At 37.6% G+C, this 60,948-nt stretch overlaps 6 protein-coding genes and 1 pseudogene across 13 annotated transcripts; 4 read left to right on the top strand and 3 right to left on the bottom strand.

Moving 5' to 3' along the window:
• Positions 1–2,076: 2,076 nt before the first annotated feature.
• LOC108993296 (transcription factor HHO2-like) lies at positions 2,077–4,590 on the top strand. The gene is made up of 5 exons (XM_018968161.2): positions 2,077–2,636; positions 2,772–3,055; positions 3,184–3,508; positions 3,623–3,699; positions 4,022–4,590. The coding sequence occupies exons 1-5, from the start codon at positions 2,498–2,500 to the stop codon at positions 4,382–4,384; spliced, it is 1,188 nt and encodes a 395-aa protein (XP_018823706.1). The 5' UTR covers positions 2,077–2,497; the 3' UTR covers positions 4,385–4,590.
• A 7,567-nt stretch (positions 4,591–12,157) lies between these two features.
• On the bottom strand, positions 12,158–15,274 carry LOC108993265 (annotated as a pseudogene).
• On the bottom strand, positions 12,158–19,471 carry LOC108993285. 7 transcript variants are annotated; one of them, XR_004801742.1, is made up of 16 exons: positions 19,086–19,471; positions 18,784–18,951; positions 18,039–18,300; positions 17,789–17,955; positions 17,447–17,596; positions 16,528–16,804; positions 15,029–15,370; positions 14,854–14,925; positions 14,637–14,762; positions 14,359–14,517; positions 13,918–14,035; positions 13,577–13,764; positions 13,389–13,479; positions 12,914–12,949; positions 12,658–12,715; positions 12,158–12,515 (listed from the first exon to the last, which is right to left on the bottom strand). XR_004801742.1 is itself a non-coding variant. In XM_018968150.2 (7 exons), the coding sequence occupies exons 1-7, from the start codon at positions 19,128–19,130 to the stop codon at positions 16,023–16,025; spliced, it is 1,116 nt and encodes a 371-aa protein (XP_018823695.2). In that variant the 5' UTR covers positions 19,131–19,471; the 3' UTR covers positions 15,767–16,022. The 7 variants fall into 7 exon arrangements, 2 of the variants coding, with proteins under 2 accessions (XP_018823695.2, XP_018823694.2); XR_004801739.1 differs by having other exon boundaries at positions 12,821–12,949; XR_004801743.1 differs by having other exon boundaries at positions 12,914–13,037.
• A 2,384-nt stretch (positions 19,472–21,855) lies between these two features.
• Positions 21,856–24,824, top strand: LOC108993294 (lysine histidine transporter-like 6). Its single transcript, XM_018968158.2, has 8 exons — positions 21,856–21,971; positions 22,064–22,203; positions 22,286–22,669; positions 23,532–23,925; positions 24,024–24,129; positions 24,240–24,331; positions 24,428–24,496; positions 24,592–24,824. The coding sequence occupies exons 1-8, from the start codon at positions 21,954–21,956 to the stop codon at positions 24,688–24,690; spliced, it is 1,302 nt and encodes a 433-aa protein (XP_018823703.1). The 5' UTR covers positions 21,856–21,953; the 3' UTR covers positions 24,691–24,824.
• Positions 24,825–27,148: 2,324 nt separating this feature from the next.
• On the bottom strand, positions 27,149–31,652 carry LOC108993257 (GDT1-like protein 5). The gene is made up of 13 exons (XM_018968114.2): positions 31,406–31,652; positions 31,208–31,276; positions 30,223–30,282; positions 30,067–30,114; positions 28,977–29,065; positions 28,798–28,834; positions 28,678–28,725; positions 28,291–28,359; positions 28,164–28,208; positions 28,014–28,075; positions 27,745–27,817; positions 27,562–27,653; positions 27,149–27,367 (listed from the first exon to the last, which is right to left on the bottom strand). The coding sequence occupies exons 1-12, from the start codon at positions 31,421–31,423 to the stop codon at positions 27,582–27,584; spliced, it is 690 nt and encodes a 229-aa protein (XP_018823659.1). The 5' UTR covers positions 31,424–31,652; the 3' UTR covers positions 27,149–27,367; positions 27,562–27,581.
• Positions 31,653–37,655: 6,003 nt separating this feature from the next.
• On the top strand, positions 37,656–39,728 carry LOC108993295 (protein ASPARTIC PROTEASE IN GUARD CELL 1). Its single transcript, XM_018968160.2, has one exon. The coding sequence runs from the start codon at positions 37,956–37,958 to the stop codon at positions 39,414–39,416; it is 1,461 nt and encodes a 486-aa protein (XP_018823705.1). The 5' UTR covers positions 37,656–37,955; the 3' UTR covers positions 39,417–39,728.
• A 12,000-nt stretch (positions 39,729–51,728) lies between these two features.
• Positions 51,729–55,769, top strand: LOC109020452 (CTL-like protein DDB_G0274487). Of its 2 annotated transcripts, none has more exons than XM_019002914.2 (7): positions 51,729–52,083; positions 52,592–53,055; positions 53,268–53,451; positions 53,566–53,790; positions 53,879–53,995; positions 54,711–54,944; positions 55,529–55,645. In XM_019002914.2, exons 1-7 carry the CDS (start codon positions 52,018–52,020, stop codon positions 55,541–55,543), a joined length of 1,305 nt encoding a protein of 434 aa, XP_018858459.1. In that variant the 5' UTR covers positions 51,729–52,017; the 3' UTR covers positions 55,544–55,645. The 2 variants fall into 2 exon arrangements, with proteins under 2 accessions (XP_018858459.1, XP_018858457.1); XM_019002912.2 differs by having other exon boundaries at positions 51,731–52,083; positions 55,468–55,769.
• The last annotated feature ends 5,179 nt before the right edge of the window (positions 55,770–60,948 follow it).

Here is a 60,948-nt window from a genome sequence, read left to right on the forward strand (position 1 = left end):
GTTTCTGCATATTGAACTTTCTGAAAAGGCTCATGTTTACATGCTAGTATATGTTCTCTGCTTACTGAGTTGTTGATAACTCACCCCCCTTATCTTCATATATTTTCAGATGATATTGATTTCCCAGCTGGGGGTCAGGAATAGAATTGAAGCTGGCTAGATATGGATGGAAGGATTGGGTACTCTAGAGTACCATTGTTAGTAGATGGATTTAACTTGAGCATTTGAAGTACTTTACGTTGTTTGGACCTATTGATACCTAAAGGTGTATTGTTATATTTTTGAGGTTATTGGGAGATTGTGGACCCCTTTTGGTTTATGTTTTGTAATGATAACTTATGGAGTTTTGTTATGGCTATTTGGAAAAATATGAATTGTGTGCTAAACATGAAGTCCTTGGAGTTTTAAGTGCTGGGAGAGACAGGTTTGTTAGTGACATGAGTTAACTCTCCGGACCCTCGGGTACGGGGCGTTACAACTTTTCTGTTCTAATTTAAGATCATTGTCCGTGGTAATATCTCAAAATTTCTTAAGAGATAGAATAACGTTCAAATTTTAGGCCTTCTTTGGTTTAGTACTCAACTTTTCAAATTTTTTTTAAAACAATAATATATAAATTCAGTCTAAATATCTTTGATCAATCTCAAAAGAATATTTTATTTCAATTTTTTGTCCAATCATTCTTTTAAATCTAATTAAGTAGAAAGTAAAAAATATCTAAAAAAAAAAACCAAAAAATTACATTTAAATAATTTCTAGACTCTACTAATTTATTTTCACAAATCTAAATACAAAACATATTTCAAAAAAAAGATTTATTAAAATTTTCCTTTTAGATAGAGTACTAGTACTACTACTGACTCCATATATCCTTTTAAAAAAAAGGCCAGCAAATTAGGTAGGAAGAGTTGAAAGTTGCTTGCCTAATGGGTATCATCAATCACTACTGCTTGGATCGTGGTTTGCCACTTAACACTAAACGTGTCTCCACATTGACCAAATTTGAAGTGGTCCAATGCATAGATATTGATGATCTTGCGTGGTTCATAATACAGCTTCCATGAAATATTGGCATGGTGCATGGAATAATTACCTTCCGTCATTATGCTTAATTAATATTCTTATATCCAATGATAAACGATTACTACCACTCATTATCATCAGTTGGATATAAATGTCAATGAGTTATCCAAGGAATTGGTGGGGAAATTGATCTTAACTCTTGAGTCAGTGAACATATATATATATATACATATATATTCTCCACTATCATATCAAAACATTCTAATACATTCGTATAATCAGTTTCAATACACTAGCTAGCTGGTAATGGCTTAGCTGCATTGTCATGGAAATCAAATAAATAGGGAACAATATTTAGGGTTTAAGGTTTGAGAGAGAGAGAGAGAGTAGATTTAAGGTTTGACGCTTGAGTTTTTGTTTTTTTAGTCTATTTATATTTTTTGAGTGTCGAGTTGTAATCACGATTTTTTTCTGCTATAAATATAAATGAGGATAATCAATAAAATTAATCACTGTCTTCTTCTTAAAAAAAAATTAAAAATAAAAAAAATGAGAGAGAGCCTACTCTAGTAGGTTTGAAACATTGAAAAGTAAAGCACAGAAACAAAGACACTGAATGCGAGTAGTGCATATACTGACACTACTGCATGTAATCTCATACGGGGCAATTCCTCCTTAGTCCAATTCATAAAATATAGATATTCTCCCTCTAGATGGTTTGTCTTAAATTTGCAAGAGGAAAAAAAAAAAAAGAAAAAGAAAAGCGTGGACATAGGGAACAGTAGTTGCATTGGCATTAGAATTCTATATAATAGGATTAGATATGGTGATATTGGCTTTTTGTGTCTCTGAAAAGCCACATTTTTTTCCCGTACGAAAAGATTCCATCCCGCTGGGAAACCCCGAGGTATATTCCATGGAGATAATAAAAACTAAGTCCGACTTGAGCCCAGTCAAATTCATTTCTGAAGTTACAGACAAGATGTTTGATCTTATCTGCTGCAACAATAACATCTAATAATAATAAAAGCTTCTGGGTGCATGTAGGCTGACGTTGTTTCCAGCCCCACGATGGAAAAAAGCGAATCCTGCTACGAATATTCAACCCCTCTCATCTCTCTCCCTCTCTGTTTCTAACAAAGCTTGTGTGTTGTATTAAAAGAGAACCCATTAAAGATTCGTTTTTTACGCGACGGCACGACTTCGAAATCTCCCCCATTTTTCCCTTCTGTCTCTCTCCTTCGAGTGTCCTCAGTTTATTCTATTTTGAGATTCTCTTTAGATCCCTGATTCCTGTTAGAGAAACCCGTTTCGTTGGTCGAAGGTCGAGGTCGAAGGTCGAATCTATATTATTATATGTGCTTTGGACAAAATACCTTTTGTTGTTGTGGTAGCGCCTATATTATATCTTCTATCCCCCTAGCTTTTTGATCAGAAACCCCATAGTATTATCACAAGCATAAACTGTCTTTCAATGGATTATTACCCTGAGAAAATGCAGCATCGCGGTGGTTTGGGCTTCCGAGAGTATGTCAAAGCTTTAGAGGAGGAGCGCCGGAAGATCCAGGTGTTCCAGCGGGAGTTACCTCTCTGTTTAGAGCTTGTTACCCAAGGTTCGACCTCTCGTTTTTTTTTTTTAAACAAATTGGTTCTTTGGGTATGTTTCATAGTCTACTTGTTAATGGTCTTTGATTATATGGATTTTTTTTTTTTTAATGATTTGTGGGTTTGTGCTTCGATCCGTGTAGCTATTGAGGCGTGTCGGCAACAGTATTCGGGAACGACAACGGAGAACAACTTGCATGGACAATCTGAAAGTTCGGAGCAGACGACTTCAAATGATGTTCCTCCAGTGTTCGAGGAGTTCTTTCCGATAAAGCGGTCTTCCTCGTCCGATGATGAGGAGGAGGAGCACCAATCCCACAAGAACAAGAAGGAGAAGCTGATCAGCAATGATAGTAAGAAGAAGTCGGATTGGCTTAGATCGGTTCAGTTGTGGAATAATCCAACCTCAGATCCACAACCCAAAGAGGTACGTAGCAAAGAGAAAATGATCTTCTTCTTTCTTTTCTTGTAATTTTGTTTGGTAATTGCCTATAAAATTTTACAGGAAAGGAATGGGAAAGACTGAAGCTTTTTATGTTTGCGGGTATTTTGCAGGATGTACCGAGAAAGGCAACGGTGATGGAGGTTAAGAGGAATGGTGGCGGTGGTGGTGCGTTCCAGCCTTTCCAAAGAGAGAAGAGTGCTGCAGTGAGTAATGCATCAGAGGGCAAAGCGCCTTCTTCTCTGGCACCGGAGCCGGAGCCAGTGGCGGCTGCAGCCACAACGAGTTCGTCGGTGGAAACAGCCACGGGAGGAGGCGGTGAAAACGACAGAAGAGAACAGAAAGAAGGGCAGGCTCAGAGAAAGCAGAGGCGGAATTGGTCCCCTGAGTTGCACAGGCGGTTCTTGTATGCGCTTCAACAACTTGGCGGTTCACAAGGTGTGTATGTGTGCGCTTTTTCTCTACTGGACGTTAACTTTGATTCCCATTTTGTGGGATTGGAATGAGTTGAATTGTTTGTTGATATAAGGCAGTGATTGGTTTGTATTGCAGCTGCGACACCTAAGCAAATTAGGGAGCTAATGAAGGTTGATGGGCTTACTAATGACGAAGTCAAAAGCCATTTACAGGTTTGTAATTGATAATCATAGCAGTTAAACATTTTGCATAATTGAGTTCATGTGTCGAGCATATCTGTTTTTACATTTAAGAATGTTTTTCTAATGTTGGCACAGGAGATTCAGTATTTAAGAGAGACACAACACACAGATTTGGCTTGCCAAATTTAAGATACAAAAATTACACACTCTTCATAATATTTCTTACCAACTTTTTTTTTGGATTTCTTCTAGCATGATAATGGCTTTATTTTGGGAGATTTTATTTTTTATTTTATGGTATCATCATGTTTTGGAGGGAGGCATGGGCTAAATCATCTATGATATGTTTCAGAAATATCGGTTGCACACAAGAAGACCAAGTCCATCGATCCACAATAATGGAAACCAGCAGCCACCACAAGTAGTAGTTGTTGGAGGCATATGGATGCCAGCACCAGCCGAGTATGCAGCAGTGTCAGCATCAGGAGATATTGCCTGCAGTGTTGCAGCAGCCAATGGAATCTATGCTCCTGTGGCCGCACCACCACCTGCAGTCCAACAGGCATCAACATCTCAAATCCAGAGATTACCTCTGAAGCAATCCCAGCCCCCACAATCTGAAGAAAGGGTTAGCCATAGTGGGAAGAGAGCTTGTTCTGATTCCCCAGCCACATCATCCTCCACCCACACTACCACTACTTCCCCTGTTTTCTAATTTTCATAGCCTCAAGAGTGATGTAAAAAGTTTTGTAATCACGGCTGAATAGAAAATGCTACAAGACATCCTCGTTATTCTGACTTTTGTCTCCTTATTTTCCCTGTTGTTTTTGGACTGTGAAAAGTGTAGATTTCATGGGATACAAGGGATGGTGACAGTCAAATCTTGAAAATGAATGATTATCCAATTTGTCCTTGTAGTTCTCCACTATGGTGGTACTGTTTCTTGATGGATAAACAAAACTCAATTTATATTCTGAATTTTGAAAGCCGCAAAACGTGACCATAGTGCCCGGGAGCAATTAATTTGAAGAGTCTCATGTGAAGATTGTGAAGCAGAAGCAAGAACTTCAGCAGTGTTAATACGCTGATGCAGATTGCACATGAAATCTATCCCAAACTGTCAGCAAAAAAAGTAGAATGCTTAGGTTCTGGATTTACTCTGGATGTCAACTAACCATCAATCGTTTATCTTGTCAGTTATTAGATCAAATCCACAAGCAGAATATAGACCCAAAACCATCAACCTTCAACTAGTTCTAAAATGAGAGAATATCCTGATCATCTCCTGGAAATCACCATTTCCATTTTTCAAGTGCTTAATGATTCCCCCTTCCAATCGCCATAGACTTCAGTGGCCAAGGTTTGGTAGACAGGGTTGTCAGTGTTTTGTTAGTACGTGGTATTTTTTCTGTCGGATCCACATTCTCTTCACACAAGATGTCTCGTCTATCACTTCATGAAGGAAATGAAAAGCTTTTTATGACAAGAATGAAAGTTATCTCCTTTCCTTGAAAAGAATATTAGCATCACAAATACAAGAATCTTGACCCTTGAGAAGTCTTCCTGCTACTTAGCAAACAAAGAAAGGGGTAGAGAAATCATTTCTATTAGAAGTCAGTAGAATCCACTTTCTTCCTTGTTCATTATTGCCAAAGGGTTAAAAGATAAAGAAGAAAGTTTTAGAATAAGAAAGATTCGCAAATACAAGCATGTTAACCATTCTTTCTATGCTTATATGTCAGGGCAACTTCATTGCATGAATGTCCGCATCAGCAACGTGACACATTGTGGTTAAAACAAGAGATGCTTGCATGGCTAGATGTGATGTGCACCATTTTCTTTCTTTTTTTTTTCTTTTTTTAAACGTGGCGGCTCCGAGAATATTAGTGCAGCCAGGCCTAAGATAATCGGTGTTATCACATAATGTCAACACAAACCAGTACGCTTTTTATCCTTAAAAAACAAAAACACATAATTAGGACAAGAAATGCTGTAATTGAAACCATTTTATAATCTGCTCTGCCATCGTACCCTCTCTAGAAGAATACACCCATAAAATATTCAGTGAAAATGTAGTAATATCATTGGTCCACCACCACATATCTCAACACCATAATCTCGATTTAAGTAATATACGAAAGGAGCATATAAGAAATCATCCGGCCTAAATGTGCTAGTATATTCTCCATTTCTTTAGTTTATCTTTCTTGGTGAGAACCAGAGAGGGAGGGACATATTCCAGTCCCTTGGATCCGACCCTGTCCGAAGATTCCTAATGAATTTACAGATAAACTAATCCAAAGTGGGGGATATTCCGGTTTATCCCTTCATCATGAGTGACCCAGCAACCCATATATTTGAATATTGATGGAACCGACCATACAAACTCAAGTGGTACAAGTTGTACTGCCACAAAGTTGTATGTATACGATGGATTTTGATTCATTTAGTGTCCGTTTGGATACAGAAACACTTTTAACTCATCTCTTCTCATCATTACAACTTTTTTAAATTTTCATACAAAATGTAATAAATAATTCAATTTTTTCAAATCCCATAATAATAATAATATTAAAAAATAATATTTTAACAATATTTTATTCAACTCATATAAAATCATCTCATCTCACTATCTAAACGAACCTTACAATGGTTATATTAGGACTATAAATGATTTTATACAAAATTTCTCAAAACCGGGAAAAATATCACACGCTCTATTGGTAATTAGAAGACCCATATATAAGAACAAACTGATCTAGCTATTCTTGTGTTCCATATTGTTTAATATTTGAGTCACCTAACATAAGCATGATCTCTAGCGCTCTCTTTTAAAACTGATCTTATCTCTGCAGAGGGAGAGATTTGGTTTTTGGGTCTTAACAAGATGACAACAAATATTAATTATCAATTAACAAACTGAAACTCAACATGAGCACGTTCTTGTTTAAGTTCTTCCTTTAAGAAAAAGGAGTCCTATTACGATTATTAAGAGCTATGAATGTTTGATTTGGTAGACTTGGGGATAGACATAGATCCATGGAACGTGGAGTACTGGAACTTGGGATTTGTTCTTTTCTCCGTTTTTGGAGATCAAAAGGAAGAGAGTATGTAGCCAATGCATGCAGCATCCCTTCAATGTCTCGTACGGCCAGGCCGTGACTCTTGCAGTCCCTCAAAATTGTCTTAAACAAAGACCAATGTATTTCTCATAATTGTAAACTTGGGGAATATTGGAGGCATGAACATCTCCCTTAATTTGCTTGTCTGTATTTTTATCTGGGTACTGCTTCAACTGGTTGTCTAAACCCCTCCTTTCTTGAGAAATGAGCTTCTTGGCATTGATTAAAAAGAAAAAAGAAAAAATCAAATGTTACAATATATATATGTGGACAAAAAGATGCAGCCTTATCTGTGCTTGTGACTACTGTACATGGTTATGTATTAGCAATGAATCGTGTTGGATGGATCACAATTCTAATATATATATATATATATATATATATATATCTACTTTAATTTATTGATTCACGGGGCAAATTTATCATTAGTTCATATCCCTTAATTCCTTTGTTTTTCTAGTTGGACTTTACCTTGATTAGTGAATCATGGAAATTGCATGCAACATTTGATTTTTCATATTAAATGTTAAGAGATTGAAAAAAATATTAGGCAGAAAAATGACAAAAAAATATTAGAAGGTCAGGGTTTCTTCCTCATGGCTTTTGAAATTATCCAAATGTCCCTATATTGTAACGTAGCAGAAATATCCACCAATTCATTAGAACAAATTTGTTAGATCTCAATCTTGCAATTATTTAATCAAATCATGAATGTATAAAGTAAATAAATAAATTGCATGACACAACAATTGGTGACGAATGAAAACTTTTTAAAGAACTCTTTAAAAGTAAAATCTTACGGGACATCCAAACCTAGAGAAATCAATTTTATTATTTGAAAATCAAATTACAAGTAAGTTCTCAATTACAAAACCTTCGTCAATTGACTATCTTACTTGACCAGACAAACGTTTGTCTCTACAGCAGTAGCAGTCAGAACTTCTAACGATCTTCAAACATTAGCTTTTCACATGAAACTCTAGTGGTTGAAACTCAAGTACCAATCAATTCTCCAACATGGAGCACAATCATACTCCTTGAGAGAAATAATATGAAAATTCTCCAATGAATTTTCTCATCAAATTATGCATTGGAAATTGCTCTAGAAAATATCTAGATCTGAATTTCTACAGATCTTAACTAATAGGATCCCTTAAATGAACAATCTGAAAGCAGTTTTAGTTTCAATAGGACTCTGCTGACAGATCGAATCTGTCACGAAAACGTCTCTTGACGGAATGCTGACATATGCGTTAAATCTTCTTTGTAGTAACAGATTTCAGTTCAACCTCTTCTCTGGATAACTGTAGATTTCTTTGGACTCGATCTTCACATTTATGACTTATCTAATAACCTCTAATACATCCTAGATAAACTTAATATTGTTATAGATAAAGTCAATAAATAATTTATATTTATCCAAAATTACGAACTTAATGATAGGATAAGCTCTATCGTTTTAGTCACTTAATCTTATCTAAACTTATTAACTTAGTCACCTAATCCTAACCAAAATCTTGCATCTACAGCTTTACCAAGCTAATAGCATATGAACCAATTATACTTCGCTCTTCCATAACTTCAAAATTAATGATAATTTATGATCTCCATTGCAAACTTTTCAATCATGTAAGACTCAGTCAATCTCCCAATTAAAGGATACAAACTCTTCCAAATGCATTGACAATTCATTGTAAATTTTAATTCAATAACCATGAAAATGAGCTATGTATATATATATATATATATATATATATATATTTATATATATAATGAGTAAAAGAATCAGCACCCAAAAAGCCTCATGAATGCACACCTTGCCCTATATATATTGACAACTAGCTCGATTAATTTCTTAATTTCATGAAGGTATAAGATGACACTCATATCATGCATATATAAACTAACCCTATTAAGGTACGGGCTGGACTAATCTAACCCTAATTTTTTCTTTTCCAGATTTTTTGTTCCTATAGAGAGTTTTTGGACCAATACGTACGTTGATGCGTGATATTTTTTGTGATTTGAGGTTGATTTTGAACAGATATGTGGTTTTTGTGTTCTGAGGTTGAAACCAAAATCATACCCCGGCCTGGCCGGCCTAAAGACTACGTATCAAGTACTTGCGAGTCCAAATGCATTGATGAATCCTAGCTTTTTCTTTGTCGTCCTTGATTGTTTGATACAGATCATGATCCTTTCATTAAAATATTAACTTAATTTGTACAATCCACTTGTCCCAAGCTAGACACGTGCACTACAAGAAAAATGAACATTTATGATAGATTATTTACGACGAGAATGACTATTTGCGACGAAAACAAACTCATTATAACAAGAAATAATCATTTTTACAGGAAATAATTAGTCATAAATAAATAATTTTCTTGTAGTGGTAGTCTAATTCAAATCCATTCACCATTGCTGGCTTATTTGGAAAAATACAAATGTGGGCATGCTGCATGCATGGGGATCATATTATAATATCATGCATGTAGATCGAATTGGATTAATTTAAGAGTACCACTGATGATCATCCATATCATTCTACTGATCCTTTAATTAAAATATTAGCTAGCTTTGAGCCATCGATCCTAACTAGCTTCTCATGTCTGATCTAGACGCCAAATCGTCCAAATGCATCGATCGATCTACAAATAGCTAGTACTGTTGCTTGGATGCATGTGTAAAAAAACTACATGAATTAATCTGTATTTTATAATAAACATGCATATCCATTGGAATTGATCAAGATCAGCACGATCGAGCATGACGATGAGGCCCTATCTTTGGATTAAATGATCTTAAACTTATCCAACTATGCATGGTGAGAGTAGTAGTGCCCCATGCACCAAGATCTACGCGAGTTTAATTTATTAGTAGATCAGAAAAAACAAACTATTCCAAGTAGTTTAACTTTAACAAATGAGAGTACGTACGTAGCACAACACGAAATTAAGTAATTTGAAACCTTCGTTGATCATGAGTTCCATTAAGTGACGGCAACTCTACCAAATTCATCCATGAATTTCTTTGCAAATTGCAACTATATACATTAGACACATCCGCGGCAAGCCCACCTAATATATATATATAAATATATATTTATATATATATATATATATATATATATATAAATATATATTTATATATATATATTAGGAAAGATTCATTAATGTTTTAAAAGAAAAGGACAAATATTGAGAGTGATCACACAATATATAATTGAGTGCGAAATGCCTCGGCATTCCATTTATGTATGATTTTCAACGATCTTATGCCTCTAATACAATGTCAAATTAAAGATCTGATTACATCTATGTGAGTTGACAATTCAATGGACTAAATCAATACATAGCTCACAGATTGTCTCGCCATCATGATAATTATGAAATAATATAATACAAATAATAGCTTTAGTTTTTAAGATAAGTACGAGTGATTTCACATATGAATAATGTTAGAGAGAAGTCATTATAACAGTGTATATTTTGCACTCATCGCGTGACTATTTCTAGTTGATTGTTCTCAACACTCACTTCGAAAGATGTGTAGTCTAGATGATGTCACATCATGTGTACAAAATGGATGCTTCCAATAGTGACTTCTATCTATATTTATTCTTCACATAATATCTAAATAGAAATTCTGAATTCAAATCCTGAATCTACAGTACTTTACCACGATTTAATTAAATATTAAATGTATTGTATAAATGATAGCTTAATAAGCTTTTAGAACAAAGTGTGATTTTACAAATTAGAGGGCCGCCTATAAATGAGTTTGATTAGACTTGTGGTCAAAAAAATATAAGTGAATTATATAACTTCTCATAATTTGAAAGGACAAAACTATTGATTATTAGTACTCTTTGTTATCAAATATTGTAATAATTACCTCTCTTTGAAATTGCATGGAGAATTATTGAGTTGTTGTACATGTGTACTCCATTAATACCATTGCAATCAAAACTCGTATTGGATTTAGTTTATTGCTCTTTGTGAAAACATTTTATGCACACACCAGATACTATAAGAAAACTGTTTATTTGTGACTAGTTAATTTTAACGAAATGATTATTTACAGTTAAAATGAGTCTGTTTTTATCACAAATAATAATCTTTTCGTCACAATTAAATAGTCACAAAAATCCATTTTCCTATAGTGAGAACATCTCATGTATTTGAGATGAATATCTCAATTTTGAGGGCAAGAGGATGGGACAACATCACGTACAGTTTCGTAGAGCTAGCTCACAAGACAGAAACGAAGAATAGATAGCTAATGACAAGAGAGATGAGAAAACCCTTAATTGTATGTAGCCATTCTGCATTGTTGCCATTCTGGCGCATCTGATCATGTATAAATGCTCAATTTGGAGAAATATGGAAAGGGATCGGCAGAAACATTATCTTCATGTACATATTGTGCGAATATAATTGCTTTGGTATGGCGTAATGCATTGGTCCATAATTATTCATAATTCGATGTCGAGATGCTGTGGAGGATTAGATGTCCTATCCTTATGCCACGGTATATTAAAGCTAGAGCTTTTGCTTGGCAACTTCCAGATCGTGGTTGTTGGAAGTTAAACATAGATTGTTGTTCGCTTGATAATCCTGGCTTATCTAGAAGAGGTGGTGTGATTCGAAATCATAGAGGAGATTTATTTGTAGGTTTTTCTCATCACCATCAAATTCATACTAATATTATAGCTAAATTTTGGGTTTTAAGAGATGGACCTAGACTTTGTAAAAACTTGGGATTGTCGGATATTATGGTTGAGGTAGATTCTATGAAGATGCTTTCAAGGATTCATCATGGTGAATGTTCCCACTGGTATTTATGGGACTTTTGGGAAGAGAGGATTAAGCTTATTCGGACTCGTAATTGTTGCATTTATTATGTTTTTTTATAATGCAATATGATTGCTGATTTTTTTGCCTAAGGAGCCTGTAATTCTTATATGGATCTTCGTGCTCATGGTCTTATTCCTAGAAGACTTAAAAGTTTGTTGTGCCTTTCACAAATGCTATGCAGTTGAGGGATATTTAGTGCATGCAGCTTGTAGTTCCTTATTCCTGGGTTGGTTTTGAGATTCTTTGTTACCACGTTGTCTTCTAATTCTTTATTTCTATTAGAGGTCTTTCTGGTTTAATAAGTATTGTTGTGGTTTTTTAGTTCTTTTTGATTCCTGGGTTGGTTTTCTTGTTTATTTGGAATCCCCATGGGTTAGGTTGTAACCAAGGTATTTCCCCGCCATAAGTGAGTTTTTCAATAAATTTGGGGTCTATCCTCTACGAGAAAAAAAAAAAAATCCCAAGCTCATAATAATTAAAATTAACTAGGTTAATACGCACAATTACTAAATCATAAATACTTCTCTGCAAGACCATTGATCATCTCATGATAAAGATACAAAGGCCATGCACCTTTACCAAATAGGGGTTGCAGCTTGAAGATATCCCAAGCTCATAGTACTGCTACAGAAATGAAGCACCACAGGCGCCTCGTACATTAATTAAGAGTAAAACAACATCGAACAGTACTGGTATTGGAAAACATTAATGCTATATTTGGCACAACCCTTGTTATTCTTATATGAATATCTCTTTCTATTATTGTGCTATGTTTGGCAGAACTTAACTTTGACTGGCAATTTTGATCTCTAGCTGTCTGTCAAATGGTTCAATGGATTGCCGACTACTTGAAAATCACTCCTTCCTGCAGTTAGATAACACACATTGACAGAATTTCAGCCCTCTAGTGGTTTATAGAGGAGAGTCTAGTAGATATTAGACCTTAGTTCAGACTTTGGACCATATTTTCCCCACTTTCCCTAAATTTTGTTGCTAGTAGTGCTTACCATGTCATAGTACCGAGGAATGCCTACCGGCCACCACCCTCTGGTATAGAGATCCTTCCTGAAAGTTAGAAAAGACAAGGAAAGTTGATAGATGTAGTACTTGACAATAGACCAACAATGTGCAAAGGAAAAAAAATAAACAAATGATTTTATATGTGCATACTTCGAATGAGTTGCGCATATAACCAAAGATGCACTATGTAAGACTTGAAGGTGCTTGGATTTCTAGTGGTACACCGGGAGTAGGCTCCAATACCTCTACATGATCTGGTAGTTCCTTCCACAGTAGCTCCTTCATTAGCAAACAGTTAAATTCTCAGTTGCTCTGTCACGTTTGCAGGATAAACATATCCAACAGTGAATAGCTAATGCTATATAGCCTATAACACAAGAAATAAGCAAAGACGGGCAAATTACTGTAATAACCAAAGTTTGTAGCTAATATATTTAGTAATTAATTTTGTGTCTGATTTTAGAAATACCAAAACAGAATATGCCAGAACTGACTCTCTAACTCCCCACAAATCATTTAATGGTGGAAAGTGCTAACTACTATAATTATCAGATTTCAGGAAAATTTTTAGAAGCAGGCAGAAACCGAATCCCCCTCACACACGAAAACAAAAGTATGGTGCTCAGTGTTATGTAATATGACATCTGGCAATGCATTTTGGGGAAAAAATGATGTCTGGAGTCATCTGTAGTTCAAAATTGCATAAAAGAATACTGACCTTAAATGATTCCATTGTTCCCTCAGCTTGAATTATACTGGCGAGAAACCCTTTGCTATCAAGGTCCCCATTTTTCATTGGCACAATGAACCTAAAAAATAAATATATAAAAAAAAAAGCCAATAAAAAAAGTTAACCGTTAATATTATAATGATTTAGCTGCAAAAAATTGAGCAATGGTAGTGAACTTGGCTTGCAGCATCCTTGCAAGTTGAACTGCATCTTCTTGTCCTGAAACCAACATTTAGGGAGAAGCTGCTTTATGACCGGGGTGATGACAATGTCAGCCCTTTCCTTTTCCAGAATGTTCTTGTTGTATACACAGTGGGGTTCATAGTAAAGAGTCAGTGGACCCTGAGGAGAAGTGACAAGATACCTGACCACAAAATACACTGAGAGGATTATAAACTTGTTGAATATCCCATCCATATAGCTTAAATTTGAAGCCATATTAGACCAAGGGTCATTATTGTAAGAAGTTACTATTTCTTTGAAATCAAATCCAAGGGCGCTGCACGATAAACATTACCCATTCTTGGGATGCTGCCGTGGAGACCTAGAACTGGATCCGGTGTGGCACGGACCCTGACTTTAGAACCATTTCTTGCTTCAATAACAGAGCTCTGACCAGGCTCTATGTATGCGACCTGAAAGTTTCAAAACTAAGTTTGGGAATTGAAACTGAAGTTTCTAAAACTAAGTTTGGGAATTGAAACTGAAATGCTCCAATGGATCAGCACGGGAGGATGTATCATTAGGTTTAGACTGATAGCGACTAAAGGGTAAAAACACTTCTGGTCTAGCCTATAAATTCATAAGGTCAAACTAAAATCATTATGCCAATGTTTGATGTTATTTTCTCTTAGGATGAAGAATGTATTAATTTTTCGAACATCAATATAATAAAATGAAGATTGAATACAAATCCACCTTCAGTAGGCAGAAATATAAAGATTGGATATGCACATACATTGCTAAAAAGGGGATCCAGCAGTGGCTTAGCATTGAAAGTCGCTACGACTCTAAGATTTGGGGACTTTTCAGATAGGGGCTTCAAGGTTTTCAAATGGCAATGATCGTCAAGGCTTTGTGTAATCAGTAAGCAATCAATTTCAGGAAGATCACTAAGCTGCACTAAGTTGCACACCAATCAGAACAATTCCCATATCAAATTTACCAACAGAAAAAGAAAAGAGTAACATCTACATAACCAAAGGTACAAACCAGGAAATAGCTAATAAAAAATACCTAGAAATTCTTCAAAACCTTCTTGGCAGCATCATAAAGCCAGGGAATTCCAAAATCCAAATTACCCACCAAGATTGGATCAACCAATAGTTTCAATCCATCAACTTCCCACAACCAACCATTCCCCTAAACAAAAAGCAATTTCGAATATATGATGACAGAACCTCTTAATTAAGCAACTTTATGAAAGACGCATATCAAGAAAACGAAAATCCACCTCTAAGTAAGTGAGTTTGAACATATCAGTGCCCGAAGAACACGACCCAACTGCGTTACAGCCCTACTCCGCCTGCAAGTGAAGTATCACCGGTACCTTAGCTATCAATTATGAACTTTGAAGCAATACACGCATATCAGATGGGATCATGGGAAAGAAAGAGAGATCGAGAGACCTTGGGGTCGAGAGCTTCAATGCATTGGAGCCTTTGCAAACCGGACTGCAAACAATTGAGACTAAACAGGCATGAGAGATTGGAGATAAGGGTGTCGCGGTTCTGCTTGGTTTGCACAAGCAAGGAAGAGAAATGCAGTGAACAACGGCCATGGTAGCCCCGCGTCCGAGCTTTCCCGCGAATTTTAGTGAAAACTGAAATGTGTCTCGGGGGTATTTTAACCACCCAAAATTCCTCAATGTCCATCTTCAAGAGTCTGCCACTTGGCGCAGGCTGACCCACTACTTCAGTTCCATCTGGAAGGCCATGCTTACCCTATCTTTCTTGTCCCTGTTCCTGGGACTATAGTTACGTTCAAAGTTTTCCATATTACGAGAGTCGGCGACATGTTTGTTGGACCTTTGAATGGCCATTAAGGGCATTATTCTTCTTCATTTTCGTTTTAAATTATTCGTAGGGATTTTATAACAATGTATTAAATTGGTCATATCAGAGAATAGATATAAAATGTAATGGTTAAATTATAACTGATATTGATTCAAATATTCCGAAATGAAAAGAACGTGATGTTCAGCTGTTTAAGAAGAAAAAATGATAAAGATTAGGTTATGAAAAATCACACTTTGTACCCCAAACTATCACCGACTTGTAATAAGCATCCTAAATTATTAAAATTGATAACTGACATTCTAATCTGTAAAAATCTCAGCAATTTATGTCCGATCATTAAAAGATACACAGAATAAAACATAATTGTCTAAATTGTTTAGTTCAAAGGGCCAATTGCCACTGAAAACCATAACAATTAGAAGAGAAATAAATAACGTGGTAGAATCCACCCATCAGAGGAGGTGTCCACGGCGAGTGGCCTCGGTCAAAATATTCTTAGAAACTGATTTTCTAATTGACAACTTGTATTCTCGATCTCATATTTATATACAAGTAACAGAAGTGAGAGAATCAAATGGGCGGGGAAAAGGGTAACAGAAAAAAACTAACTACTTGACGACAAAGTTCGCACCAGCCAGATGACATGCTGACCTGTACAGAAAAACTCAAATAAATATACTTCCATCTCTCTCACAAAGTCATCTTTTGACTTATATCAAGGATTTGGATTAAAAGCATACATGCTACGAGTGATTCTCATCAGTGTGCAACAATTGAGGAGAGACAGAGAACAGACAAGTAAAAGGTTATAATTTACATAACAATCTTGGTCCATACAACTCAATTGCCAAGCAAACCCTTGAGCCCTCAGCCACTATCTTAATGAACAGACCTGAGAAGAAAATGTTTCCAAGAGTGTTTGGTATTTAAAAAAAAAAAATCCATCCATCCATCAATTGGCAAATGCAAAGCTAGAAGCTTGATAACCTTCACCAGGGAACAAAGACAAGCACATAGTACAAACACTTCAATGAACATTTATATCTTGAACGCAAGTTCTCTCTCCCATCTTTTGGGTTTGTAAGGTATAAAACTCACAATTTTGTTACCTTGGGGTAATGGCAACTCATCACCAGAAGCAATCTTCTCATGCCAGACAAATTCATTCTCATGCTCAAATTTCCTGAGCATTTCAGAAGCATCATCAATTTCCTTTCTGAACACTGATCTCCATGACTCTTCACCTGGAATCTTCTTTTGGACGTTGATCACTGCAACACGAAGAACTCCAACTGCAACCCCAACTTGACCAGCAATCTTCAGAGTTCCAGCAAGATATTTCTGACTTCTTAACTCGTGTAGAGATTTGCATGACAATATAAATTCCTGCACTGACTAGAAAAAGCATCCATGAGAATCTTTCAATTACATAATTAACAAATATAATATATGTACTCCCAACTTCAGGCAAAGAAGAAAGATCGCACATATTATGTGTATTTATAAGCACTAGCTGTGCACTTGCACGACCCACAGCTGATTGCATAGTAATCTAAGCATGGCCTTCTTCAATTATCAATTGTAATAAACTAAATATATAGGAAAGAAGTAAAAGTGTCTGAGACCTTTCAAATTATTTTAAACTTTATCACCAAATTTATGATATTTAACATAAGAATGGATGGCTTGGCTCAACAGGAGCAAAAATATTGCTTCAAAAATTATATTTATTACAGATTTTTGTGCTCTAAATTAACTATGAAGTGAATCTCACCGTCAAAGCCAATAAAATGCGGCATTAAAAGCATAAATCCCAGATCCAGCCTGTCATTGGCTTGCAAAATGTAAATCAGATGCTCAGCTCAGCTGATCGGCTTTCAGTAGGCTTAATACAACAATGTGAACCGACCAAAAGAATAACCATAGTTTGTCACAAGTTTACAAGTGTGACACAAAAAGCACATTCCAATATTCTCCAAACCAAGAATAAAAAAATAAGCCAGAGAACCGAGCAACATCCTTACATACCACCAAGTGAGATGAAATATCTCTGCACTCACTACTTGCTGTATTTAAAAGACTATAGGCTTCATCGAGTAACTGTGTAACACCATGGTGCAACTTTGCCAAGAGGCCTATAGCAGTGCCTTTTTCTTCAGCCTTCCTGATGGTTACTGCCTGTCACATTTGCCTAATAACATCAATCATCAAAAAGAAGAGCCTGACCGAGGGACATTCCTCAACTGTGAAAATTTAATCCACCACCCAAAAAAGGAAAAAAGAAAAAAGAGAACAAATTTATAGAGTATTTGTATTTAGCTCTCGTGAAAATCCAACAAGCATACATTGAGTGACACCCAAGTCACTAACCTGGGCCTCTGCCAAACAAATGAGGCTCATGACAGTGGAGACAGATGAGATGGCTTCTGGTGGCCTTTCTGCAGGAAATGCAGGTCCCAAAGAGGGAAGAACCTCATTAGCCAGATGATGATATACTCCAGCAGCTTCTCTGAAGAAGGTGGCAGATTGCACCAAATCTAATGCAACAAACGCAAAGGAACTAATCAAAACTGCAACCACCGCCTGTTATGTGATAAGAAGGTGAAAGTTTATTGCACACCTGTTGGCAGGACTTCCAAAGCCCTCTCTCGAAGGATTGCACCATAAAGAAAAAGGGTCATACCAAGCTCAAATCGCAAGTTATCAATTTGAAAAAATTTTGGACCCAGAAGGTTGAAGAAAGAAGATGAGCTCAGCGCACTACTCCATCGTATCTTCAGATCTGAAGTCCACCGCACTATCTGGCAATTGCTACCAATTAAATCTATGTGGAAAATCAAATTCTCCAATAATGGAAGATACCCTTCTAGCCTTTGCAGGTCCTGATGCATTCAGAAAATAAATACATTAATAAAGAATAATAAGAACAGCCCACTTAATTTTGCCGGAGACTACTTGATTGGTCCTCGCATGCAAATCAAACGTATGAATATGGACTAAACTACAGCCACTCACACAAATTCGTCTGGTAGAATTATCTCAGTTTGAAAAATCTCACAAAATGACCTTAATAGACATGGGATCAACAAAAAATAAGTAGACAGCCGTTCATTAGCATATAATCAGAATGGAAGGGACTTGGTTTCCAAAAACCATTTAAACCAAAATGCAACTCTATCGTGTAACAAGGTTTAATTACAAACACCAACAGAAACCATCATAGCAGAGCGCGGCTTGTTTGAAAACCATCAGGTAACAAAGACTAATTACAAACACCAAGAAGCATACATTACAAATCAGGAGCAATATGAAAATGAGATAGACATTTCTGAAGACTACGTGTAAACTAATTAACAGAAGTTTACCTGCTGAACTTGGGATGTCAATCCTCCAGACATTTCTCGTGCAATAGCTTCCGTGATGGAACTGCTCTCGTTGATGGACTCCTCGATCACTCTGCGCTTAGAGCTAAGCTCCTTCAATTGCTCAAGCGTAGCAGAGTCACGTGCTGCATACGCCTCCTCAAACACAATCTGTAAACATTCACATAATACCATCGATTATAAACAGAATAGTTAGTTCCAAACATTGTGTTCGAAAATTTCGTTTTACTACCTTTACAAATTAAATTAAAAAAAAACCTAATCTAGACGTCAATTCACCCTACCTTCCTGGTTTTGAGCTTCACCGGGTCCGGGAATTGAAGCATCATCTTTCAAAGGATCAGCTTTGTGAAAAGAATACAAAGTGTCTCCGAGAATCTGGTTTTGTTACTCCGATCACAGAGACAAGACTACTAGAAAACTTCCATTTCCGCTTCTGAATATGTGTTATCACTTATCACAAGGAATCGGCAAAGTAATGAGGCTCGGGAATTCAAAATCGGGGGATATGGAAATAGGGAATTAGTGTAGCAGACCAAACAGCAAGAGTGCAAGGGAGAAGGAAACGACAAGGCTTGCGAAGGGTGAGTACCGAGTACCACTCTTTTCCCTTCTCTTGGTTCGGGTCGTTCTCGTCGAGAACTGCTGCTACTGGGTCTCCGATTTCTTCTACGCCAAGTATTAGCACGAAATTATTATGATTAAGTAAATGGATAATATTCAAATTATTTATAAAAATATTAATTTGTTGACAAAATAACATCATGAATGCAATATACATCAAGAATAATGCTATTACGTGTTTTTAATTTATCTCTTCATTTTAAGAAATTAATTATTATTATATTGATATTTTTTTAAAAAAAATATTTGAAATAAAAAAAATAAAAATAAATAAAATTTATACTAGAGACATATCGAATGAGCAAATTGAAGAGGCACAATAGCAACTCATACTTAAATAAAAATATTTTAAAATTATTTAATAATTTAAAAATAATAATATATGCAAATCTTAAATATACAAGTCTAAAAAATAAATCTCATTATGAAGAGAGAGATATTTTATACAAATCTCAAATAGACAAATTACATATAAACTCTTGTAAAAAAATAAATCTCACCTTTAAAAATGTAAAAAATATATATATAAATATATATTTTTTATTAAGGAGATCTACTTTTTTACAAATGATTTGTATGAGACTTATCTATTTTGAATTTGTACCTAGCATTACTCATTTAGATTTCGTCCTTAACATTACCCATAATTTAATTAGTAATGTTAGATATAAACATAAAATATATAAGTCTTGTATAAATATTTTGTAAAAATATAGATCCTATAAAAAAAATAAATTTTTTATATTTTTTCATAATAAAGTTCAAAATTTATACGAAATTATAAATTTAATATTTAGAATTTGTATATATAATTCTCTAATTTAATTGCACATATTTCACGAAGAGAATGGCTGGCTACAGGGGGTTCCAAATTCTTCGTTCCTGGTTGGGCCGAGTAGACACGGCGGGCCATGTCATGCTCAAAGTAGAGTCAAAGGCCTGCTACTTACCAAGACTGCGGCCTGCCTTGTTTACAAGTTCACAAGAAAGATAATTTTTCTAAAGAAATAAATTGTAATCATGGCTGTCCAAGTATCGTATAATTATTTTAAAATTAATAAATAAATAAATATAAAATTTATATAAAAAATTAATTTTTTATGAATAGATTATATTCTTTTTAAAATAACTATATTACACTTCTACGTTCTACGATTGTATGTACTCATTTTTCTAACACAGACGATGCTCTGCTTCTACAGCTGAATGTTCCCTTTCATGGCATTTATTTTCATGTCGTCTGTACCAATGGAGACAGTGAGTGGAGGCATTCATTTTTCAAGGAAAGTTTTGTGGATGACTACGTACGTATGATTGATTACTCGAAGACTTTTCCAATTCAGTGAGTGGAGTCACAAATATCCAGTCAGTAGCAACATCAGCCAATGCAAACACCAGCAGCAGCAGCAACTTCCACAACTGAAACAGTAGCCGCAGCTATGGACTTCCGCAACACCAACATCGATCAGCATTAAAAACTCTCGCAGTTTGTAACCACGACAGCTAGCAACTTCCCCATATGTAACCTTAACAGTAAACACTCTCAACTCCTCGCATATTCAAACGCAGCATTAGGACAGCTTCCCACAACTATTGCAGCAAGAGCAACAACAGATGTTTGGGACAGACAGGTTTCATCACAAGGGCCACCTAAAATGCTTGTAAGGGGCTTAACTTTTGAGTTAAATTAGAGCATGACATCATAAAACACGCTAATATGATAATAGTTTGCAGAAGGAATGTAGGAAAACATGTACAGCCCTAACAAGCGAGAATATGATAATTCGTCTATATTTTTGTGGTATGCAAATGCCTAGCAGCAGTCATCTTTTGGCATCAAAAGCAAGGGGACCCTAAAGAAAAAAAAAATAGACCTCCACCAAATTTAAAACAGAAGCGGCTTCCTTGCTTTAATCATTAGTCCTGATCAAACTAGTGAACCTTTTCTATAAAGCTACTGCTGCAAGTGTTTGATTGAATGATGGATCCAATTCATCAACCAACCAAATTTCCCCTGATTGGCTCTGGATAAAAAACTAAGAAATTGCCATCACCTCGTGTCTGGACCATCAAGTAGGTATAGTACTCCCAGTACCTTTGCTGCAATGACCCAAATGATAACCCGCATGGGTTTTTCACATATAATTGGTTCCTGCCTTGTAGAAAGCCAGGATTAGTGACTGTATACAATGGCAATTGGAGTAACAGTGCTAGGCAACACAGCACCAGACGTCATGAATCTTCCAATGGTTGAGTGGTAGCTATAATATTAGCCAAATTCATCGAGCGATTCACATTTTCAACCCCACAATTATTTCACTGCATTCACCATTATTACTCTTTCATATGACAATACCCTTAAAAGCAAAAGTCTTAGTGGAAGCAACGAATATAAATACAAAGGTGTTTTGGTGGGGGATAAGCAATGCAAAATCCCCATTTTTCACTTTATTCCACTATATATACTTGAAGATCATCATGGAACTCCAGATTCAAAGGGACTGAGTCCTTTTCTGGTTGCAGAAATAATGTCAACTTCTCTCAAGGTATGCACGAGACCTTTTACTACATCCATACCCATTATTTCCTTCGCTAGATTCCTTACTGTTGTTTGCAAATTAATTTGTACTCTGTGCAGGAAGTTGCTTCAGACAACAAATGGATAGAGGAGGACACCTCTCGCCGAGCCAAATGGTGGTACTCAACCTTTCACACTGTCACGGCCATGATTGGTGCAGGAGTACTCAGCCTGCCTTATGCCATGGCCTACCTAGGATGGTGCATATATTGGAACTCTACTCAAATACTAAAAGGACACACTAAGATTTTCATGTTAACCTCCTTAATCTTAATTCTCCAGGGGTCCAGGGACAATGGTTTTGGTGTTATCATGGTGCATGACGTTGAACACACTGTGGCAGATGATACAACTCCATGAATGTGTTCCAGGAACTCGCTTTGATCGATATATTGACCTTGGTCGACATGCCTTTGGGCCAAAACTGGGGCCATGGATTGTGCTTCCACAGCAACTTATTGTCCAGGTTGGCTGTGATATAGTGTATATGGTCACGGGGGGAAAGTGCCTAAAGAAGTTTATGGAGATGGCCTGCGCCAATTGCACACAGCTCAAACAATCCTACTGGATTTTGATCTTTGGGGGCATCCACTTCTTCCTGTCTCAGCTTCCAAATTTTAACTCCGTTGCTGGTATTTCACTAGCAGCAGCAATCATGTCGCTGAGGTACCAAGTTCTTTGATTCTTTCCTTTCACTTTGCACTCCAACTTATGATCTATGAATGCTTGTTCAGCTATTGTTTTTCTGACAAGCATTCAGCTTACACTTTTAGGTACATGGAAGACTTTTAACAACTTAGGGGAAAGTAATCTTAACGTTTGTTTCTAAGCTAAAAGGAGCACCCCAGAAAGAAGAAAAACAAGAGAATGGAAAGAACATGATGATAGGTTAGGAATTGAGGGAACCCCTGAATCAGTTCGTCCTGTTTTAGACTAACTCTGGCTCAAATCAGACTAAATTTGGTTTGGTGTGTCAAAGTAAACAGAGCGAGGGCCTAGAGTTAATATCTAGAGCACTCACTCTCCATAAGATCAAATATTCCTCAGAATTGAAGGAAACACAACCCCAAGTATGTAAAAACAGATCCTGTTGCTTTTCTTTCATGAGTGGGTACGTAAGATGGTCCAGCTTATTTATCTACCAGATTATAACTCCTCTAAGCACACATGAACGGATAGATCATGCCTCCCCTGACCTATGCAGTATATACGAGCTTGAAGTACAAATATCTAATGCTCTACGGGAAGTTAAGATTTTTGGTTCATAGTTTTGGAGTGAGAGAAGAGATTCGGCTAAGGTGGGCCTTTTACAATTCCTATATGTAGGTAGCAGAAGTTTTTATTACTTCAGCAGGTGCTGTGTGGCTGCGACTTTTTCTAATTATCTTTTTTATTAAATAGTAAGCTACTTTGTAAAGCTATTCACTCTAAAACAGAACCGTGTGGAACATTGAAAAATGATATATCCGTATACACATACAAGTTAAATTCGCGAACTTGCTAATTAAATTGGAGTTTCCGATTTCAGTTATTCAACTATTGCCTGGGTGGGTTGCTTGTCAAGAGGACGGATCGACAATGTGAGCTACGCATACAAAAAAACAAGCTCGGCAGATTCTATGTTTCGTGTGTTTAATGCACTGGGTGAAATCACGTTTGCATTTGCTGGCCATGCAGTGGCCCTCGAAATTCAGGCCACAATTCCATCGACTCCTGAGAAGCCTTCAAAGATACCCATGTGGAAAGGCGCAATGGGAGCCTATTTTATCAATGCAATATGCTATTTTCCGGTGGCCATGGTTGGATACTGGGCATTTGGGCAAGATGTTGATGACAATGTGCTCATGAATCTCCAGAAACCCGCGTGGCTCATTGCCTCTGCTAACCTGATGGTGGTCATCCATGTCATAGGCAGCTACCAGGTACGTACATGCATCTATAGCACACTGGCACGCATGCATTAGTATATTTACGCACAAGATGAGGACTACAGCAAAATATGATGAAGAAAGCTTTGTAGGTCTATGCCATGCCTGTATTTGATTTGCTCGAGAAGATGATGGTGAAAAGGTTGAATTTCCCACCAGGACTTGCTCTCAGACTCGTCGCTCGATCTGCTTATGTAGGTGAGGTTCCTATTGTGATCTCCAGCAACAGAACCACAGAGAGAGAGAGAGAAAGATGAATTTTGTGACACTCTTCTAATTGAAACCACTATGTTCTTAACATATTGCAGCATTTACATTATTCATTGGAGTCACTTTCCCTTTCTTTGGGGATCTTCTTGGTTTCTTTGGTGGATTCGGATTCGCCCCCACTTCATATTTTGTAAGCTTCTACATTAGTCTTGTTTCCTTTTGTTTGTTAATTACACACTGCATTACTGAAAGAACTAATTAATTATATTGAGCATTAATGTTGCAGCTCCCGAGTATTATGTGGCTAGTCATCAAGAAACCAAAAAGATTCAGCACCAAATGGTTCATCAACTGGGTAAAATCATCATCTCACAAACAGTATCCCATTTGTTACATCTGGTGATTAGTCAAAACTTAATTCACTGATACCAGTGGTTTCTGCACTTTCAGGGTTGCATATACGTTGGAGTTTTCATTATGCTGGCATCTACAATTGGCGGCTTCCGGAATATTATTATTGATGCCTCCACATACAGTTTCTACACATAAATTATGGAGATTTATGTTACTGGAAGGTCCAGGAAAATGTAATCGAGTTAACTGCAATAGTTGTTCTCATTACCTTCTCTCTGTCTTTGTAATATTGAAGAGAATATATATATCTATATATATCTATATATATTTAACGGAGTGCCCCAATGTTCTGCATCAGTTGTTTGAAATGATAGGCGCAAAGACAAATAATTCTCTTCTATCAGAATTGTGGACTCGTAAAAACGAGGAAGATGAAAAGGAAAAAGAGTTCACTCGACTTTAAAAAAGGCTAGTTTTTGGTAGGTACAGAACATTACTTTTTGAGTGGCTCTACAGCCAATGGGATCCCAGATCTTTTCCTCTTTTTTTTTTTATGCATTTTTTTTAACACTTGTAAGAAAGAAAAATTTTAAAAAAATTCAGAATACTTCTTTAATCATTGAGTTAAAAATATATATATCACCGTCGAGATCCCCCCACATGGAAGAGCAACATTCCTCTTGCTTTTTCCCATCGATTGCCGAAGTGTTAAAGTAAACTATACTTTTTTTTTCTTTGTTTACAGCGACCTTTTCTTTAGAAAGAGAACTCTTAAGTTATGTTTGGATGTTGAAGTGAGTTGAGTTGAGTTGAGATGAAAAAATATTGTTAGAATATTATTTCTTAATATTATTATTATTTTAAGATTTGAAAAAGTTGAATTGTTTATTATATTTTGTGTTGGAATTTGAAAAAGTTGTAATGATGAGTTGAAATGAGTTGAGAGTATTTAACTAACCAAACGAAGTTACTCTCTAGAAAAACTACTCATTCTTTTTAAGTGGTTCCAGCGGAGTGGAGGGTGGAATCTTGGCTCCCATCCTTCTCTCTGTTTCCTTTTCCAATACCGATCTTTGTATATTATTTCATGCTAGTGTTTTTTTATCTCTCCTTTCCACTAGCTCAATTTTGGTCAGATCAATCACATTTCGGCGACCGACAATCACGAATGCCCCACCACGAAACTTCCCAACCGCCGATCTATTTAGATGAAGCGGAATTGTGAAGAAAATCTTGGTGCATAGCTCTCACGTGTGGCTTGTTTTAGTGTGGCTGTCACGCACCGCCTAATCATACTGTGTCAGTCGGCTACACGCGTCATACTGGTAGATTCTCCACCTCAAGATCTTCTAGATCTGCGCCACCCCATCTCACAATAGCGGCATGTGATCTCCACATGCCACAACAAGTGCGCATGAAGAAGCTTGGCCCGTCACAGTCCAGTCCATCCAATGCCAGTCTTCTTACCATATTTCTTCTTTTTCTAATCGATGATCTTGAAGAAGGGAATATGGATCTCTTCAGGAAACAACTCAAGACAATAAACCACAATGCACCTTTAGCTTCCACCACCTCCAGCGGTGGTTCCACAGTTATGTGAACTGCAAAAAACAATCATTTAAGACGGCATTCTCTTTTCAGGGTATAGGTGGAGACCAAATATTTGGTCCTAAAATCTTTTTTTTTTTTTTTCCACTTTTGCACTGTAGTTGTTGTAATGGGTGTTTGTTGGAGAATCTCATTCCCTATTCCCTCCACATGTATTTCGTTGTAACACGATTATTTCCAGCACTAGATCTTAGCACGAAACTTTTGCAGATACTCGAAAAGACAGCCACCCAAATTGACTTAAACAATTTCTAAGACAAAGCTTGGGATGAACGCATACTTAAATCTTTAATTGCAATCGATCCCTACCATCTACCTTTGACAGCGAGTCTTCAAGAAAAAAAAACAGTGGGAGTGGTTGTGAAAAGTGATGTGATCCATAAAAACGTCGCTGAAGATAATATAAAAAATTGATTAATTGTTATCAAATTGCAGATCCTAGCAAGCTCATGACTCGTTCATCAATGGCTTTCATTGACTAAAGATAGATACTACTGGTACGAAGAAGAAAGCATAGGTTTTTCATATATGAGTTTTTAATTAAATTTCTTCGTTTGAATATGAAAGCTTTAAGAAATGGTCGGCTAATCGGAAGTGAAGAATTTAAATAGTTATAAAAATACAAGATGCTTGCAAAGATTCAAGCCAAACCCATACAAGATAACCTATACCTTTCGCGTGTAAAGAATTGGCCATAACTTTCGGTGAGGCCAACGTACACAAAGGCATATGGGTGTGTCCATTCATCTGAAAGTGCTCCGATTCCGAAATCACATATCACAAATGTTATTGCAGGAAGGAAGGGTACTTTCTCTTTTGACTGAAACTCAAAAACTACTGAACAAATTCTTACCAAAGATTTATAATTGTTCATCATTAGAGAGCCATTACTGAACAATTTCTTACCAAAGTACATGTATACATTCAAATGTTCTCATATATCTCCTGCTGCATCCAGTCAAGTCAGTCAGTAGTTCAGTCAGCAGTGCCTCATTTTGTATGAATCTTTGTAGTCCGGTTCTCACCGTAGAGAGCCGGATTCAACTCCCCTTCCCAGTTGTGTAGGGAAAAAAAATTGGTATCTTTTGTAATGTGACTACAACTACAAATCCACAATTCCTAACAAAACCAGATCATGATAATTAAAAGTAGTTACATGTACTGGTTCTAACCAACATATAATAAATATCCATAAAAAAAAAAATCAAAATCAGGAACTGAAGTCCACCACATGATGCCACTTTCTTCCACCATATCGTGTTGCCTGCAACACCAATAACAATGAACACAAATTCTCCTAGTATAAGAAACATAAGTCTTTATAATGATCTTAGTTATGAAGTTGGTAATGCATTAAGGATATTACTAAGCTGGGAAGGGCAACGTTCTCCCACCACACCACTCTATATACTTTCCTGTTAGAAATGTGTTACATACTGCATTAAGGATGTTACTAACCATTAGCAAGACTATCCGCATCATGAGTCAACGGTTGAAAGGAAGGATTGAATCCCAAAAACAATGAAAAGAACACCACCTGAGAGTGCAACCTGCCGAAAAACATATTTGCATATTATTGGGATGTTACAACCTGCCTTCCACAACCTTGTCTACAATATGAAAATGAAGTTCCAGGATTACTATTTTCTCAGATATCTGAGATGCCAAGCTCTTTCCACCAAGGACAGCTGCAGTTGTGCACAATGCTTGCCCTCTGAGAGAAGGAAACACCATCGCTTAGACATATTACAAATAAATACACAGATTTAAGTGTCTGACTTGCTGGCACACATACATGCACGCCTTAAAGTCTGAACACTGGTGTGCATGCACACACAAGCACATACGCACAAAAACAAGTATATGTATGGCACTATGTCAAATAATTTGAAAAGAGTTTAGAAACTTACATAATGCCGCCAAGAACAACTCCAAACGGGTTCTCATCTGCAGCCAGACCAATTGTGGCTATCTGAAAAGACAGTTACTGCTATATAGTTAACAAAGTAACAATGAATCATGGAGACACACACAAGATGCATTCCCTAGCTAACGCTTACCTGGCTCTTGTCGCCCCATTCACCAAAAAAGGTAATAGAAAATGCCTGTAGTATGAACATGATGAAACTGGTTAGGCGTTTGTTATCCCTGCTTGGTTTTAGTTATAATAAGCCATAAGAGTATAACCTTCAAAAAGATTGGAGAAAAGAATTGTGAGAGAAATGGCCGTTTCAGTTTTTTCAAATCATCATCTTCCTGTAAGGAAAGAAGAAAAAATGCTTATAAATTATCCAAACATGACTCATGATGTATCTGCTAACTTATACGTTCAAAAGGCATCTAATGTATAATGCTCTAGTCAGTCACCATCATGTCAAAACTGAAGATGTCTCAAGTCTAAACACGCATGTAAAGAGTACAGAATCTTCTGAACATTTCCAACAGATTGTTTCCATTTTTTAGTGAAATAACAGATAGCAAAAGCAACAGTCACTAAAATGAAAACATGGAGAAAGCAAGAGAGGGGAGATCATTTTAGGCCATTGAAATATAAAAGATTGTAATAAGCCATACCTTATTATTCTTTTTCGTGGTCTCTGTGTCAGCCTTCCAATCAGCACCCTAACCATAATGGTAAGGTCAAAAGAGGCATTGAGTTAAATATTAGAGATTAATTAACAGAAGAAAACCCACCAATTTTGCTTCGACCTCGGCCAACTCTTCAGCCTCCCTGTTTTCAATTGGAAAAAAGTACATTTAAAAATTAGGGGGTGAATCAGGATTAGACTCCAGTACAAATATATTGAGATGATAACTCGTTTTCATGAGAAAAGCAGCAGACAAGTGAAAGAATGAAATAAATAAACCATTACCCTTCCTCAGTAAATCCATCCCATAAAGACCACAGCCCAAACCCAAAGAATAACAATGTTGTGATGTGATGAGTCCATTTACGAGAGATCTGCACATTTTACGATCAGAAAGCTTTTGTGTTTAGAACACAAAAGTTACACAAGGATGAAGACCTGTTTCAGATTACTTTAGAAGATACATGCACTTGATTAGAAGCTGCAAAGTATGTGATTAAACAGGTCCTCATCAATATACTCAACAAGTACCAACAAAGACTCAAGGCAACTGAATGTAAATCTCTTTTCTACCTTAAATGTTAGACAAATACAAACAAAGACTCAAAAGACTCAAAACTTCACCAGTATGATGATGGCGTATAACAACACTGATTGTTGTGAAAACGACCTTTGAGGTTGCACTATCTAACATCAAGTGCTGTGAGTCAAGCAGAAAAGTAGCCTAATGCCACCTTATGTCTTCAGTAACAACTGCAGAATTGTTGGGCTGTTTATCAGCAACACCATTTCAGCCAGCTTGTTGATTATGCTAGTATTATTGCATAATCACCAAACAGCACCTTGAACACGAAGAGGTGTTGATGATGCTCGCCAAGGTTTCAGCCAATTTTACACACCTATTTCCTCTAGGTGTGTAAGCCTGAAATACATTTACCCTATGAGCAGCCGGCTATTGTTACTCATGATTCTTATTAATCATGAACAAGACATGTCCAATCGGAAGAAATTCTATGGAAACTCACTTAACTGAAGAAAAATCAAGTTCATTGGTATTTTGCCGAATAAGCAAAAAATATTGGATGCACATCAACAAAGAAAATCAGCAAAGAAAGTTTTCAGCTTTAGACCATTCCCAAGTGCCATGTGCCTGATATTCTTTCATTATCTTCCAAAATATACAATTTTCAAACAAACATAACACATGCGAAACTAACTAGTTATCTAATATTGATTGACATTCAGCATAAGACACAAAACATATCAATTATACAAGCATCAAAAAACTTATCAGAGATCGGAACTGCTTCTTCAAGCATAAAAAAAATTAATCTACAAGGACAAGTTATTTTTAGAAGGAAAGTGTGACTCTTACAAGATTTGGAGCAGCCCAGCCAACAAGAGCAGAAAGAACAGTCATCACCTACAAAACAAGAAATGTTTCCAGCACATTGGGGCATTAAAAAGCTAATCAGAGATCATACTAAAACCACATAAAAACAAAAGTGAGACATGCAAGAAACCCACTTACAATCAAAGATGAGAGGCAACCGAACAAGACAAGTCTCCTTGGGTGACGCATAGCAAGGATCTTAAAACAACCAATATCACAACATCAGGAAAAGAGAAGAACGTAGAAACATCATCCATGTCAAAGAATCATGAAGTATAAATTGTGGTTTTCACACGGCTCCCTAATCACAAGAAATTCAAGAAAAATTCTACATAACAACATGACACGCATCCCAAAAATCAACCAAGCACGCAAGAACTAAGTACAAAGAGACAATACTAACTATTACATTAAAACAGTCCTTTCCTTGGAGAGAAACGGGCACTTAACATGTATTAACTTGAATGTCAGAATTGATTGTCTCTAAAACAACAAAATAACAAATTTCTGCATCAGAATTTTAGACGCTTTAACATCATATATCCTTGTGGATACAACATCTTTCAATATATGCTGGTGATCTTTTATTTGTGGCCTCCACCAGAAAAAAAGCATCATCATTAGTCTCTCCAAGTAATGAGCAATATGAATGGGTGCAGAGTCACAACATATATCCTCCTAGTAGAACTTTTCTGCGGCTAAAACCACCAGTGACAGTAGTTCTCCGGTGAACGTGTCAAGCAATAGAAGAAAAATTAAATTTTCATTTTTCACTAACAAAGACGCCAGACTAAGCCAGCTCTGTATAAATCTCAGTCAATGAATTGAGGATTAATCCTCACACCATCACATGAAGGGGGGGGGCCCTATTGAGCCCAGCCGACCAATCAAGTGAACTAAGCTCCATAGAGCAATTGTCCATCTCATCGAAAATATATCTCTTTCCAGCTTGTTTTACACTTCTTCAATTAGATAAGTAAATAAAAAAAATTGGTAGCATTACATTCTCGAATCACTTGGAAACTAATACAAAAAGAGAAATTGATTCTCCTCCACTGGAATAAATAAAAGTGATGGAAAAAAAATATACGAAGAAACAACGAAATGGGAATCGTATTCTAACCGCGGCAGCGAAAAACGTCTTGTCGCCGATCTCGGAGAGTACAGTCATGGCAAGCGACTTGGTGAGACCCTAATTGAACCAAAACAAAACAAAAAAAAAAAAAAAGAGAATCACATTAGCTAAAAACATATTAGAAATCGAAAATATAGCAAAAATTTTTACATTAGTTTAACCGATTTCATATACAAGACAACGAACCTGCAGGACTGAGCTCATCTTTGCTCTGTTACCGTATTACGGAGAAAGAGCAGAAGATAATAACGAAAGAGACAGAGCAAAAATACTTAGCAGCGGCGTCAGAGGGATCCGATTCACTCTTATCTCTCACACTCAGTTCGGCCGAGTGGTTGAGATTTTACGAATTGGCTGAAGAAGAAGAAGAAGAAGAAGAAAACATTCTTAAAATGGTGGGTGCGGGTACGGCACGTGAGACTTGATCCCCGGAAGAAGCGGCGAAGATGCTTTCAAGCAAAGGTAGAGAGGATTGAAATTTGAAACACACGCTTTATTGGGACTCACTGATTGGTTGGCATCCTATGACGTGTGACGTGTAATCTAATAAGTTTATTGTATATTAATTGATCCTTTAATTCATTAATTAATGTACCCCGATTTTGGTGTCAAACAAACAAATTAGTTTTCAGATCCCATTAATTTTTAGTAATGTATTGCCGTGTAAACTTCCCGTTGGTTTTATTTATAAGTAGATAAATGTTAGGTGAATAAGCTGAATTAATGGCTTATTAAATTGAATTGGCTTTATCTAGAATGTCAACTTTGTTGTAGAAACTAACTTTACAATATGACAAGTTATATACTTTAAATTAAGAAGTAATGTTATTTTAAGCGAGTTAGTCTATATATAGTCCTCATTCAAAGACTGTTCATACAAGCTCATACAGTTATGTTTAAGAAAATTTTAAAATTACAATAATATATATCATTTTTAAAAGATATTTTTTTCTCTTTTACTCTTATTTATCAATGGGACTCCCCCACTTAGGATTGTAAAAAGAATTTCTCATTCTAAGCCCTTTACACCACGTACAGTTTATAGATACCTTTTTTAATTTTGAGATCTAGATATATAGAAAGTACGTACGAGGACATTGTCAAGCCTAGTTTGGGTATTTGAGATATGTATTCTCAGAATATCTTACTACTATTTATTATTTTATTATTACTTTTCACTACTATTCATTATTATTTAATATTCTATTATTATTTTTTAATTATTTTTTCATTACTATTTATAGAATACTTAAAAAATACTTCACTACCTAAATACAACCTAATTAGTATTGCTATTCATAAAGTTGTTTTGAATCATGTAACATTGTAAATCCAACAAGAACATGTACTATGAGATTTACAATGTTACATGTACTATATATGGATTGTGACTTTCTTGTATATATCAACATTAATTTAGAAGAAGGGAGGATTAATTTATACATGGGTTAATTATCATGCATGCATGTGAACTAAACGTATAGTACTGGCCGGATGTCACATAGAACAGTACATGATGAAATTAACCAAGTAAGAAAATTAACTTCTTCATCGATCATGATGAGCTATATATATCAGTACTTTCTTTTAGGTGAGTAGTTTCGATCATCATCGAGTTGTTGATCTTTAAATAAAAAGACGTTTCTTAATTTGAAGACGCTAGCCCATGCATATTATATATGCAATCGAGGCAATAAATTAGCATCCTAAAATGGTAATTAAGGAATATATATAATTGCGTACGTGCAACTGCATGCATGCATGCATGCAGCTGTAGTAAACTTATATTGGCATGCATTTCAAGCAAGCTGCCAACATGATTCAAATGATAAGCTCATCATGATCAGTATTAATAATTCTCATGATCTTTTTCGGGTTTGGCATGCATCAACCACATCTATTCATCTTGCATGAGTCGTTCTCAATTGGCCGCAACGTACGTACGCACGTTAATTGGTGGTTCAGATTTCGCTTTCGACAGAAAGGTAAAGTCATGCACCCGGATCAAATTACCAAACAAAACCAAATCAAAATGAAAAAATCTACAGCTAGCTAGGCCTAGTTCCAGAATCCATGATATTTGTCTGTTCGTTCGATCGATCGCTAGCTTGCTTTTGCATGCATGAAGTCAAAGATCGATCATAAAAGAAAGAGACGAAAGTATTCTTGCTTTGGTTTTGGTGTACGTGTTGATTGTTTTAACAAATATATATAGTTGCATGCATGTGCAAAAATGAAGTTTATATTTATATACATATATATATATATATATATATATATATATATAATATGCTGCTTTGCCCAAACTACAGTCATAAAGAAGCTAACTAATTATATATAAATGGAAAAAAGAAAAAAGAAAATCATTGGCCGTTCTAAGAAAAGTGATCTTATCCTCAACAATACATGAAGTCATTTTCAAGAATAGTCGAGTCCAGAATTAATAGTAGATCAGGAATTTATATATAATTTAATTTAGAGTACTTTGGAACCTACTAATTTTTCAAAGCTGGATACATAAATATTTAACAGAATATATATTAATATATATTTGGTTTTGGTTTTATTTATATCCTCGGATTCGGGACGTGAAAGGAGGTACATGGTCCCTGCTAGAGAGTAGAGACAAATGGTTTGGGACAAAATGCTCACAGCAAGAAGATAAGAAGGTTTGCACAAGTGACTGCGACAGCTTGGCATTTAGTACTTCCATAAACCAACCGATAACTGTTCGAGGATTAAAACAAATCAATGATGTCTAGACTCGGGTTTAGAGGTAGAAAACAAAGTTTTCCTAGGTACAGCTTAAAACTCATCAGCTAGCTCCGATAATCAATCCGCCATGAATGCCAAAACAGCTACTGCAACTCATGAAGCACCTCTGCATGTATGGATGGCAATTGCAATGTTGTCAAGCATATAACATTTTACCTTTATATTCTGTACGTACAATGATCATGAAATATTTCCCATTATTACTTAGCGTGTGGCCGACTCCATAGCCATACTATCTGTGCATATATGATAAGGGACGAATGTTCATATATATTCATCAATCTTCTGATCTCATGTGATGGGCTTGAAAATAGTGGTCCCCTTTGTAACGACTAAGTAAGGGATTGTAATGGAAAACACCAATGGAAGGGAAATATATGTATATTGATAAGGTGATAAGGCTCTCTTCGAGGGAGCACCTCCAAACAATAGAACAGTACAGAATAGAAATTTCAGACTTCTTTATTCTGCTACCCTAGTTATACTAATATCATGAAATAAGAAAATAACCTTAAGTACTATGGGTTACAATTAAGACACTAAAATTATATAAGGATCTAAGATAGAGTTGGGCCATAGCCCAATGTAAGCCCGGGCCTGGACGCCTTTAGTCTTCATAGCCCATCTTCAGGGCCCATCATGTATATGCCCTTTTAGACTTCTTTTCTAGGGTTATCTCACTGGCCGACACTCTCCCATACTTCATCTTCCTAGTTCAGTTCTTCCCTTGTCGGCGTGTAACAAATCCCCCTTCCATCAAAACACCTTGCCCACAAGGTGTGAGTACTCAACGCACAGTTGGTGATACAGCTCCCATGATGCTTCTTCTTGTGGCTGTCCTTGCCATCAAATCAAGAGTTCAACAAATGGCTTATTTTTCACCTTCTTCATTCGCCTGGTAAGCACTTCCTCAGGCTCCGACTTAAAAACTCCTCTTTTATCTATGGATGGTAGTGTCGAAATGGGGCTGAATTGCTAACCTATCCTCTGTTTTAGTTGTGAGACATGAAACACATCGTGGATCTGAGCAGATTCCAAGAACTGAAGGCGGTAGGTTACCTCTCCAATTTTTTGGACCACTTGAAACGGTCTGTAGAAACGAGGAGAAAACTTGAAGCTTTGGTGATGGTAGATGAAGGATTGTCGGTATGGCTGAACTTTCAAGTAGACCCAATCCTCGATTTGGTGATGTTGTTCCTTTCTACCTTTGTCAGCATAATTTTTCATACATTCTTGAGCCCCAACCAGCATCTGTTTCAACAGGTTCCACAACTGGTCGCAATCACGCAAAGTAATCTCCACCTCTTTGACTCTTGTTATGCCTGTCGTGTAACTAACTAGTCTAGGGGGTTTATACCCATATAAAACCTCAAAGGGTGCGACTTTACTTTATGCATGATGATTAGAATTGTAGCACCATTCTGCTAAGGCAATCCATTTTGACCATTTCTTTGGCTTGTCACCTACGTAGCTCCTCAGGTAGTTCTCCACCCATTCATTGAGTGATCGTTTGTTGACCCTTGGTTTTCAAAGTTCCAAATCAGATTCTTCACTTTTTATTCTTCATTCTGCATCTATTGCTATTTATGTTCTAATTTACGTATATGATATTATTGTTACTGGAACTAATGCCTCTATTGTTTCAGATTTTATTGATGCACTTCATGCTTATTTTCTTGTTAAGGATCTCGGGTCATTACATTTTTTCTTAGGCATTGAAGTATGTCGTAATTCATCTGGTTTATTCTTATCCTAATCCAAATATATTTCTGATTTACTCATTTGGACCAACATGCATAAGTCTTTAACCAGTGTCTACCTTATGTCCTCTTCCACTAAGCTTACTGCCTTAGATGGACCATCCTTTGAAGATCCTCAATTATACCGTAGTGTTGTCGGTAGTCTGCAATATTTGGCTTTCACTCGACTTGACATATCTTTTTCTATTAATAAAGTGTGTCAGTTCATGCACTGTCCTCATGTCCCTCACTAGCAAGCTGTCAAATGAATCTTTTGCTATTTACATCTCACTCAACACTTTGGTCTTTATTTTTCATCAGTCACCACCTCCACTCTCTCTGCCTACTCCGATGTTGACTGAGATGGATGCCCTGATGACCGCAAGTCTACACGTGATTTCTGTATCTACTTTGGATCTCACCTCATTTCTTGGGGCTCTAAAAAGTAGTTAATGCTCGCTCTTCTACTGAGGCTGAGTATAAAGCTATAACAAATACGACTTGTGAAATTTTGTGGTTGCAATCACTGTTGAAGGAGCTTGGGATTTTCCTTTCTAAGCCACCTACTCTATGGTGTGATAATTTAGGTGCAACTTATCTGTTTGTTAATCCTGTCATGCATTCTCGCACCAAACATGTTAAAATTGATTATCACTTTATCTATGATCAGATGGCTGTCAAAGCTCTTCAAGTTTCATTTGTGTCTAGTAAGGATCAACTTGACAATATCTTTACTAAACCACTGTCCACAACGAGATTTAATATTTCACACTCAAGCCTCATTACCTGCCCAATGCCGCCTGATTCGCGGGGGGCTGCTAAGGAGATAAAAACAGAGCATATTCTCGAAGACTCCTCCAATCAGGATAGTGCTGCACATTCGATTGATGGAGACCTGTGTGGCAAATAGAATACTCTAGAATCATTTCTTGTAACCAATTATGTTAGAAAGAATATTCTACAGAGATGTAAAAACTCTTTTAAATACCTTGTAAATCTATTGTACTCGTGAGGCAGGAAACAATAGTCTCTCCTCTGCCATGATGAATGAAATTCTGGTCATTAGGCATTTTCTCAAACGTCTCTTGTGCTCTCTATTTTTCAGTTTTAATAAATCTCAACTCAGATGAGTTGAGATGAGTCCATATTTTAAACGAGGCCCTAGGGTTATCTCACTTGTCGACACTCTCTCATACTTCATCTTCCAATTCAGTTCTTTCCTTGTCGGCATGTAACACCCTCTTTCGAAAAAAAAGCATGGGTTATTTTGTGTTCATCCTTGAACGGTTGAAGTTGTTGAACAAAGTCCGGACTCAAACCAATTATTAGTGCCTGTCCGGTTGTCCCACGTCGAAAGAAAAAGGTTTTCTTTTGACCTACTGATTTAGTGCGATCAACTTGCAAGCATAATAATTATGGACACAGAATGCATCATATCATGATTACAAGCTTATACATAATTACATATGTATTAAATAAACCAAAATCATGGACAATTTGTCTTCAGAGAGAGAGAGAGAAAGAGAGAGAATCCCGTAGTCATAGACTCCAACAAGATTTTCCCTTTTGACCTGGAATGTTCCCAAGAAAGTCACCCACCAAATTAGCTTTAAGGCAGCCTTACTAAATTTGAGATAATTATGTGGTTAAAGGGGATTAAAGCAAGAGGTTCATCCGTCCATGAATTATGGTAAAAAAAGAGCGAGCTAGCATAAACAGCCGGTGCATGCAAGCACTACATGATCAGCACATGAAGAATCAATCTTCTATTATCCCACTCGTTTCTCACATTTCTAAACAGTAAAAACTCTTCCCAAAACTAGTTTTTTGCAGCTACCCTCAACCAACCGCACATCGTAAAAAAAAGTGCATAACAAAGGAGGTGTTAATATTATTCCCGAAAATGCAAAGGTAATGACACCCTGAAAAAACTCGTGAACCACATGATCGATGTACGGCCCCTCAACTCAATGCCTTTAAATCTAATTAAAGATTCAACATCATATCCAAAACGTCTTTTAAGCCCCACCAACTCAAACTGGCCTCGGGCAAGAGAGTGAGCATTCAAAGCTTCTCTCCCACACCCATCGATCCCCCGTTGCTTTGGTTTCTTCCAACCTTCTTTACGTGAATCGCTGCAAATAAATGCCCCGTAGCTCTCGAGCACTTCTCATACGCTCCCTCACTTCACTCCTGCACTTCTGTTCAGTGGCCAACCCAAAATGAGGTTTCAGCTCGTTTACATTGTCTTCGCAGTAGTCGCCTTCTTCTGCACTTTGATCGAATTTGGTCACTCTCGCAGCTTGTCTCAGAGCCCTCAAACTACCATACTGGACGTCGCAGCTTTGATACAAAACACCAAGACCGTTTTCGCGACAACAACATTCGACCAACAAAAGCGGAGCTTCTCAGCCAAGTCTCCGTTCACTCTTCAGCTACATTCGAGAGTTTCTCTTCAGAAACCTTCACACAGGGAGTACAAGTCCCTGACTTTGGCACGACTCGAGCGCGATTCTGCCCGAGTCAGATCTTTGACGACCCGGTTAGATCTGGCACTCACAGGCATCGTCCCATCAGATCTCGAACCGCTAGATAAGAGCAATGGTCGGGGCTTTGAAACCGAGCTCATGAAAGGTCCAGTTGTGTCGGGGACGAGTCAGGGAAGCGGTGAGTACTTCTCTCGAGTCGGAATCGGTGAGCCTCCGAGTCCGGTGTACATGGTGCTCGACACGGGCAGTGATGTCAGCTGGCAACAGTGCGCTCCCTGTGCCGACTGCTACCAGCAAGCCGACCCGATCTTCGAACCGGCTGCTTCGTCTTCGTACTCGCCGCTCTTGTGCGAGACCCGGCAATGCAAGTCCCTCGACGTGTCCGAGTGCCGTAACGGTACTTGTCTCTATGAGGTATCCTACGGCGACGGCTCGTATACCGTCGGGGATTTCGTCACAGAGACCATCACGCTCGGCTCTGCTTCGGTTAACAACGTAGCCATCGGCTGCGGCCACAATAATGAAGGCCTGTTCATCGGCGCGGCAGGTTTACTCGGACTCGGTGGTGGCTCGCTCTCGTTCCCGTCTCAGCTCAATGCCTCTTCCTTCTCGTACTGCCTTGTGGACCGCGACTCCGACTCAGCCTCGACCCTCGAGTTCCACTCAACTATCCCTCGTGACGCCATTACGGCGCCTTTGCGTCGTAACCCCCAACTCGATACGTTCTACTATCTCGGCATGACTGGAATCAGTGTCGGAGGCGAGTTGCTCTCGATTCCCGAGTCCATCTTTCAGATCGACGACAGCGGAAACGGTGGAATCATTGTCGACTCGGGCACGGCCGTGACTCGGCTCCAGACCGACGCCTACAACTCGGTCCGCGATGCCTTCGTCAAGCGAACACGGAACTTGCCGTCCGCCGAAGGCGTGGCGCTGTTCGACACGTGCTACAACCTGTCTTCGAGGACCAGCGTGGTGGTCCCAACAATGAAATTTCATTTTCCAGACGGGAAAGAGTTAACGTTACCGGCAAAGAATTACCTCATACCGGTTGACTCGGTCGGGACGTTTTGTCTGGCGTTCGCGTCCACTCCATCGTCGTTGTCGATAATCGGGAATGTGCAACAGCAAGGGACTCGTGTCGGCTTCGACCTCGCTGATTCCCTGATTGGGTTCTCACCTAACAGATGCTAGAAGTAGATGCCTGTTTGATGGGATTTCCACTTGAATGTAGAAGGCATGTCATGTTTGACGATAACGTTTGCTCTTTTGGTTGGATGGTTGGTGATTTTGTCAAGAAAACAGAACAGTTGAATTAAAAAAGATTGCATATTTATGGTCGTCATGTACTGTATATGGGTTTTACCACCGCTGTGTTTTTGGTTTTTGTAAGCGAAAGACAATCAAATTATTTCGCTAAGTTTAATTTTATGTTATATCTTGCAGCGGAGAAACGTATTACCATTAATATCTAAACAAAATCGCTGGTCTCACTGTCCCTTTGCATATTCTCTGCTATTGTCAAAACTTTGATTATTATAATCTGAATATGGCAGCTTCCATCAACTTAAGCACCGGATTATTGTTTTCTTTGAATGTTCATCTGAAATAGAGATCCACTATTCTTTTCAGTTCTTTAGCTATTTAACTGACTAGTTGGAAATTTATTGGAGAAACCGATACCATCTTTCTTGAAGGTTGTATTTCAGATTTCATTGGAGTGCTCTTCTTTACTCTCTCTTTTTCTCTGTTCTTAACGTTTCGTGTCATTGTTCGTCATTTGAAATAATTTCATCTGGGACTTTCTCTACAGCATCTGCTTAGATGTCAAAACAGGAATCATGCAAATGTTTATCTAACAGGTTTGTTTCCATTTACATTATATTCGTGGATTGGCTGCTGCTACTCATTTGCGGTTTGTTTTCATAATCTTTTATATGAGATTGTAGTAGCATGTATTTCTTTTATGTTTTGTTGGTTTAGGAACTTGGTGAGGACAAAGCATATATGAGTGAGACAGACCATATTGGCCTTCATCTGTTGTTCCTTTGTCTTGGTAAGTTACCCACATCTGCCCTTCTGCAGTAAATATTTAATATAAAATTGGGTTATTTCTGGTTTATCCGTTTCATTATAAGTAGATTGGAGTGATGAAATTATCAAGGGACGTTTGTTAACATGCTTTGTGCTACTGTTATCCATATAATCAGAGTGGTTCTTTGTTTCTATATTACTAGTGTTACCCATATACTCGGAGTGGAATTGGTCTCATATAGCGTTAATTCTCTTGCAGTGGACTTTTCATCCTTTCTTTTTCTCAGAGCAAAAGAATCATACCTTTCTGTTGTGGGCTTATCCTTACAGGTACCCTAAGCAGTTTGCTTGGCTACTTGCTGTGATTTAGAACCTCCTGATTATAGGCTCTCGCTAGCGTTACATAGTCGAGAATCGATTAGTAATAGAAGGATTCTGTTCTGGTCTTGAATTGTTATAATTTGTTTTAGTGGTTGTGACTGATCTATTCCTTTGCAGGTATATTGTTAAAGGTTTATTAGGCTGTGGTTAGACTCACAGACAGAACCAGACCCAAACCCAAAGCCACCACCTCCTCCCCTCCCGAACCAGACCCACATTGCCCCATCCACCACCAAAACCACCACCATTGCCACCATTACCACCACCTGAACCATACCCTCCACCTTGGCCTGCACCGCTGCCATCACCGATACAGATTGCTTCGATGGACTCCAGATACCATTTTGTGGGCCTCCGACGTCGGTTATCCTTCGGCGACTGGTAATTTTCTTTGTTAACTCAGGGATTTTTTGCAGAAAATCCGTTAAACTCAGGGCCTCCTTCAGATCTGTGTTTTTTTACCTTAAGAGAATGAAGAGGGAACAATAGAGAACAGTGGGTTTTGACAATTACGACGAAGCACGATGCAGTTTCGTCCTAGTTGGAAGGAGAGAGATGGTTGAAAGTTGAATAAAAAACTTTCATTTTTACAAAAGAGGAAGGAAATATCTTTCGTATTTCTAAGCGTAGCAAAATGATAGCTAAGTTCATGTATCTAGGGGGGGCGATAGCTTCATGGGTGGTTAAGGGGATTGAGGATTGTTTAGAACTTAACTGCCATGAAGGTTTCTTCAGAGAGCTAAGGATGGGTAATGGAGTTTTTAGCATTCAACATCATGTTAATGCAAGGGGCAGTTTTCTGCAGCTCTTTGAATTTCGAAATGGAAGGAGGAAAGGTTTATTGGTGATTTCGGAGGACGCAAATGGCATTAGATGGAAAGGCTTTCTGTAGTCCATTCTAAGTGTCACTGAATCCAAAGCTATTATTAGAAGTGAGGAGTTTGGTGATGGAAAAGCAGTGGGAAGGCCTTCCTCAATCAAAGATGCTTCTTATGCAGAGGTGTTGAGGTCACTGGCGGGTAGTTAGGCTGAGATCAGCTCAGTGGTAGAAAGAAATGGCAATGCACTTGTAGGAGACAAAAGACCTCAGGTGACATTGGGAGAGTTGGAGGGAGTCTTGTGGGATGTCAAATCCCAATTGAAGGGAGTTATGGATTATGTAAGAGATCTAATGATTAAAGTGGATAAGGGGCTGGACCTAGTTGTGGGTACAAGTGTGCTACCAAGTGTGCGGGAAAGTGTGCAGGCAAAGGGTGTGTCAACGATAAGGTCATTGGACGCTGTCATCTTTGTTCAGGCCAGTGTCACTATGCCTTCTGAGGGAACTGTAGGGTCTCAGGCACCAGTTGCAGATGGAGTTGGTCCTTTTGTCCAAGAGTTCATTTGTAGTTGAAGATGAGGGTCCCTCCAAGGTCTCGAGTATTTTGGAAGATACAGTCGAGCCTCTTGTAGAAGATGCAAATGAGGTAACAGAAGGTAATGCTTCCCCTCTTGAGGAAGAAGTACGGCAAGGATCGTCGAGAGGTGGAGCAAATACACACAGTGTTGATGGAGAGGAGGAATCTGCAATGGTAACAGATGGAGGGGACAACAACCATATTTATGTCGAGCAACCATTTGGCGTGAAGGATTTGTCATTGGTGCCTCGTGTGGGGGAAGGTTTAGAATTGTTGTTGGTACCTCGTGTGGGGGAAGGTTTAGAGTCGGGAGTGCAGTTGAGTATTGTGGTTGGGGATAATATTGTTTCCCTGGTTTATCTTCCTCCGATCAACGATATAACGGGTTCAACATCGGATTTGATTCTGAATAAAGATAACGAGTTTCTACAAATCTTGGGACTTTCATATGAAGAACATGGAGAATATGAAGACCAATTTAAAACACTACTCACTGCAATCGAGGCGAGCCACGCGCTTGAAACCAAATCTAAGTTTAAGAAAAGTAGGGAGTTGAAGAATCTTTCATGGGCAATTAACTACGATGCTAAGGGAGGTAGCTCAAGTCCAGGGAAGGGTAAAGGGAGGGCTTTGTGATGTTCGGGTTGAGGATTAGTTTTAAGGAATCTAAGGGAAGGGGTCGGGGAGGTGTAATGATAGTTTTTCAATTCGGGTTTGGTGTATTTTGGGTTGGTTTTTATGGGCTTTTGGGTCATTATGGGCTTTCTTGTATGGGCTAGGTGTTTTTCTTGTATATATTTAGTATACTTGGTTACTCCTATTGATATATATATATATATATATATATAATATTTTTACTTATAAAAAAAAATATAATGCGGTCTTAGCTAGGACATATTCGAGTCAAAGAGGAAGGTTTGAGATATGACCCTCCTTTTTTAGATTCACGAGGATGTGGTGCACACATAAGTCTTTTACAACAGTCATCTCGAATAATTGGAACCAACCAATTCATGGGGGAGGCTTCATGAAATTTGCTGCTAAAGTAAAAAGGTTGAAAACAAGCATGATCTTGAATTTGCAATTGCAGGCTAAGCAACTAGAGTTGGAACAATTTTTGCTTCAAGAAGAAATTCTTCTCAAGTAGAAATCGTGCGTGAAATGGCTAAAAGAAGGAGACTCGAACTCTTAATTTTTTCATGCAACTCTACAGACTAAAAGGAATAGAGGGATATTACAACATATGACGCTGGAAGATGGAACGAAACTCAATTCTCCCCAGGAGATTCATGAGGAAGCTGTTAATTACTTTCAATCTGCTCTTAGTACAGAAGGGGTTCATCATATGGACAATTGGAAGGATCTCTTTCAATTAGTTATCACAGAGGAGGAAAATGCTGCTCTTTGTCAAAGTCCTTCGTTGGAGGAAGTAAAAACTGCTCTGTTTGACATTTAAGAAGATAGCAGTCCGGGACCTGACGGATTTGGTTCTTGTTTTTTTTATGCATTGTTGGGATATTATCAAAGAAGACCTAGAAGTTGCCGTTGAATTTCATGGTTCTCTCCTCTTCCCAAACTTTATTACTCCACTTTTATTGTTATTGTTCCAAAAGAAGACAACCACTCGAGTTTTGTTAAATTCAGGCCCATTAGTTTGTGCATGGTGGTGTATAAAGAATTCTTTAAGATTCTGGTTAATAGGCTCAGTCCTTTACTTCATAAAATTGTCTCAAAAGAACAAGCTCGTCGTGCGCACAACAATGTTTCTACTTGGAATGAAAGCTCCCTGTTCTGGAGATATCAATCTAGATAATAAGCCTGTCATGCGCACAACAAGAACCTTAGAAATTTTTTTTATAAATAACACTGCAAAGGTTAATGGGGCTGAATTTATCAAAGCTTTGAGGATTAGGAACCTTTGGAATTAGAAAAATATAAGATGCAAAGTAAAATCTTGGCAGAGGAGAACCAGTAAAAAAATCCCTGGCCACCTCTACAACCTCCTCTTTGACAATATCCCAATAATCATGAAAAAAAGCCGAACCAAATCCATCCGGACCTGGGCTACTCTGTCTAGGAATAGAAAGAATAGCATTCCTTACCTCCACCTCTGTAGGCGCACTACATAAAACCAGTTTTTCCTCCTCAGAAACTATAGGAAAAATAATCTCATCAATCTCTGCTCTTCTGCTAGGCCTGTCGCCAGTTAGAAAGGAATGGAAGTAACGCACAACACCCTCATGTATAGCTTCGGGAGACTCAAGTACTTCCCCATCCGCAAACGACAACGACAACCATTTCTTTTTGGCCTGTTGAACTATACGAATTTCCTCTCTTTTCCTAGGCTTCCAGCTCAATTTTAGTGAGAAAAAATTCTTCCTCTAGTTCTGGTGAGTGCCCTCCCTGAAGTTGGACCTCCAGTCCTTCCATGCGTTCCTCTAGTATCTTAATATTGTGATCAACACGCCCAAACACCTGCCGGTTCCAATTTCGGATGGCCAACTTAGCTCTTTTGAGTTTTATCGCAAATCGAGCTAAACCCGTGCCCTAAGCCTCGTCCCTCCAAGAATCCTCAATACATTTTCGAAAATCATGATGAGTGCACCACATATTTTGGAATCAGAAAGGTGATGGTCCATATCTAAAGTCCTCCCTTTGAAACCGAATTACCATCGGGTTATGATCCGAAGACTTTCGATTGCCATACTCATAAAAAGTGTCCGGAAAATTCTGTAGAAGAGATGCATTTGAGAGAGGTCGATCCAGTTTTGCCCAGCTTCTGGATGAGCCATCATGTCCATTACACCAAGACATGTTCCTACCATTCACTCCAATATCCAGAAGGCTACAACCATCTAGACAATTATTGAACTCCTCCATAGCCAATAAAGGCCTCGAATTACCACCAATGCGTTCAGTATCATCCCGTATTATGTTAAAGTCGCCCGTTACTAGCCAAGGAATATCCTCCCTCTTAGCAAGCTCCAGGTCTCTCCAAATCTCACGACGATCAGATTGACAACATTTTGCATAAACAAAAGACAAAAAAAAAAAAAAACCTTCTCTTCAAAGCTAAAAAACCCAGAAATGAGTTGATCAGACATATGAGCAAACTCAAACTTCAATTTCTCACTCCAAAAAATCCAAAGCTTCCCCCCCCCCCCCAAGATTCATTGGCACGATAGTTTGAAAAACTCAAAAAACTCGCCCATCTAAGCATCATATTCTCCTCGGTGAACGGTTCAGAAATAACCTCAATAGAAGGCACCAATTCCCTCACAAGCTTCTTTAATCTACTTCTTGATGTACCCAACCCCAGCACGTTCCAAACTAAAATTGTCTTAATCATAAATTGAGTTTATTTGGACGGGTGATCACCTGATGAGATTTCTCTGCACTTTGCCCATTAGCATTTGGTTTTGCAAGGTGAATCTGCAAATTCTTATTTGAACTATAGCCTTTTTCCAAAGGTAATTTTTCCAGAGCATTTACCTCCTCCTCCCAATCAGATTCACACTCATGAGGAACATGCGAAGTCGAGAATCGACATTCTTTTTCCAGTATTTTTGAAACCACATCATGAGACTGCGATAATCACACCATAGCAGGCCCTTCTACTAGCAACATATTTGCCTCCTGTACAACCAAACACTGACCAACATTGATCTGGTCAACTTGCACATTTTCAACAGTAGGTTCTTCCACATGCTTGTCCTCTTGATGTTCCTCACGCACACCCCCTAATCCCACAAGATCATTAACCTCTTCATGCACTATTTCCCCTTCTTCCAAGTCCCTCTGAGGAGCCACCGTGTTCACAGCCACTATTGCCAATTCAATATCAACTGCAACACTCTGTTTTTCATCAAGACTACTCTGTTTTGCATTATCGTCTTTACATACTTTCTTTGAACTTTCGTGATCCTTCTTGTCCTTCTCCCTAGCAACTACCTCTACCCGATCTAGTTTTTTCATGCGCCAAACTTCTTGTTGAGGACCATTCTGTTCCTTATGTTTTTCATTAACACCGCTAGGTAGTTTCTTCTCCCCTACTCGACATACCACCTTTGAATGTCCTTGTCTATGACATGTATCACAATAAAAACCTTGTTTTTCATACCTTACTTCTTGCCAGATTTTATGGTTTACAGAGACAACAATCGGGAACCACTCCACCTAGTCTGCCAATAAATCCACCTCCACACACAACCTTGCACCCGTAGCCCAAGTTCGATTTATCGTAGCATTGTCAATTTCCAGATATTGCCCAAAACTCGTAGCTAGGATCTGTAAGCTGTCAGATCTATACATATGCATCGGAAGACCTAGAAGAAATATCCATTGAGGGGCTAGAGATGGCTCCTTGTTCAAATTAAAATCCTTCATCCAGTGGAAGAGACGAAAGGAACTCCCAACCAAAGCCCTACCTTCTCTCGCCCATCCATGCAAAAAATCTCTCCCGTTCCTCATCTGGATCAACACATGGAAATCATCCATGAAACTAATAGTCGGTATCTCTGACAGACCCCACGTCTTGATAATCGAAAGTCTGATCACATCAATGGAGGGTCTGGAACGTAGAAACTTCATGACCAACACATATTGAAAATCCTACGCCGCTTTGTTCATCTCTGTCTAAGAAAAAATGAACCCAATTTCCCCATCCACATCAACAGGATACCGCATAGGAAGTTTATACAATGAGGAAGAAGAAGACGCACATAAAACTGCATGGGCAAAAGTCTTTGGACCAACACCACCCTCAGAAGGAGACCCCACTGGCATAGGACCCACCAAGGGGGCGGTGCAAGCCGCCATGAAAAAAACCCTAGAAACGTAAACTCACAAAAAGCCAAGAAAGGAATCCCGAAAAGTACGAAGCCAATTCCTAATCGCAGAGCACTAAATTGCTTTTTTCCATGACATCATCTATCACAATTTTACACAAGAGTAATGATAACCACACATTACATTTCACAACACATTTTAAAGTGAGGGTATTTTTGTAAAATGATGTTATTTTTATAAAATATTTTACTAAATTACCCTTCATTTTAAAACATAATTGTGTAATGTGTTGTGAAAAATGATGCGTATTTATAATTTTTCTTTACACAATTCAAAACGTTTAGAGGTTTTAATGATGTTGTTATTCCAACACATCACTCAGGAAAAAATAAGATTGTGCTTGGCGGAGGAAATTGTGATGAGGTTGCCAAGACAAGAAAGAATCTGGGCTCGCTTACCTTGCTGGTAGTAGCATTAACATCTCTGTTGATGAAACACGATTTGTACACAACTTAGCCAATGTGACAAACATCTAAGATAGTTATTTTTAGTACTGCTGCTGCAGAATGCATGCTTAATTTCTGTACGGTGACTGTATTGTCTCCATGTAGGCGAAAGGCTTCCTTTACTTTCTTTTATGGGCAATTATTCAAGCAGGTCGGCCACCTATCAAAGTGTATAAATATACGAGCATTGCTATTCATAAGCCCATACACCACACACTAAAATTTTTTTATTTTTTTAAAATTTTTTTAAAGTTTTTTTTTTAATTTTATTATTCTTAAAATAATTAAATTATTCTACTCATAATCCATATACTACACATTTAATAAGAAAATAAAATTAATAAAATCATAAAAAGGTTAGTGTGTGGTGTATGAGGCTTAGGAATATAATTTTTCTAAATATACAAGTAGGTATAGGACTGTTCATCCGAGTTCCAACCCGGGAACCCGGGTATACCCGGATCCGGATCCGGGTTTCAAACCCGGGCTGGAACCCGGGCCGGATTGATCCGGGTCAGTCCCTGGTTGGAACCCGGATAAATCCGGGTTTTGAAAAACCCGGATCCCGGGTTCCGGGTTGAACCCGGATTTTTTTTTTTTTTTTTTTTTTTTTTTAACTTCGACCATTAATGGCTTTTAAGGAGAGAATACAACACCTGTTTACATTGTGAAAAACATTATCCTAAACACAATTCTGGCATTTAACATTGAACTTTTCAAAAACTATGGGTCTAAGCTCTATGCTCAACATATGATCCAGAACAGTAACAAATAAAGGATAAAAATCAGAAGAAGCTAAAAAAAAAAATATTTGAGTCATAAGACAAGAATGGTTAAAAAATCAAGACGAGGGTGGGAAAAAACATATCATAAATCAACCAACTTAAAGTCAGCCATGGATCAAGCAATCCATAGGATTAGGTTAACCTGTGGCTATGGCTAACAACATAACAAGAAGTCTCCAAAATGTAGCAAAATCTATCTTAGTTTCTCAATCAAAGAGAGAGGAACAAAAATACTATAATACAAACACGCACAGACATTGATACATAAAGATACATAGATGGGAATTCCGACACTCCAAGAAGGAAAGGCCAAACCTCCGTTCTAATACTTGGATCAACACCCTGCATCAGAGCATAAGGAATCAGATCTTCACAACAGTAACAAATAAAGGATAAAAATCAGAAGATAAAAAAAAAAATTGAATTTGAAAAAAGAAAACAAGGTGGTCTGAGAAAATTCGATTGCTTACCCCACCATGAACTTTCTTAAAAAAATTGACCCCACCATCACTGAGATTTCCATCTGGTGTAAAGAAACACTTCCACTGTTTTGGCAGAAGGGTATGGAATAAGCTTTTTGTAATCTGGTTGTATTATAATGCAAGCACTTCTTGGGTGAGGCCCCTCTTATAATAAGAGTCTTATTTCTGCTTCTATTGCACTTGCTGCTTATATAGAGACCCCTATGAATGGTCAGTTTGTTCAGCACTGCTGGGTTTAATCCTGTTGGTATATTTCTGCTGTAAATTTGATTGAAGGAGGTTCAAACTGAGGTGTATTATTGGTAAACAAATGGCAGACATCTGACCTATAATGCTTACGGTAGCCTTTGAAGTTTCACCTTTTGGTTCCATTTTTCTTGATAAATTATGCACCACGACACAAACACATGACATGACCTGAAAGCTGGACCTCCCACCAGGAAACATGGGCTGGCCTTTTCTTGGTGAAACTATTGGCTATCTTAAGCCTTACTCTGCTACTCAAGTAAGAGAATTCATGGAGAAACACATATCAAGGTAAAACCACACTCTACACCCACAAAAAAAGAAGACCCTAAAACCGAAACTTTATGTTCTACTCATACAGTTAGAGCGGTAGTACTTACACTCTTACTCATTCTTCAGATATGGCAAAATTTACAAGTCTAATTTGTTTGGAGAGCCAACAATCGTCTCAGCAGATGAAACTATTTTTAAGTCAATGTAGTTTTTACTTTACCTTGATTCTGATCGAGCAAAGCTAAAAGACCTTGTCAATTAACAAAGTAATCCAAATCCTGCACATTGTACTGGTTATAAACTAATTTATATTTAAAGCATGGATTTAAGTGATAAATTCCTACAATGCACTTAATAACTAATTCCTTCATCATTAGCTTCGGACGGTCAAAAGTTTATTCAAACCCAGATCAAGCCGAGTCCTAGAATCGGGCTCTCTCCGAAGTAAACTTGCCAGAGATTAACCAAACCCAGAAGCCCGCTTATGGAAAACTCAACAATATATAGTTTCTAATAATCCAAACCCAGAAATCCAATGGAGAGAGAGAGAGGGAGATAAAGATAGAGAGAGTGAGAGAGAGACAGACTCACGGGGTCACGGTGACGGCGACGAAGATGCGGCGGCGACGATGGGGTCGCGGCGAGAATGCACGGATTTAGGGTTTCTCCTTTCGCAAGCGGCAAGCGTAACGAGAGAAAGAGAGATAGCGAGAGAGACAGACTCGGGGAAGGGGGGGGATTGTGGTTTTCGTTTAGACCCGGGTACCGGGTTTAAAACCCGGTACCCGGATTTGTAACCCGTATCCGGGCCGGATGGATCCAGGTTTTTCAATCCGGATTTCGGTCCGGATTTAATCCGGGCCGAAACCCGGAACCGGATTCCGGTTTTCCGGGTTCCGGACCGGGCCGGGTTTTTCGGCCCGGATGAACCGTCCTAAGTAGGTATGCCTCACAGCAGTCATTTCCATTTATGACTAACAATATTCTGAAGAGATAAACGAAAAAGAAAGTCTAATCCAAGAAATAAAATCTTAATAACACCGAATACATTACCATTAACGTTGGAAGAGGAGGTTAATCAGGAAATGAATCTCTTTGTAGATAAAGTATTTTTTATCCTATAATAATGTTGCAGCATCATGGAAAATTCTCTGTTCGGCTTCCCCATTTTGCAGTGCTTATACACAAAGGGAGAAGGCTTTGCAAATAGGGAATTTAGGCAGATTATCCTTCTTCCCCATGCATGCAATTGCAAAGTAAAAGCACTAGTGTTAACAACCTCTCTCTCTCTCTCTCTCTCTCTCTCTCTCTCTCTGCACAGAAGTTTGCCATTCATAAATTATCGATTGCCATGTCCAAGCTTCAATCACAGTCCCAAACTAACAAAGAAAATAGACAATAAAAAGACATGGAGAGGAGAGAATCGCGTGAAAGACAATATGGAAAGACACTTTCTATTTGATTTGTACTATTTAAAAGTCTTTACACCACACATCATCTACGTGATATAATTTGATTTGTAAGATTTAAATTTTAAAATTTATCTTTTAAATCACGTGAATGGTGTATAATTTAAAGATTTTTAAATAAAACTATTCTAATATAAGTGATGTAATACCATATAATATAAATTTGATGAGTTGCTCTAACCTCTAAGGCCTCGAAGGAGTTGTGAAAATAAAGTTGTAAGACTCTTGTTTTATTTTAGTTTTGGTCTTGTATAAGGGACAAGTGGAATAAGGGTGGCGCGGGCCAATTGAGAATCAGCCAAATCATGTCGGCCCCTCTATAAATTACCTCTATATTCTATTATGATTAAGGTTTTGCTATATATCTCTTATTATTTATTTTTATATTTTATATATCATATCTGATAGTTTTTTCATTTTTTTAAAAAGATGTAGAGTATAATTAATAAATAATAACTGATGAAAAAAATTATTATTATTATTATTATTATTATTATTATTATTTATTTTACGTGATAAATTAGTTAAGAAAAGATACCATCATATTCACTGCTACAAACATAAGGTACATCGCTATCCATTCGTTGACTCCAGAGATATAAGCCAGAGATCATTGATAAAAGCAACTTCGATTTCGATATCAACAGCATTTGTGGTCAAATGAATTGTGACTAAAAGATTTGATGTATTTCATGTTGACAAGTTCATGCAAGTAAATTTATAAGTTGGTATTATTTTATATAATATATTAAATTAATTTTATATTAAAAATAATTTTATAATTAAACGTAAAATCATGTCAATTTAAATTAATTAATTATCAATAGTTAGTGTAATCAGAATAAATTTAGATGAACATAATTTCACAATGCCAAAACATTAGTAATGAATGTAGATAAGATAATATCAATTAATTTATTTTCGAGTAAAGATAAAGATAATATAAAAGTCAGACAACCTAAGCTTTGCTGAATAGGCTGCTATGATTCTATGAGTAGATCATAGATTTGTATCGATAAAAAATCTTCATATAATTATTAAAATATACTTTTTTTTGTTAAAAAATAGTTAACTTTGGATGAAATTCAACACAATATATATATAAAAAAAAAAAAAAAGGGAAAAGGAAAGGAAAACTCCTATTCGTCCTCCTCCATTGAGACGACCCATACAAATCTCAGAACCTTCGCATCTCTCTCTCTCTCAGAGTCAGCCGTTTAGTTTCAGTTCCCCCCTCCAGTTTCTAAGTTTCGTTCTAATCTAATCCAAAACCACCCTGGAATTCTCCTCCATTGACTCGTTCCTCATTTCCCCGCCTTGCCTCTTCCCGTTTTCCTTCCTTCGCTCTCTACCTACCTTTCAAAAACCAAAGACTCTAGGAAATTGTTCTACTGTTAACATCCGTGCTATGCCTCTCGATCCGTCCCTTACACCATGACCGACTCACTGAGCTCCTCCAACTCCTCCTTCGACTCTGCCTCGATATCCGCCGCCGACCAGGTTTGATTCTTAATCCCATTTACTGTAAAACGACTGGAATACTTTTGATCCCATTTGGAGCTTCTTAGTTCATTCAAGTCACTATCCGAAGGCTCAAAAATTTTTCTTTACCTTTTCCGCCATGTTTTCGTAATTTCCAATATGTTCTTAATCCGATTGCAAGTTGTGTAAGACTAAAAAAAGAAATTTTACCATCTTCGATTAATTTATGGCTTGAAAAGTTGGAACTTTTTTAATCAATTTCATTAGCATTTATCATTATTAATGCCGTTCAGCAGTTAGTGTCAAAAGGATACCTTGTTTTAATGAATGATCTCTTTTTTCTAGGAATATACTCTTTTGTTGAGATGTTGAAACTTTTTCTAATCAGTTTTATGAGATGATCGCCTCTTACTCAATTCAGCAGTTAGTGGAAAAATCTATGTTTGTGATGAAATTTTTGATTTTTTGTTATTTATTGAATACTTTTGAGTCCGCAATTTTTTTGAATGTTTTTGAATAATTATAGAACGTTGTCCGGAGTCAGAGGAGCGGGGATGGTGGGGGCCAAATTCTTGCTTCTGTGACATCACGTCGCTGGCGCGATATTTTCTGGTTGGCAGTGTTTATGCTTCATTTGGTTGTTTTGGGATGCGGACTCGTGGTTCTTGGGCTCAATAGGTTTAAGAAAACGGATAGGCTAAACATTGATAGGTACACTGCTAGGTTTATGGAACACCACAGGGGCTTGACGGAGAATTATTGGCCGATGTATGCTGTTGCCGGCGGAGTTGGGACTGTTATCGGATGTACTTGGCTGCTATTACTGGGCTCGCATGCGAATGAAATGATGAAGGTTTCAGTGCACATTTTGACCACTTATCTTGCTGTAATTAGTGTTTTGTGTTTCTGGGGCGAGCAGTTCTTTTGGGGCGTTGTGTTTGCAACTGGTGCTGCTTTTCAGTTTTTGTATGTCATATCAGTAATAGACAGGTACGATTTGAAATATTTTTGAGTTTATGAGCTTCGCAGAATACGTGTATCAGAGCATTATTAAAGATTTATTACTTACAAAAAAGATTTATTTTTTATCAATAAAGGTTAATTACTTGCAAAAAAATGCGACTCGGTGGTATGTGAGTGTGTGGATAATTTATTGATTTGCCACAAATAGTTTAATCTAACTACCTCTTATTTAACTATAGACTTCCTTTTACCATGCTGGTGTTGCGAAAAGCAGTAAAGATGGTATTGAGTCTTCCAGAAGTTATGAGAGTAGCATATGCTTTCATGCTTGTCATGCTTTTATGGTTGGGATTATGGTCTTTTGGAGCAGCTGGTGTTGTGGCTTCAAGCATGGGTGATGGTGGACGCTGGTGGCTTCTTGTGGTGAGCTGGCAAGTTTTGCTCTTCATTCAGCTGTTATTATCCTAACGAAAATTGCATGAAACCACCATTTAAATGAACCATAGTACACAAATAAAGTTTTATTTTGTGGTCCAGGTTTTATCTGTAAGTTTATTTTGGACGGGTGCAGTCCTCTGTAATGCTATACATGTTATAGTATCTGGGATGGTGTTTCTTGTTCTTTTCCATGGTGGTCGCGAAGCATCATCAATACCTCCGAACTCCTTGATGAATTCTCTAAGGTATGCTGTGACAACATCTTTTGGCAGCATTTGCTATGGATCACTCTTCACTGCTGCTATTCGAACACTACGGTGGGAGGTATACATGCAAGCACTTGTGACTGATTCACCATGTTGCTTTCAAATTTGAGTGTGTTTATACTTTAATGGTTTGGGATATATATCAGATCAGGGGAGTTCGGTCAAAGATTGGCAAAAATGAGTGTTTACTTTGCTGTGTTGATTTCCTGTTTCATCTTGTGGAGACTCTTGTTCGTTTTTTCAACAAGTATGCCTATGTCCAGGTACTGCTCTATTAGTTAACTCTGTCTTGCAAGCATGTCTGCATACATAATATACATGTACATGCCTATACATGTTTGGATGTATGTTGATGTGTATATCTAGCTGTTTGTGTGGTTAAAATTATTTCCGGTAGTATGGCTTATTTAACTCATACAAGTGAAACTAAAGTAAAAAGATAAAAGATGGTATTGGAAAGTCTTAGGCTTCGTGGGCCATTCGTTGGGTATGCTAGGAAAAGGGAATTTAGAATGTGGGTATGGGTATGGGTTTGGTAGGTCATAATGGGAAAGTGATCCAATTGAGATAGCACATGAAGTCTAAACATTTTACCATTGAAAGGCATATTGCATTTCAAGTAACATCCAATATTCTCTTACCTTTATTGGCGTTCCTTTCCTTTGCTTGTGTTGCTCTTCTCTCTCATCAATAAAATATGAATGTAGATATATGCGGTTGTTAAAGCTTATAATACACACCTCTTTCTTTTAAAATTCTGTCCTCATTTTCTCCTTTTTACTCTATGGATCTATGACTTACCGTGACCTATTTCTTCTTTCATGCTGCCTTAACCTTGGATGGTGGATAATTCCTTTTTATCCCTTTGGACGCCAACTGTTAATGTGATGTTTGTTAAAAGTAATTTTTATGTCACCAGCTATTGTCATTTTTAGAATTTTGTTTATGTAAAGCTTGGTTTGCACCCCTATTCTCCAGATTGCAGTTAATGGTAAAGGCTTTAACCATTCAGCAAGGGATGCCTGGGAGTTATTCCAGTCAACAGGAGTTGAAGCTCTTGTGGCCTATGATTGTTCGGGTGCTGTTCTACTAATGGGCACTCTTTTGGGTGGGCTTGTTACTGGAACTTGCTCAGGAGTCTGGACATGGATTAAATGGAGGGACAGAGTGAGCATGGTGGGCTCCACTACAATGTTGATGGGAATGGTCTTGGTAAGTTTTTTCCACAAAAATTCTATCCCTTTATGTTGCCGCATGGTTGCTGAAATTTCATGTTGTTTGAAAGACCTAGTTTTAATACTTGGTTTAGAGGTGATACACGCACCCCAATTATTCTAGGGGATTTGTTGGGTGTGCTATACGTGATTACATAATCAGGAGAGTGTTTTTGTCAGATTTTTTACCCTGTCGATATTATCCAGATCGTAGGAAGAAATTCACCCCTAGCTAGTTGGAATCGACATTTTGTCTCCCACTTCCAGTTTACATGTTGTATATCCACTTCATGTGTTGTAAAATACCAAGAGATGATAGATTGCTTGTCAACTAGGCAAAGAGGTAAAAAATTGAAAGTAGCCACCAATTGACTGTGCAATAGGGCACGATGGTGTATCAGTATCCTTCTCGACTACTAGAGATTGTTTTGACGTTGTGTGACAGTGCCAGAATGTTGTTGTATATACGTTGCTATGTAATTTCTGTATGATAGTTGCACAGCATGGATATTTAATCTCAGGTGGGACTGGCAATGGTGGTGGTTGAAAGTGCTGTTACATCCATCTACATCTGTTATGCAGAAGATCCATTGTTGATTCATAGATGGGATTCAGAATTTTTCGACCAGATGTCAGAGATGCTACACCATCGTCTTCAGTACAGGAGTGCACGAGCAAGGGAAGTATTAACCCACAATCGGCGGCTCGATGGCCACATACAACAAATGCCACCTGCTTGAATCTTCTATCTTTTACACGTGAAATGTAATTCACCACTCTTTAATTTATCAATTTAGATATATGAATCATTTTGTTTGTTGCTTGTCTTTTGTCTTTGGGTATTCATAATGTGCAAATGCTGTATGTGATGAATGGCATATTGACTGCAAGTGCATTTTATTTTATTAATATAAAGAACAATATAGCACAACTGCTGCAAGTACTCGATGACATTACATGGAACAGAAACAACGACAAACAAACATCATTTGCCCTGAAACATCGATTGACAAGTGTTGTGGGGACGATTTGGGTTAGTGTTGTTAACACTAAATGATACAAGCCCACCTCCATAATCAAGAGCTACGACCAGACCAGATCTTTAACACAGAACATCGGAGAATAACCATCTATATGTTTGTGTCCTCCATATAAGTCCAGTATACTGATCCAATGTCATGAAAGTCAGTCTGTTATGTATACCATATATAGCCAAAACAAGACTGTCCCCAAGAGGAGTTGAGGAGTAATGGAAGCTGCACCCACATCCAAGTTGTAGAAGCTGTGAAAGATGGATTTTCACGTTCCTGAGGGGTTGAAGAGGGTAATGCCCGCCCCGAAGTATTGGTAAGGCATTGGGCTCTTGAAGTCAGATTTTTTGCTCTGTTACCATATAAAATTCCATGCTTTTTTAGATGTCGTTATCTGTTGTTTAGGAGTCAGCATGCCACATGTGCCATGCCTAGCTACTGGCTTTTTCACGCGATCATTCGCCACTGTATAACATGAATTGCAGACAGCTCCAAATCGGACCTTATGCCATCATGTCTATAATCGAAACAAGAAGGTCGATCGGTTGGAAGCCCATGACATCATTTCTATAAACGTTTTATAGTAAGAAAATACTATGTGTATAGAAAAAGAATAGGGCATATAGTGTTTGAGAAAATGTTTAGCACAAAGCAGATACAAGAGTGCCCTCGAAGTCTATCATTTTCATTGTTCTGAAAAGTGTATTACGCGACACTATTTATAGACAGTATTCATAAGAACTTTGATTCCTTCACCTATCACATTATGATAAATGTCACATTATAATCAAGACTTTGCTCTGCCTCTGCTTGCCACACGCCGCTCTATAAGCCACTAACTAACTCCTTCCTCTTTACCCAAGAGGTTCCTTTCAAGCAAAAGCCCTCGTCTTTAAGCCTCTTCTTCCTCTTAAATAACAATGACAGAGACCCCAAAACGAGTTGTGAATTACTTTGTTGTCTGCATATACATATCTGTAATATTTATAATTTATGGGGGGACCACATCTCATCACTATCCCATCATCTTTTGCTCCCAAACACACCTTCCCATAAGAACCCTAACCCTCTACGTACTGCATTCTCGCATACAATTCTAAAGAATAGAAAGAGCATCAGACTCTCGGTAGGAATTCTGCCCCCCCAAAAAAAATGGAAGAAAAAAGGAAAAAAGTACAACACTCTCACTCTCGATACTTAGTAGGAAAGGAGCTTGAGAGAGAACGAGCAAGAGAATCAAACCAAGGATTCTTCCAGTGTTTTGGACATTTTACTGTTTTGGACAGAGTGTGGGAACTTTTTTCATTATTTTCTTTTTATCCACTCTAATTTGCACTTTTCTCGCAAAAAGGAAGAACAGCGGCAACAACCCCAAAGATATCAAAGACTGTTGAAAACTGATCTTTTCTCATACACACGTGGCATCCACGTATTAGAAAGACACAATGACAGATATTTATTTGCTTACTGCATAGAGAACAATTTCACTTTATCCAAGTAAAGCACATAGAAAATGAAACATATTTAGGATTTGTTTGAACTTTGAACTTCGCAGTAAAGGCTCTGTGCTTAGTCTAAAATATAAGAATAATTCTTGTTGCAGTCCCCGAATGGGGACTGCATTGCAAGCTTAATGAAACGCAGTGTTTCATTTAATGAAACACTGCGTTTCATTAGAGGGAAATTGAAAACCCCACCCAGCCTACATATCCCTCCTGAGTTCTGAAGATCCGAATCCTTCCCCTTCTGAGTTCTGAAGTCCCCTTTTCAGTCGCTGTCTCAAGTTCGTCTCCACCAATTTCACTGTCGTCGCCATCGCTGTCCCCTCGAGAAACGATTCTGAACCAGCGTACAAATTCTCAATGAACCAGAGACTTTTACATTTCTAATCCCTCTCTCTTCTGACTTCTCAGTATCAAGGTTCGGAAAAGTGAGTCATATAATGAAGCAGGGAATCCATGCAACACTGGTTGTTCTGGGAATCCATACACAGTCCAAAAATTGCGGAGATACTTTCATTTTCTGATTGAAGATTAATGCTTGTACCATTAATATCAACGCCTAGCGGGATTAATTTTTCCCTTTGGAAGGTCGAATTTTATCTTTCTTTGAATCCTCTGGAATCTTCAAGTCAACAAATGACTCTTCCCAATTTCTTTGAAGTTCCAAAAGCTGTTTGAGAAGGATGGGTATCGGCTTGAATAGGAGGCTCGATTGTTCCAGGTCTTGGACCATGTTGTGGTGGGGATTCTTGGAAATTTGGAATGCAAGTGCTGAGATTTGAAAGCAACAAATGTACAGAAGATGCTACCCAAATCTTACGCATATTTTCAATTTATATATATTTCATATTTTACGCATATATTTTCAGTGTGCAAGAAATTTATATATATTTTACGCATATATTACGTATCCAGATTAGGTGATTATGAAATTTTATGAGAATTAATGGCCATTGAATAGGATTTGAGTTGGATGTTAATTCGTAGGATTTGAGCACAAGTTTGCGAGAAATGATAACGAGAGTGAAGAGCTATAAACAAAATTCTTACGTGCGGATGAGGCCAGCAAGGTTGTCCCGTTGATGTTGGAGGAACTTGGTGGAGGAGGTGGTTGATGGTGGAGGATGGAGTTGACAAGCAGAGAGAGGGAAAACAAATTTCAGAAGCCTTGAATGAAACTCTTCTTCTGGGTTTAGTTTTGATTTGAGGGCAATTTAGTCAATTTAAGACTTCACTCGTGCGGACTGCAAAGGAGTCCCAGTTCTGGGACTGTACGTAGCCGACCCTTGAATGAAACTCTTCTTCTGGGTTTAGTTTTGATTTGAGGGCAATTTAGTCAATTTAAGACTTCACTCGTGCGGACTGCAAAGGAGTCCCAGTTCTGGGACTGTACGTAGCACGACCCAAAATATAAAGGAGAGTGAAATGGACACTTACTAAGATTGACAAACATGGGTAGTAGAGGAAGGAAGAAGGTATTGGGAAACTCGTTTGTTTTTAAAAAATATTTTATCTCATCTCATCTCATCTAATTATTACAACTTTCTCAACTTCCAATACAAAATAAAATAAACAATTCAATTTTTTTAAATCTCAAAATAAAAATAATATTAAAAAATATATTTTAATAATATTTTATTCAATTTTTTAACTTTAATCTCATTTCATCTCTAAAATAAACTAAAATCCCGAGTTGGAAAGCAATAATAAAAAAATATGTTGGTGTTAAGTTTATAAATAAAGCAACTGTGTTGATATGCTATCCTGTTCTCAAAGATACCTCAAGATTTTCTTCACTGCACTGCCTTAAGTTTATAAAAAGTAAAAGGTGCTAGAAAATATACTAGAGGTGAAAAGGGACAATATCCAAGTTGTATGTAAACTAACACATCGTGTTAGATTAGAACCTGGGGAGAACGGAGCACAACTTGTGAAGGGAAAAAAGAACTAAAGGTTTTTGTTTAGCAAGTATTCCATACGGGTGTTGCAAAGTGTTTGGGGGAAACAAACTGTCTCTGTTTGTGTCATGTGTGAAATAGAGGACATGGAAGGGGGCAAGACCAGATGTTTTTTACGGAACTTGGAGAGCTTGAACAATCTGCTGCTGCCTTTCATCACGATGATTTTGTTGATTTAAGTCCAAGTATCCTATCTCTACCCTATCTCTTTTCATGAAGGACATTATATTTTCACACATTACAAGTCTCTCTCTTAGCAAGCTTTTGATATTAAAACATTGTTTGTATTAAGGCATCGTCAATAACTGACTCAGCCAAAGATACACATGAACAAAAGAGGAGTAAAACAGAGGAATCACCTCTTAGCCACGTCATTTACAAAGAATAGCTGATTGTAATTCAAAGAGTATTCTAGAATCCCATTCTGTTATTGTACTACAATGTAAACGTGACGTCTATATATACCATTATGGGTCTGTACACAAGAGATATGGAAAATGAGAATCTTCAATAGAATTTTAGAAATCAGTTTCTCTTCTTGTCTTTTTGTCAAATACATTCTCTACGTTTAATAGTTTGTAAGCCTCAATCTTTAAAGAAAAATGGGTCAGTATCGCTGTTGTTCATAATAACCTACACTATGGGGCTTTGAACGCAGTATTCTTTTTTACCTACCTCTTAAGGCACATGTTTGATTCATTTGTGTTTACTTTTGGTGTCTTTAATGGTGTGCTCGCTCGCATAGAGCATTGGTTCTATGGACACAGGGCAGTAATTCATGTACCATAAGGGTACGCATTGACAACTAGTGTGAGTCAAGCAAGGCTACAGACACCAAGCTAACTGACCGACTCTTCTACAGATGTTGATACAGATTATAAAAAATAGAGTGAGTCTGTTTCTTCAACATTTGCTCTGTTTCATACAGAAGAAGCTGCAAGGAAGAGTCGGTTAAGAACGAAAGTAATATTGCCATTCTAGTTTTTTATGATCTTCTATATATTGGATTAAATAGTGTTTTTAATTACGCTTCAGAGGTCTTTTTTCAGTCTTGATTATTCAGTGTCCTAGGTGTTCTCCGGAATTTAATTATTTTAATGAATGAAACATACTTGATCGTTTATAAGTTTTGTTTCTAAATAGGCATATGTCCAACAGCATGCAGGAGAATAGTTGACTCAGGCTTAAGCAGCTAGAGCAAGAGCTCTAGAGGGCATGCCAACAGGTGCTACAAGCTAACTCTTGTTCTATTGAAATTCATTTTGAGGAGGTTGGGGGGTGGGTTGAGGAGAAACTAAACTCTTTTTCTCTCGAGTTTGATATCAATACAAGGAATGTTTATTGCAAATGGATTTTCAAGAGATCATAGTCATTCAATGACTGGGAATGGTAAGGGATTTTGGGTATAGGTATATTTATGTGGACTGATACAAAATATTTTTAGATGTTTCCCTCTTCTGAAAAGTTTTTGCATTTGTACCACACCAGCATGCGATAAATGTCATTTCTAT

Source organism: Juglans regia, chromosome 6 (genome assembly GCF_001411555.2).
Source record: "Juglans regia cultivar Chandler chromosome 6, Walnut 2.0, whole genome shotgun sequence".
Classification (NCBI taxonomy): domain Eukaryota; kingdom Viridiplantae; phylum Streptophyta; class Magnoliopsida; order Fagales; family Juglandaceae; genus Juglans; species Juglans regia.

Coding starts and splice junctions, on each gene's coding strand:
- LOC108993294 (XM_018968158.2), top strand. Junction 24,130..24,239: donor CGCTCGATCTGCTTATGTAG/GTGAGGTTCCTA, acceptor AACATATTGCAG/CATTTACATTATTCATTGGA. Junction 24,332..24,427: donor TCGCCCCCACTTCATATTTT/GTAAGCTTCTAC, acceptor TTAATGTTGCAG/CTCCCGAGTATTATGTGGCT.
- LOC108993257 (XM_018968114.2), bottom strand. Junction 30,283..31,207: donor AGACGTTTTTCGCTGCCGCG/GTTAGAATACGA, acceptor GGTTGTTTTAAG/ATCCTTGCTATGCGTCACCC. Junction 28,835..28,976: donor GATGGATTTACTGAGGAAGG/GTAATGGTTTAT, acceptor AATTGAAAACAG/GGAGGCTGAAGAGTTGGCCG.
- LOC108993295 (XM_018968160.2), top strand. CDS start 37,956: ATGAGGTTTCAGCTCGTTTACATTGTCTTCGCAGTAGTCGCCTTCTTC.
- LOC109020452 (XM_019002912.2), top strand. CDS start 52,018: ATGACCGACTCACTGAGCTCCTCCAACTCCTCCTTCGACTCTGCCTCG. Junction 53,452..53,565: donor GACGCTGGTGGCTTCTTGTG/GTGAGCTGGCAA, acceptor TTTGTGGTCCAG/GTTTTATCTGTAAGTTTATT. Junction 54,945..55,467: donor TGTTGATGGGAATGGTCTTG/GTAAGTTTTTTC, acceptor ATTTAATCTCAG/GTGGGACTGGCAATGGTGGT.
- LOC108993285 (XM_018968149.2), bottom strand. CDS start 19,130: ATGATGCTTCAATTCCCGGACCCGGTGAAGCTCAAAACCAGGAAG. Junction 17,956..18,038: donor TTTGGAAGTCCTGCCAACAG/GTGTGCAATAAA, acceptor TTGTTGCATTAG/ATTTGGTGCAATCTGCCACC. Junction 16,805..17,446: donor ATATTTCATCTCACTTGGTG/GTATGTAAGGAT, acceptor TAGTCAGTGCAG/GAATTTATATTGTCATGCAA.
- LOC108993296 (XM_018968161.2), top strand. CDS start 2,498: ATGGATTATTACCCTGAGAAAATGCAGCATCGCGGTGGTTTGGGCTTC. Junction 2,637..2,771: donor TTTAGAGCTTGTTACCCAAG/GTTCGACCTCTC, acceptor CGATCCGTGTAG/CTATTGAGGCGTGTCGGCAA. Junction 3,509..3,622: donor ACAACTTGGCGGTTCACAAG/GTGTGTATGTGT, acceptor TTTGTATTGCAG/CTGCGACACCTAAGCAAATT.